General features: G+C 35.2%; 3 protein-coding genes and 1 pseudogene across 7 annotated transcripts; 2 read left to right on the plus strand and 2 right to left on the minus strand.

Annotated features, from left to right (window-relative positions):
• Positions 1-2,062: 2,062 nt before the first annotated feature.
• Positions 2,063-3,682, minus strand: LOC142632048 (uncharacterized). The gene is made up of 2 exons (XM_075806476.1): positions 3,338-3,682; positions 2,063-2,470 (listed from the first exon to the last, which is right to left on the minus strand). Exons 1-2 carry the CDS (start codon positions 3,680-3,682, stop codon positions 2,063-2,065), a joined length of 753 nt encoding a protein of 250 aa, XP_075662591.1.
• Positions 3,683-7,121: 3,439 nt separating this feature from the next.
• Positions 7,122-15,707, minus strand: LOC142622519 (protoporphyrinogen oxidase, mitochondrial). 5 transcript variants are annotated; one of them, XM_075796005.1, is made up of 18 exons: positions 15,517-15,707; positions 15,276-15,315; positions 14,241-14,376; positions 14,093-14,158; positions 13,778-13,828; positions 13,573-13,629; positions 12,132-12,208; positions 11,978-12,014; positions 11,763-11,828; positions 11,388-11,428; positions 10,594-10,726; positions 10,239-10,418; positions 9,716-9,790; positions 9,379-9,502; positions 9,187-9,295; positions 8,953-9,027; positions 8,703-8,809; positions 7,122-7,389 (listed from the first exon to the last, which is right to left on the minus strand). In XM_075796005.1, exons 1-18 carry the CDS (start codon positions 15,548-15,550, stop codon positions 7,256-7,258), a joined length of 1,542 nt encoding a protein of 513 aa, XP_075652120.1. In that variant the 5' UTR covers positions 15,551-15,707; the 3' UTR covers positions 7,122-7,255. The 5 variants fall into 5 exon arrangements, with proteins under 5 accessions (XP_075652120.1, XP_075652122.1, XP_075652124.1 ...); XM_075796007.1 differs by having other exon boundaries at positions 8,906-9,027; positions 15,517-15,668; XM_075796009.1 differs by having other exon boundaries at positions 14,241-14,326; positions 15,517-15,615.
• A 14,648-nt stretch (positions 15,708-30,355) lies between these two features.
• LOC142632068 (replication factor C subunit 1-like) lies at positions 30,356-35,271 on the plus strand (annotated as a pseudogene).
• Positions 35,272-42,918: 7,647 nt separating this feature from the next.
• Positions 42,919-43,656, plus strand: LOC142632078 (uncharacterized). The gene has a single exon (XM_075806502.1). It carries the CDS (start codon positions 42,919-42,921, stop codon positions 43,654-43,656), a length of 738 nt encoding a protein of 245 aa, XP_075662617.1.
• Positions 43,657-51,619: the final 7,963 nt, after the last annotated feature.

Genomic DNA, 51,619 nt, shown 5'->3' on the forward strand with positions numbered 1-51,619 from the left:
ATGTTTCAGCTTTTTTTTTTATTATTAATAAAAAGGGATACTAATAACTAATGAGATCAAGATAGATAATCTTCTAGCATTTTTGTTGCCTAAATTACACAAATTCATATCTTTTATTTACTATAATCATTATTATTTTATTCTATGAGAATCCTTATTATTTTATGGTGATTAATTTACATACAAACATCTCATAAACAAAGTCTCCCTCCTCTGTTAGTCTTTTTTTTTTTTGGTACCGCAAGTTTTTATGTTAGTTATATAAAAAGTTTCTACCTCTTGTGTAAATGCATTAATCACAACTAGCCTCCAAAATGACGTTTTGATTTTTGCCTTTTTGTTTTCACTTAATGTACATTATCAATACTTTGCTATAATGATTAATGTAAGATTTTCTAAACCTTTAACTCCCCAACCTCTCTCTCACGCTTTGCCTTCCCCTCTCAACTTTAACTATATGCCTCCATTCTCTTTCTTTCTCTCTTAAAAAAACTTTCTTTCTCTTAAAAAAAAAACCTTTAATAGTTAAATTTCCTAAACTACTGCTACTCTCAAATTTTGTTTCCATACTCACAATTTTTTAAAACACCAGGCCAATAGAAGAAACCTATTGCTCTTGTGATCTTTTGTTGTAGCAAGTGGCTATCCATCGCACATTAAGTGGCCTTGACATGTATGAGTTCAAGCTATCTTTTGTTACTTTCAAAAATTCAGTTCTTCACTTACAATCGGTAGGGTTAAGATCGTGAGATTCTGTGTTTTGTTATTTTCTTTTATAGGTTGTGTTATTGTGTATATCGATTTCCAAAAGATGCTTGAAATCTAGAACTGAGAAGTCGATAATTGTTTATTATAGTGTAAAAGTCTCATTGTCATTGTCCTTTCAAGATTGTTTAATCTTAGCATATGACTTGAGTAGACTGGTTTTTTCAAAATAAACAAAAGCTAAACCTGTTGTAAATCATACATTGGATTATAGGGATCAAGCAGTTATCATCTAGGGTGGAGGGGTTTTTATTTTATTATATTTTTTTTATACAAGATATAAATTATACTCTAACCAAATCTAAGTGTATATGTGTATGAGTCTCCCTCTTGGAGACTTGAACCCCGACTCTTACCCACCACACCCCGTAAGCACTCATACTTATGGAGTGACCATTCCACTAAGGATGTGCGGTAATAGGGTGGAGGTGGTTTAGTCAATGGCAATTGAATTTGCAGAGGAAAAACAACACGACTATTTAATCTGCATTCTTTAGACTCCAAAGCTTCTTTCTCGAGTAAGTCTCTTGATATTTCAATTAAGAAATACATATTGAATTTTTTCTTAAAATAAATTGAGTTTTGGGTTAATGGTTTTTTTTGTTTTGTTTTGTTTTGGTTTAATGGTAATTGTATAATGATCTATATGTTGTGTGTGCTTTCTTTTCTATGAATTTTAATAGTGTATGAATCGAGGATTTTAGCATTTGGTTCATCAAGGTTTTTTTTTTTTGAATTCTAAATTTCATCTTTATTTCATTATTTTGTTTAGCTTTTGTTACTTCTTATAATTAACTTGTTACTAGCAAATCTCTATGACAATTATGGTATAATATGCGTACAACATTCTCCAAAATTATATTACATAAAATATTACAATATTATCCGTGCATCGCACGGGCAACTTATTAGTTATATCCAAAAGAAGAGAGATTCCACAATTCCATAAAACACACCTTTATCCCAAAGTAAGGAGCTGCTGCACGTTCCAGTGAAAAAAAGATTGGTGCACCAAAGGATGATGTCACAGGGTACAGCTGATTGAAATTAGTGGAATACATTGTTAGCCAAGGGAACAAAGATCTTACTACAACTTGGACCCAAATACCATTAACTTTAACACATAACTGTCTTAGAACATTTATTTGTCTAACTGTTAGAGAAATTTAAGAATCAGACATCATTGTGAACAATAGCTCCTTGCGCTTCTCCATTGGATAGCCAATGAAAGCTCTCAACATATCTGGATTCTTAATAAGATAGAGATAAGCCCTTGTTTGCAATCTAGAATCAATTCCTATCTCATCCAAGAGATGAAACACTTCGGAAGACGTGCCATGCTCCTCTCAAAAATTAAATTTCCATCTCTCATTGCTGAAGCAACATTCTGAATTGCTCCCATAATTTGTTCCATGTCCTCATTTTTTGATGTTTTTCTCTTTTTGGCTTTTGAGGAGGCTTCACCCACATTATTATCACCCACATTATCACAACTCTCCAAAGTAACTTCATTTTGAGCAACTAAATGATCAATATCTTCAATGTTCTCCATAGAGCCCTCTCCGATTGAAGTAGCCCACCGTTGCCTCATCTCCGATGCAGTTTCAGCTTGTTCCCCAGTTGCTCTATCTTTTCTATAAAGCTCAACCAATTTGTCGTAGTTTGGAATTGGTTTGTTCTTAAGCTCTTTTGCTTTAGGTTTAGCCTATTAAAAAATGACAACAAAATAAGGTCACTACTCTCAAGTTAGTAATGTGAAATTCAGTATCATTAGTAATAATCTCAAGTATGGTTTTTGCCCTGCTATATATGCACTTACTAATCTCAAGTATGGTTATAGCCTTGCTCTATATGGACCAAGGTTGAGTTAGAATATACATGGCATGGAATGTTTGATATTGTCTAATCATAAGTTCATAACTCAACAAGCATGCCAAAATATAAAACGATAACTTCAAAAATTAGTTAAGATATTAAAAAGTTAAAGAGGAAACAGAAATTTATAAAACTTAATCTTGCATAGATTCTTTTTTCTAATGAATAAAACATGCATAACTTTTGTTTTATGTATAAATTATGCATATCTTCCTATAAGCTTATATATTTTTCAGTCGCTTGCAAAATCTTCCAAAAAGTTTCAAACAGAGAGAGCCAAAACCGTAACTGGTATATGTGCTGCAGCAGTAATTTTGAACATAGAGAGTATTTATACTTTGATTGCTTCCTTTTCTAAGAGAGCTTGGCAAAACAGTGCTTAAAAATGCTCTATCATTGCAATGTGTAAGACATGACTAGATGCAAAATCTCATCAAAGCTATTTACATGGAATTCAAGAATGCAGGAATTCTCTTGGGGTGTTTCATGAAGTCAAAGATTTAGCATTACTACATGGAAATTGTGGATCAACTTCCTAAAGTTGGCTTATGTTTATCCTCCTACTGAGTAATGATATATACCTTCTATTTGAATCTAAAAACAACATATTAGTTTACCCGTAAACTGATATAACATGAAAAAGAAAACCATAGAATTCAATGAAACAATATGAACTCCTAGAGTATAAGTGACAAACCTGGATTAGACTTTCCCAAACTTCCGGTTCAGCACTACACATTTTGGTGATTGGACTCCAAGCAAAACCACTCAATCCATTCTTAAACACATCATAGCAGTCTGGCCAATTAGACTTGATGGTTTTAATGTAATTTTTCACCTTTTGCTTGTCTATTGGTTTTTCAAATTTTTCTTGCAATTCCTTCACAATATTGTCATAGGCATGTGTGGTGATGACTGAACCATTTCTATTACCTAGATGATGTTGATGCAAGAGTGCATCAATAAGCGCATCATCCATAACAGCTGCCCAATATTCTCTATCTTTCTTAACCACATCATCAATAGTCCTTTTTTCTGACATATTTGAACCTATGAAAAAATATTTGAGCAAATAAATATATTTAACAAAACCATCAGAATGCAGTGGGCTTGTTTAATAGGCTTATGCGATACGGTGTCGCGTTGGTTTAACAAGTTTCAGAATATATATTGACAGAGATCTATAATTGCATTTCAGAAAATGCAAACAAATAAGGAATAAAAAAAACTCAGACGTCGAAACCACAAAAAATCAAAGATCAGAATCCAATCAGATTGCATGACCCGCAAGAAAGAAACTGTATAGTATTGAACACCATCAAAAGTGTGATATAACCAAAGTTATCAACTTATGTAGGTAACACAACATTGATACAATCACTGTACTCTCACAAGAAGAATCACATTCTTAAGTCACAATCAAAACTCATTCAATAGTTTATCCCAAGCAAATTAAATGTATCAAATACAAAATGACAAGTCCATAAAAAGAAAATTAAATAATAAAACAATTCTAATAAGAATCAGCCCATTAAAACAAAGACATAGTTCTAAATCCACTAGAAGCATTTGTCTACAATTATTAAATTTAGAATAACATCAAGTTGGGTTGGATGTATAATCCCTCCACATATCAGTTGCTATTGAGTTTCTTAAAATCTCTCCTTGGGCAGCATCATCATTTTTTCTCTCTCTTTGCACACCAAGCTGTTCATGGGGTTCAGGATTGTTGAAAATTTCTTCGTCCACCTCATGAAGAATTCTATGATCCGGATCTACCCCAATTAAGTAATTGTGCAAAATGCAACATGCTAAAATTATTTTTTTCTGGGTTGGAACTCCGTAAGACGGCTCATTTGAGCTTGCTATTATAGGAAACCTTTTCTTCAAGACTCCAAATGCTCTTTCAATTGCATTGCGTAAGGATGCATGTCTAAGGTTGAATAACTCTTTAGGATTTTGTGGTGGATTTATTGAATACTCTTTTAAGTGATAACGAACTCCTCTATAAGGTGCAAGAAGTGTGCTCCTCAACATGAATCCAGCATCAACAAGGTAATATTTACCTATAGGAATGACATGCATCATTATGTTGTTATACACTAATGGCTAAATTTTTTTTCTAACAAAATTACCTTGGGGGACTTTTAGCTTATCACGTCTACTTAATGCATTTTTTAAAATTCTTGAGTCTGACGCAGTTCCTTCCCATCCAGGCAAAACATATGTAAATTTTAAATCAAATGTACATGCCGCTAGCACATTTTGTGTTGGGTAGTCCTTTCTACCATGATATCTTGCTACATCTTCAATAGGAACTTTTGCTCGAATGTGTGTTCCATCAATTGCCCCAATGCAATCCTGACATGGGAAGAACTAAAACTGTTGAGTACTTACTTCTATATATTAAAATCTTTATATATACCACAATTAAGCTATTAGAGTATAATAATGTTTTTTTTTACCTTAAAATATGGGAAGAACCTAGAACTATTGAGTATTTCTATTGAAGTTTGAGATCCATCAGGTTGTTTTAGAAACTTCTCTTCTAGTTGTATCACAGATCTTAATACTTCATGGAAATGACGGTTTATAGTCTCATTAGAGCGACGGAAAAAAAAAAGATATTTCCCGATGCTTTACACCATGTGATAATATGTAAAGAAATTTGGCAACTTGTTCTTCAATCGTTGCTCGTTGTGTTGGTTGGAGGCCACCTTCTTTACATAGCATGTCACACAAATCTAAAAAAGCTCCAGGCCCCATGCGTATAATATCACGGCACTTTTTATTTTCAATTATCTCTCTCATTAGTTCATCGCGAACGCTTCGCCTTTCTAAACTCAGACTACTAATTGAGTAAGTTACTTGTCTCCTTTAAGGCCTCCTTCGAAGTATTAACCAATAGACAACAAAACAAACTACATAAGCAACTGCCATTCGACGTCTCCATTCCCAATCCCATAATACACATCTCCTTTTATTCTCTTGTCTATCCATCTAATTAAATTATCCCATGACAGCAAAGCTATTACAATCCATGATATGCATAAATACACTAAGCATGAAAAAAAAAAAGTTAATAGACTTGACTCTATACTCATAGATACAATGTGGTAGAGATTCAAAAAAACACTCATTAAGTAAAATAGCGGAAAGATGAGAAAAAATTAAAAGGGAAAAAACTCTCTAAAGCAAGAATTGTCCAAATCAGATGAGGCACAAATTTTGTATCTAAACACTTCTTAAAGGAAGAAATTCTAATATTGGTTTACATACATAAAATTATCATATTTATACACCTTTTTTATTATATTTGTAGTTTTGTACACAATTTCACTCTATTTAAAGAAAGTTTTTGTCAATTTTTTTTATTAAATTTTTTTTCTTTAAATAGAGTGAAATTGGGGTCTATTAATGCTAGGCATTCTCTTATTTTCTACCATTTTCATCATTGCAATAATGCTGCTTGAATGGCAAGGACCATCATGAATACCGTAGATTGTTCCCAACTTTGAGTTCTAATTACAAAGTTTTGAAGTTTAGGGTGTACATTGCAAGTACCTAGGGTGGATAAATGCGATTAACCTCACTAGTTTTTATTGTTTTTTAACTTCAAAAATTCAGCCAAACACACTTTTTTGTGGGCCACTGATTTTGAGAATTAAGTAATGAAAACTGAGTTTTGAGTTAGAAAATTATTATGATGATCATAACCAATAACTGATTATGATTTTTGCTATTCTTGTGCTCGGTGGAAGTGAAAATTCCCTTGTACAGAATGATTATTATTATTTTTTGACAAAAAAAAATAAAGCGTTATTTGAGGTCTATTAATGCTGGGTGTTCCCTTAGTTTTCTGCCATTTTCGTTATTGCAATAATGCTACTTGAATGGCAAGGACCATCATGAATATCGCAGATTATTCTCAACTTAGAGTGCTAATTGCAAAGTTTTGAAGTTTAGGGTGTACATTACAAGTACCTAAGGTGGTAAATGTGATTAACCTTACTGGTTTTTATTGTTTTTTAACTTCAACAATTCAGCCAAACACACTTTTTTTTTGTGGGCCACTGATTTTGAGAATTGAGTGATGAAAACTGAGTTTCGAGTTAGAATTATGCTCAAACCAAACACCCTCTAATTAAGTTTTCGTTCTTTTTGTTGCTATTGGATTAAGCTAATTATTGACTCTCATTTGCTAAAACGTCGATCACAAATGAAGGATGGCTTGGCCCAGTTCCCAAGGTTAGAGTATTCTCTATTATAAGCCTTATTCTAATCAAAATTGAACTAGTGGATTCTCTTTCGCCTATCGGTCGGCTTTAAGCAATTTAAAAAAAAAAAAAATTAGAACCATCAAATTGTAATCTTGGAAGAACTATTTATCCCACAAAATGGAAAAAAAAAGGGGGGGGGGGGGGGGTGGAATCTTGGGACTTATTAATAAACAAAAATGTCACAATAAGGTAACTCTATCATGCACAAAGAGATAATGTTCATTGCTTACCCTTCAAAAGAGGGGAATGGTATACATTCTGCAAGAGATAACCCATCCTTATATTCTTCAAAGAAGAAAGGTTAGAAAACATTTTAAGCACCAAGGATACACTTCCTATTTATATAATGTTGGTCCTTCCTTGAGCAATTTGTCATCGGAAGAAGACTCCAAATAGGAGATCACAAGATCAGCTGCTTTGCACCCAGAGGCTATTGCTTTGCCAACAGACAGTCCTCCCTTATGGTTACCTAGTTCATACCAGAAAAGAAAAATTAAAATTATCGATGGCATTAGCTGAGCAGAACATAATACGGTGGACAGAAGCCATTCTTGTTGGTCTCTGTCCATATAAGTTGTACACAAATAAATGTCAAGAATTCAAGATAAAAATCCACTTGGAGGATTCCTTAGCACTTAGCAGCAGCATAACATTTCTCAGTCAAAATCATTATTTTCCATAATTTTATCATTTTCACAAATGTAGGATAAGAAGCTTCATTATATTCAGAGGCATTTACCCAAAATCTACAAGGTGAATGTTGCAATTGAAAATAGTATTTCTGTGCCCAACACCATCTAATTCAGTTGGATAAGGCCACGAGGAGATAAGTTCAGTTCTACTTCAGGGCTGTATGTAATCCTATCATTTCATGGACAAAACTTAGGACAAGGAATTCAAGGAAAAGAGTAAGAAGAATGGTAACAATACAGATCCCCCAGTTTTCGCTGCAATGTCATTAACTAGCATGCTAAGACAGCATAAATGGTGATGTTCACAACTTATAGTGATATAATGGTAGGATGTGTTGTTATTTTCTTACATGAATGTCTTAAAAAGCCTAATAGAAACCTGATCATGTTTAATAACTCTTGAAGTTAAGCCATATTAAGATCTTACAAGTTTATTAAATTTGAAAAGTTGGCCATCGACTCCCTAGAAACTTTGGTTGGTTTGGGTCAATCCATGGGCGTCCACAGGGATTGCTAGTTTATTAAGATCTTACAAGTTTATTATCTAAATTTGAGTGCAATTTCCCATAAAAGTGACCGCCCTTGAAGTTAGGCAGTATTCCTAGAAAAATAATCGTTCTTTGTCAATAAATATTCAACGTTAAGTATATGTTGGATGATTCTGTTCACTCTCCTTCACAGAAGATTGCTCTCTAGGGGTCCATCTTACACCCTAGTTATTAAAGCGTGGAAATATGCCAAGTGTTCTAATAACAGTGTAGTCATTGATGTGTATTAAGGAGAATAAGACAAGCCGTATTTATCCACTTTCACATTCATATATAAGTTCAATTCATTAAGGTATTAATTTTTCACATACATTTTTTTTTTTGGATAAGTATTTTTCATATACTTTTCATTGAATTGCTTCACTTATAATAAGTTGGATTTTATATTGGTCTAAATTTGAACTTCTAGTTATTTAATAATAATAATATAACTTTAGGAATCGGCAGGATCAGCCAGCCCTTCATCCATCTGGAGATTGAAAATGATTGCTTATCCAAATTACAAGTTATTACATGCAAGTTTCAAGTTGATAAGTGATTACCTGCATAGAAGAATCCAGGAAGATTTTTCTCTATCGTTTCAATTGCTTCTAGAACTGAACCATAGTTACGACCATACAAGGGAAATGCTTTACTCCAGTAGAAATGACTGCCATTAAGTACACTTCACAATATAAGAACAAACTTAAATAAAGAAATATGGTAATTTACTGGATTTAACATATTCAATTCCAAAATTTACCACCTGAAGAAAAAGGAAAAATGAAAAAGAAGAAATATTGGTTTGTATACTTTACAAATGTGGGCTCTCCCTCTGCTCCCAACAATTGCTTGATGTCAGAAGAAACAATCTTCTTCAACTCATCCCTAGCAATATAGGTAACAGGAGAAAAATGTAAGTTGACGGGAATATATAATTAGAACAGAAATAAGTAGAATGACTAGAACTTGATGTAAAAGATATAACAGTAAAGGATATGATACATAATTTATTTGTTAAATCAAAAGCATGGAAACTTCCCATACGTAGAAGCTTTAGCTAGATCACTGTTTCGACTTCCCCCAACAAAGGTTGTATAAAGATATAGGTCATTAGGTGCACGATCTGGAAACATCATTGAAGAGAAGAGTGTTCCTGTACAGCAAATTACATACAGTTGCAACATTAGAAGAATAATTTAGATTGTTCATGTATAGTGAGCCAGAGCCAAGCATTACCAAGGGTTTTTAGACCATTTTGTTGCTCTTTAGAAGGAACAAGAACTCCAAATCCCTCAAGTGGTCTCTTAACATTCTCCTTCTTAAAGGTTGTGATTAAGACAGATAATGGCATGTAAGTCACCTGCAATATCATTAAGAATGAAAAGAACTGTTTTTCAGGTACCAAAAGTATCTGTTGAAGACTATAACTTGTTTAGTTATACCATTTACAGGTATAAAGATTAATTGAACGTCAATTTAGAGGAATGTTATCTCTGTTTAGATACTCAACCTGAAAGGAAAGCACCTACTACCTGATGTGTCATAATTCAAGTCAAACTTAAGTAATAGATACCTCAGGAAGAATGTCAAGTGGAAAGAGCGTTCCTCTTTTGGTGATCTTCATTTCTTTGACATTACTTAATGGAGCCTACAATAATTTAAGCTCCTTGTCAGTCAACAATGTATATAGAATGTGGCAAGTGTGAGCAGGTGAAACTACATTCCAGAATACAGAAGCATCTTCCATGCAAGTCATGTGGCTAACATGTAAGTATACATAATTTAGAAGCATTAAAGTGCCCTGTGGCACGGGTTCTTCCTTGAGAAACAACTTTCTTTAATCAAATTTTGTCATGGCAGTTGGCAGGAATCCAACAACTGTCATATGGAATACATATATTTTCTTTCTTGCTCTATTTCATTTATTCTTGTTTCATTTCTTTCAAATCATCTCACATCAAGCTGCATAAGCTTCAGCAGCAGCAACATCAGACAAATAAATCATACATTTTTTTTTGAGAATGTTAAAAATACATATTCCATGGTCTAGCAAATAAATGAGAACAAAATGTTTCTGAGAAAATATGTATACTGACCGTCATGATTACAGCATCAACAGATAAACCTTGTAAATGCTTGTCATGGTCGGAAGCATAAGAAACTGACCAATTTTCTAATGCAGACTTCCCATCACATCTGTAAGATAGTGACAAAACCTTTGAGTTCAGTTTAACATCATCTTTGCCAAGCTCTTTACACAACATATCAGTTAGCGTCTGCAAAAGACCAAGATCAGAATACAAGAACCAAGTATTTATTCTAAAAACCAGCAATGTGCAAAATAAGATCACAGTAAGCATTACATTCCTACATCTACAAGAAGCATGCTACACCTGAGTGATATCAGGCACAACATGCAAAACTACATAAATTCTTAAGAGGTATCAGTACCTGCATTCCACCATGAAAGGAAAATGAACCGCGCTGACGTTTCTTTTTTTCTAAAGTACCCTTTGTTTCACCACTTTTTACCCTTTTGGCAGATATCTTAGATTGAAGCAGCCCAGATATAATGGAGCCAAACCTAACAGAGTAGAAAATAGGCCAATCATGGACATTGATCATAAAACAAGCATCAATAAGTAGAATATCAATATGTATATGTTATTAAAAATTATAGATCACAATAGTTCATTCTGCCAATTCAATTACAGAAATAGTTGTACCAAATTAGGTCCTAAAGAATGGTTGCGAGGAGTCAGTGAGGAATGAAGCTATAGAAGCACAACGTTATTTGCAAATAAAGAAGACATCAAGTACCAAGAGAAATAGACCAAATTGTAATGTGGTCATGTAACTGTTAAAAAATAAAATATGCTCTTTATAGCCAGATGTACCACAAATTCTTCTCTAAATATTACAGGCTTTCAATGTTTCCAACGGATAGAAGAATTTCTATAAACAGCCAGTGAGGAATGAAGCTACAGAGACTTGACTATATATAGATCTGTACTCACAGAGGATATCTAATTGCAGAACATAAAGAGACAAATCTAAGGTCAATTGAATCATGAGTCATGACTCAAGTATAAATTCTCTTCTAACAATAGGATTGGCAAAGGCAGGGTTTGTACAGAATGACACAACTGACAGCGAATCCAGATTCAAACAAACAGCTAAGTCAAAAAAAATTCTTTGGCAATAATCAATTGTAAAATGTAGAAATCGCATAAAGTACACAGTACCTTTGTTCTAGATTCCACAGATCTGGGAAAGAATGCTGGATCTATTTGAAACATTAAGAAAGTAATAAAAAGAGGTTATTGAACAAATGAAAATGAATAAGCATCAACAGTTGAAGTCATAACATAAAAAAGTCATGGCTCATAAAAGCAGCTCTCTAAAACTAAAAGTTTCTGATTGCCCAAAAAACAAAGAAGCTCAAGTGTTTCTTATCTCAGCCCTGACCAGATTAATGCAGGATAAATACAGCACACTTATGCATAGGCATCTTCTTTAGTTAGTGACATAATTGATCAATTGAAAAAGAAAATCCTATGCTTGTGCTTCTTAGCAATTTTAAGTATGTAGGTAGTCCAAAGATCTTAGACATTACTCACAGAAAGAGATTCGGGATCTCCAGCACTTGTGCCCGCAACAAAAGGGTCAATGAGATAATCAACAACCTTACAAGTGAAAAGCACTAATTAGAAATGCATTAAATATTTCCATCTATCAATTTCAGGAAGAACAAAAGATTTGTTCTACATAAACATCACTTCATGTATAGAAATGTATGTATTACAGATTAATGGTGTTACAATACAATGAATACCTCTTTCCCAAAATGACGCTCAAAGAACCCACCCACACTACAAGAGAACATATAGCAAATAAGAAAACAAAGGGACTACTGTAAATAGTAACAAACAAAGAAGAGAAAAATTAAGAGCAGAAAACTTAAAATTACATATTTTTAGGGTCATCACCTTTCCTGTGTATAGTCATCAGAAACTTTTGAGGAGTTAATTTTCTTCCACAAAAATGGCTCAAGAATGATTTGAAACTGCACACACAGAAATGCACATATCGCTATACTCAAAAGGAGAGAGAGAAAGAGTTGTACCATGCTCCTTGAACTTGAAGAATGCTCACAGAAAAGATGTGCAGTGTAAAAGAAAAAATATCTAAATATCTAATTGGGTTCCACTTTATGCAATTAAAAATTACCTTGGCAACTCAGATGCAATTTGTATACTTGTGTATCAATTCCCCAATTGTAAATAAGTTTAGAAATATATGCTTTGTCAGATACGATTCTTCTAGTTTTGAATTGGCTGTCCACTTGAAAGATTTTCAAGCAAAAAGATACAGATCAACTAAGCCAAGTTTTGTACTAAGCCTTCCAAAGTGAGTTTTGTACTTTAAATTGTATAAAATGTGTCAAGAGTTGTAGAGAGTAATAATACAAGGCAAACACTAGCAAAATAAAAACTATCAAGGTGTGCCCTCCTATTTTCCAAATTCTTACAACAATTACAGGCCATGTACAATATTTAATATAAGTGACCTTAATATTTCCGTTTTTTTTTTTTTTTTAAATTGTGGGTAAAAAAAACGTTAATATTTCTCCACAAGTATACTTCTGTGGGAAGTCTTATGCTCTAGCATGTCAAGTGTCAAGAGCTATATATATACAATTTCATGAGTTTTTATTATTATTATTATTATTCATTTTTTTAAAGTTAATATAAGTGTCCAAGGGCAACCCAAGTACACAGAGTATACAAAAAAGCACACTGCATACCCTGTTTTTTTTTTATTCATAGGTAATAGATATTTTCATTAATAAAAAAGCACACTGCATACGCTTGAAAAAAGAAAATAAAGACAATTCCAGAATTTGAAGACGACAACCGAATGACCTTAAGTGTGCAATGAAACAGCACAGAGAACTTGTAGCTTCTTATTTGTGCACTTTGTGTAGGGCCATTATTATCATTTAACTGTAGTGAACGCTTGAAAAAAGAAAATAAAGACAACTCCAGAAATTGAAGATGACAACCTAATAACCTTAAGTGTGCAATGAAACAGCACAGAGAACTTGTAGCTTCTTATTTGTGCACTTTGTGTAGGGCCATTATTATCACATGAATCTCACATCTCATGTGCATAGTTGCTGGTTGCCATATTCTACCCAAACTTGCCAGTTTCAAAATCTAAGGAATTCATTTGATTAGATGCATATGAATACACATATGATCTTTGTTATGAATACATTATTTCTTGCAACATCCTTTGTCAACACACAAACAAAACATGTAATGATTATTGTCAATGGACCCAAAAACATTGCAAATTAATATATATATATATATAATGGAAATTTTCTAAGTTGAAGTGGTTTCTGAACATGTTTTGAAAACAAACCTTTGATTTGGCAGAAAGAAAGTTGCTCTTGATCAGTGCAATGGGATTTGAGGGTATCTGACATTAAAAAAATGAAAGGTTGTCATCACAGTTAATGCAGCTGCATATAAACAACAGTAACAAAATTAAATATTATAATAAAAAATAATGTGATACCATCAAAAGAAGCAAACTCAATTAGCACAATGTAAAAGGCGGGACATACCAGTACTGGCATCCCATTTCTTACAATATACCGCTTGTTCTGTGAAATTGGCTGTAACAGAAGACAACAATTTATTTAGTCATAAAAGTTCCATTACAAATGAAGAGAATAACTACCACAAACTTCAAAAGTTTTATTTCCAAAGCAATGAGGTATCTCTTCAAAACTCCAGGAATCAAAGTTTAGCAGTCAAAAGTCTTAAACATAGTTAGTGATAGGAGACAAATCAAAGAAAAAGATTCCCACCATAGCATGACAACGCACAAGTTACAGGTTACTCAGTTAAATGTTTGAAACAATGAAGAAAACCCTTACAAATTGTTGCTTTTCTCTAAGTCCAAGGTCATCAAGCAAACTTCTGACCTCCGGTTCACTCTCAGTCTGCACAGCAACAAAACCTCCATTACTATTGGTATCAAGTAAGAACTCATTGTCATCCCAATCTGCAAACAAAAAATTGTACCATTGTATTTGCTCCCTCATCCCAAATTAGACCATCATGTGAAACACTTCTTAACTTTCCTCCAGCTCTTCCTTCAGCTTCAAATACTGCGACGTTCAAACCATGTGATTTCAATTTGTATGCTGCAGCAAGCCCACTTGAACATCAAAAGATAAAGTAAAAGTCAAATTATGGAAAACAAAAGACAAATTATATCGCAAAATGTGTGAGTATCATAATATAATTTGTCAAATTGGATAATAAACTCATCACTGAAGCATAAATATGTTCTGGACTGATGGGCTTATTTCAAGAGAGTTTTTTTAAACAATTGGTAAGTTACTCATGCAATGCACCTGGTGAGTCTTGAACCCACAACCTTACATTCCATCCAATCATTGAGAGAGGACTGATGGGCTTACTTCAGCTGAGTTTAAATGCTCCAGACATTCTTAAGGGACCATAATTCTTTTTTTTGGACAATTCAATAATTACAATGGGGTTGGGGGGGGGGGGGGGTGTTGAAGCCTGGATGTCTCCATTGGAAACATCAGAAGGTGCCAGTTGATTTTGCAATGTCAATAGTTAACGTTACAAGTTGTCTAGAATCAACCAAAAGAAAGAGGCAGACAGCTGAAGAAGTTCAATTGTCTTCAGAATTAAGTTATTGACTGGTTCTAGACCGCTGAGGTAAGAGTGGGTATGGTTACCTTTTATCCTAATGGCTAAAAGAGGCCACTTACCAGTCAGCTTGAGCATTGTGTGCAGGCACAATTTACAACCATTTCACACAAATCAAATTAAACAAACTAAACATTTCCAATATATAATCAAACATTAATAGCTAATTCCATCCTAGCATTAGTCCTGCCTTTTCATGATTTCACAATTAAACCCCACATTATACATTCACACATTACATAATACTAATCAAATAAGTTGATTACCACATTGATGAAAGACCCACTCAGCCTCTCTCTAAGAAAACACAGTGAATAATTTACCAACAGCAGTAAAAATCCTTAACACATAAATATCGATTAATGAAGAGAGTACCTAACGCCAGCACCAATAACAGCTACTCTTTTAGCAGAGCCTGCAAAATTTCAAGAACCCATTATATCATTACATCATTAATCAAAGAAAAATCCTACCTTAAAACCAACCACACTTTGAACATCAATTTTCATACAGCATCAGACAATTGAAAAGGGTACTTGGGAAAGACAAGAAATTCTAACTCAAAAAAGAATACAAACTTTTTCTCTTGTACTTTGATACTGAGAGAGAGACTTACTGTTCTTCTTATTTTCTTTGGTAGCTGTGGCCATTTCTGTTGTGTGTGTGATTAGAAGACAAAGGCAATGTTGGTGCTGCTAAATTCAAAAGACATGAGAGAAGAGGAGATATTGATAGACAGAGTACAGCAACTCTTTGCTTTTTTTTTGCTTTGTAAATGGTTGGTTTGACTTTGAGGATAGATTTTTCAACGTGGGCTGTTTTTAAGTAAGCCCATAAAAATAGGCCTGGAATTATCCATATAAGCAACGGGTTTCCCACAATTTTCAATTTTTTTACAAAAATACCATTAAACTCATTTGGTTGAAGCTGAAAACGTTAAAGAGTTATTTTCGAATTCTATTTTTATTCTCAATTTTTTTTTTTTTTTTTGGATATTGAAAATGAAATGAGAACAAAAAAACAAACCCAAACATGGTTTTCATACGTGAGTTCCACAAAAAAATAGGAAAAGAAAAGAAAACATGATACATTATGTTTCTATTTTTTCAATATGAGAACAAAAAAAATGATTTCTTATATATGAAAAAAAAACTACTTTCTTCACTAAATATCCTCACAACCTTCTCCCACAATTTTTAATTTTTTTACAAAAATACCACTAAACTCATTTTGCTGAAACTAGAAATGTTAAAGATTTGTTTTCAACTTTTCATATTCTATTTTTATTCGCACTTTTTCTTTTATTTTTTGAATATTGAAAATGAAATTGAGAACAAAAAAACAAATTCAAACATTCCTTTTATAAGTGAGTCCCACAAAAAATAAGGGCATGTTTGGTAGACTGTAATGACGCTGTAATGTAATAGTTATTTATATGATTTAGTTATTCTTTAACTATTCTTTAAAATGAGGAATAACTATTCCTTTTTAAAATGTTGTATTAGCTATTTCTTAGTAAGTACAATTGATGATGCCAAGAAAATCAGTAGGCTGGATGCTTCGGACTTGAAAGGACTACTGGTTCTTTCTACGGCCTGAAAAAGAAAGAAAAGCGTATCAAAGGCGACCGGGGCTGCCGGCCAAAAATCCTCCGATGGCAAAGTTAGTTTTTTCCTCTAAGTTATTCGAATTCCAACTTTTTTGGAGTAAAAACTGAACATACCCTGGCCTTCTCTGAAACAGCATTTATATAGTGTTCTTATAGACGGTTATTGAGACAGGAACCTCTCCTGGATTCAGGGAGGCTTAACGTAACTGCCATAACCGTTTAGGAGTTACACTTCTATTCCACAACGGGTACATGACCGTTATGCGTGGGATAAGGGATTGTCACATTATATTCGGAGATTCTCCTAAGTATGATACCCTCGTCCTGGAATTCCTTCATCGATCGCGCCTGTTAATTCTGAGTGTAACATCCTAGTCCACGAATCTTTATATGGACGAGTCCTCATGAGGTAGGCTGTGCGCATCCCATGGACGAGGGATGTAGCTTCGCTATAACCCTCTGGACGTCCTTGTCCGTTACTCTCGTCTTGAGGATAACTTCTGGACGGCTGCGAAGGTGGTGACCGTCCAAGGACGGGTTGAGTGTTTTCATCCCACATCAACAATAATTTCAAAACTTAATATATTTCCAAGTAAACAAACTTTCCATGTGCATCTAACAATTATAAAAATAAAAAATCATAAAAATAACACTTATCTCTCTTAAATTTAAAAATAAAACAATTTTTAAGGAGATATAATTGTATGAGTAAGAAATTTCCTAAAATAAATGTTAAGTTTCATTCTAATATTATAACTCATAACCAAACAAATGAATAGGTTTAGTTATTACATTACAACACATTTTATTCCTAATAATAAAGATTAAAATTTCTATCGCAATCTCCATTCAGTGCACCAAACGTAACATAAGAAAAGAAAACATAATACACTATGCTTTCAAAGGAACCAAAAATCTCAACTCATTTTAAGAAGTGGTTTTTTATTTTTCCTCATAAAACATATTCTAGCACGCCTCCTTTTGCTTTTGGGCAGCTTCGGCCCACCACGACGACGTCATAACATTTTCCACAAATACAACTTCTTATTACCACCACGTGGCCCATTTCCTAGCCGTCTAATCCCACCTTTCGAACCCTTTGATTTCTTTGAATGTTGCACGTGCTTCAATAGCCCTTCCATCAAACCATGAAAATGTCCAACCTGATGCTTCCATAGCACACTACTCACCGTTGATTTCTTCACCTTTTGAACCGCTCTATCATGCACATCCCTATGGTGGTGTAACATTTCCCGACCATTCTCATCATCATCATGGTGATGATGGTAATGGTTATGATGATGATGAAATATAAGTCCTAATTTGTTCTTGAATTTTCTCAACCGTTCGATTGATTTTTTTGGGCTCCTCTTACGGCCTAATTGGAATCTTCTAATAGAACTCACATATGGACCGCTTTTAGTCTCTTCTGAGCTGCTTTCACTTGTAATTACAACAACTATTTTAAAAATCAGATCGAACCGACTGATCTGACCGGTTCAACCAGGAAAATCAGTTGAATTCGATTCGATTAAAAGCCCCAAAACCTTAACAACCGAAAATTTGGAAAAAAATCGGATTAAACTAAAAATTTTGAAAAAAATGATTCGATACCTGGTTCGGTTTTTAAAACCATGATTACAACCCTCCTCGACGTGGGACCAATGTAACCATAGCTTTCATTACTATTCCAGCTACTTTCACTTGTGGGAACAATGTTATGATCAGCCCAAGTTTGACTTGGCAACGAGTAACCATAGCTTTCAATACTGCTCCCACGACCTTGTTTTTTCTCACTAGCCCAACTAGTTTCACTTGTGGGACCAATTTGATGGTGGGTCTGAGTCTGACTTGGCAATGAGTAACCAAAGCTTTCTTTTTTTTTTTTGGTTAACGAGTAACCAAAGCTTTCACTACTACTCACACTACTACCTTGTTTATTAATAGTGGAGAAGTAAGAATTTGAAGAAGAGCTAGGACCCTCTGATTCATCAAGCACCTGACGTGGCAAGATCTTGTTGTGTGGGCCCATATGGCTGATCTTGTGGGTCCCTTTTCTTTGATCTAGTCCAAGTAGAGTTGGCTTGATTACCATCTGAAGTGGCAGTTTTCTTTCACTAGAACCAAGAGAAGAAGTGGGCCTCATTGACTAAGGTGGCATGGATGGTCTAGATCTGACAACATTCCTAGTTGTCTCTATCTCAGCCGTAGGATCTTTTTGTTTTTCACTCTCTTTGGAAGGCTGACTCATAGGAAACCTCATCACCGCTCTGACTCATTAAATCGTCGTTCCAACTCGTTGCTCGACTCAATGACCCAATTCTACTTCTCACACTTGGCCAGCCACGTGCTCTTGAAAATGATTCACTGTCCCCAACACCACCGATCTGACTCACTAGCTGACTCAGGGAATAAATGGGCATGCATACTAGGCTCAAACGACTATCATGTTTCCTGCTGAGTTGACTTGCTTGCTGACTCGGCAATTCATTTTGACCCAAACCCAAAACTGCAGGCTCACCAAGATAGCCCAGCTCACTTTTTTTAACAAAGCCATCTCTGATTTGTGTCAAAGGAGAATTAGCTATGTTGTTTGTGTCCTTAGCTGAGTTCTGCCTCTTCATACTGCTTTTCTCGAAGATCCATGATTGTTGCCTTTTGCACTTGGGTTTGTTTGAAGAAATGCTTGGTTTAGAGAGCATGGAAATTGCCTTCTCTGGTCTTGGTTTCCTGGGTGGTAGCTCATCTTTCTGTGAAGTAATTGATTGGAATTTGGACCCTTTGCTTGAGGCTTGAGCAATGATGGGAACAGATGTTGAAACAGGAGGGTTGTTAGAGACACTAGATTGTGCTGCTATAATTTTTGATACCAGCATGGGAAAATAAATTAGGCAACAATCCTTTGCCTATTAAGAAAATAGGATCCAATATCATACTTTGTTTTCTAAAGTACAGTCTGCTCTAGAAACAAAACCAACAAGAACTTCATTCACAGTACTGAATGACAAAATGTACCTTTGAATGGGTCTCAAAAACTCTTTCTGTTGCATTGTCAAGCAAAGTTTTCAAAAGCAGTTGTGCTTTCTCATCCAACTGTTTAAGAAGAAGAAGATCATGTTAAGATTAAGTCATACCAAAAGAGCACTAAATATTTTTTATGTTGCTATATACTATAAGACATCCATTCCTTGGTAGTAAAATTAGGGGGAAAAAGATATAATAAAAAAAAATGCAAAAAATACTACCAATTTTCTTATATAAAAAAACTTACAAAATGAAGTGATAATGAGTATAATTCATGTAAGCACAATAACATAATAAATATTTTTTTTGGTTAGTTTTTTTTCTCGTCTAAAAATTGACACTTTGGTTTTTAGAGCTTATGTAGTAAATTTTGTAGTATTGCAAGCAGCACTAAAAAAATATCAACAAGAAAGAAAAAATAACTATACTCAACAAATGATTTCTTTATTAAGAATAACTGGATAAGTTACAGACTGCTGACAAGGAATCAAAAGCAGAGAATGGCAAGAAGAGTTCCAAAGATATTGCACCAGCAAAAGATTCTCTATAACTTATTATGTTATCTGATCTTTTATTTGATTTTTTGAATGGTTTGTTATAGAAAAAGAAACCCTCACCTGTTGTACTAATAATAAAAGACATGAGATGTAAAACTAAATAATTATCTCGGTAAATACAATACCAGGTGGTTGTTTTTCTAGAATTTATCTTCTATCTTAGAAACTATATTCTTTGCACATTTTCGATTCTTCAAAGTATCTATAAAGACTATAATCAAATCATGCAATGAACAAAGAGGTACAATTCAAGATTCTTCAAAAGGATAGAGGATATTGCCACCACAATGCCTGGGGCAAAAAATTATAATTAAGAAACAAATAAAAGAAAAAGTTTATTAATTGTTTGTTGTTTATTTTTCCCATAGCCAAATTAATGAGTGTGGTACTGAAATAATACAATTGAAAGTCAAGACTTCATGACATGGTAAGTCAAAGGAAAACAGATTGTTTTAAGATAAAAGAGCTTACATTTTCTGAACTTTTGCTTTGCAGGCCTTGACCAATATTTTAAAGGATCCCATATAATTGTCTCAAGGCAAGGAGTTCAGACTCTACTTTCTCAAGTTCCATCTTTTCTCATTGGAAAATCTGTAAAATTTATTGAAATCAAGTTTAGCCACAACCATAAAACTTCATTAAAGTAAGGAGGCACAGGTGTTTCCTAGTTTAGGGGTTGGAAGTTGGAACCATATGTAATTGATTGTTTGGTAAAACAATCCAATTCCAACCTCTATAGAGGAGGCAAAAAGAATCATAATAAAGTAATATGAATATCACATGAAATAGTGGAAGTGTGTCATCTATATGGGGCATAATTTCATCCCAAAGCTCCCAAACATGACCACTACACCAAAATCATCATTCTGCAAGTAATGTTAGTATACAAAAAAAGGACCATTTAAGAAAACAAGTTTTTGGTACAACATACACATGCATGAACCATGCCCCTAGTTGTATTCACAGATATAATGGAAATTAACCAAGAGAATATAATTATAATAAACAAAAAACAAAGCAAATCACACATAAAAATCTAGAACACACTCATTCAAAAAACAGAAAAAAAAAGAACTTGAACAAAACACATATAAAATCCAGAAAAATGGATTTAATTCAAACTCAAAAAATTAAAATTCTCACACACACTGATACACCCAATTTTAACAATCCAAATCATCAACCCAGATGTTTAATACAAACCAACCCAAAAAAGACAGAAACCTAAATATCAAATCATTCACAATACATTAATTCAACTATGAAGAAAAATGAGTCAGTTTAATCAGAGTAAAAACTCACAAGCAACTGCTCTACATATGGAAGCTATGAAAGCAAATGGTTAATGATGAAACAGAAAAACAAAAAGTGCCATCTTCTCCATTTCTTGCCTTGTTTTGGTTTGGTTTTGGGTAACAAAAATAGTGAAGGCCTTTTGGAAACGCTAACACTTGTTTTGCGAGGAAATTTTTGGTGGTTGCGAACGTTGAGAATAGGTGTCTGTCGACGAATGAGAGTGACTACACGTGTCCTATGAGTAACGAGTAATGATTGTGTTTGTTTGTTTGTAAATGGTTTGAGTTTAAGGATAGATTTCAATTATCCAAAAAAAAATATATAGATTTTTCAACATGGGCCATTATTAAGTAAGCCCAACAGGTCTAGAATTGTCCAAATTGGAATAAATAAACAATGGTTTCTTGTCTCTTTAATTTAAATGCTTGAATTGTAAAGATATTAGATTTATGCAGTTTCTTTTCAATATATTTATAGCATACCAATGCCTATTTTAATGATTTGCAGACACGGCCTATGTATTATTTGATATATTGATTGATGCAGACCCTGATGATGGCTTCCAATATTTTTAGAAGCATTCAAAACTACCCTTTGTTGCTGTACCAAACTGCATTGTTTAGAAGAAGAATGGTGCTTTATTATATTGCACTATGAAAATCACAGAAGCCCAAACAGCCACTCAAGAAAAACAAAAGCCTTCAATCAAAGTTTTACCTCGTACCCAGATTGATAAAATCTTAAAAGACTATGAAGCAATCATCAATATTGAAACTCATGTCCAGCTCAACACTCTCACCAAAGCCTTTTATGTTGTCCTTACAATTATGGGTCTCCACCAAATAATAGTTGTGAGGACGATGATCCCTAATCCCATTTAAGTGGACTACCAAGATCATTTCCGAGAATACATCTTGGACCGGAGAAGAGCATTGGTTAACCACGGGGATTAGTACTAGTTAACCTTGGGGAGGAGCATCAACCATGGGAGGCGCATTAAGTTAAATATCACAGAGAGAAGAAAGCAGACTAGGCACAAGTTTGAAAGGAGAAAGGTGTAGAAGCTATCTCCTTCGCATTAAATGCAAGACAACTACTCATCTAATCACATTAATGAGAAAATGACTATGAACAGTGGTGGCACAACTCAAATTGCAAGGTAGAAATTTACTAGTATATTCCAAATGAGATAGAAGTATAGAGAATGCAATCTTAGCCCTCCAAGTGTAGGGTTAAGATAGTCTATGTGTAAATATAAAAGAAATAGGAGGATCCCTAGAGAGGAGGGAGCTTTTGTAAGAGAAAACTGAGATATTGGTATAAGGAAAAAGTAACACACATATATAACAAACCATCCTCGGGACCAAGGATCCTTTTCTCTTCATAATTTGTAGCCTTGATCATCTTAGCCTTATCTCGTTGTGATTAACTCTAATCAATATAGTGATCAATATCCACCATATTCTTTAACAAATTTATTGAATTGGGCTTATTGGGCCATTGTCTGGGTCATTCTTGGGCCGTGGGTCAATTTGAGCCCTTACACTAGTGTTTGCCCCATTTGCATGGATATGCCTAGTGCTTTGCCAGTTTTGAACAAGGTCATTGAATTGGCAGTGAAACTGGGTCTTGCACTGAATTGCAAGTTGTCTCTAAACTCAAAGTTTGATAGGAAACAGTACTTTTAGCCGGACCTTCCAAAAGGGTACCAAATATCTCAATTTAATGTTCCAATTGCAAGTGGTGGTTACATTGATTTGGAAATTCCTGTGGAGTTTGGTGGTGGGCATAGGAGGTTTGGCATTTCAAGGGTTCACATGGAGGAAGATGCAGGCAAGTTGCTTCATTCAGAAAATGGAAGTTATTCACAGGTAAATACTTTGCCTAAATACTGTACCAATTTTTGCTATTTTTATATTTTAACTATGATAAATTATTGATTCTCTCAAAAAATTTATCCATTAAAAAATAATAATTATTCTAATGCTTCTCTTCTCTTAGTCACACTTGAGCCCATACTCCTCCTTAATAGGTGGGGTTAAATGCATAGATTTAATATAATAAAAAAAATTAAATAAGAGGCAAAGTGGAAACAATGATAGAACTCCATGGTATGATAGTATAATAAATTATTGGTTCTCCCAAATGTTTAAGCAATTAGAAAATAGTGAATTTTAATCATTTTATCATTATTATAAGAAACTGTATCCTCCTTTTTTTTTTTTTTTTTTAGAGTATATATTGCTGACTGTTTTCATTGTTTAATCAAGTTCAAGTGTTAGTCATATGATTTGTGGGTTAAGTAACTTAAGTTTATTCTATAAGCATGCTAATTTACAATTTATTGCCTTATTAAGTAGCAGTATGTATGAGTTAGTATGCATTTCAAAATAAAATTTGTTTATGACGCGTATCTTACATATAGATTTAGAAGAGCTGCAACTGGTTATTATTATTATTTTTATTTTGATGGTTCAATGATTGGGGGAGGGGGGGATTTGATTCCTAAATGTCTTCTTTGGTGAAAATTGAATGTTTGAGAATATGATTAGCAACCTCAGAAGTGATCTCAAATGAGACTACGTCCTCAGATAGGGTGACGTATCAGTTGAATTGAGGACAAAGTTGTGGGCCAAATCGGCCCAATACCACCTGTGGGGAGTAAAAAGACCCTGATGGGGATGTGGGCCTTTGGGCCATGCTAAGGAAGGCCGACCTGCTCTTGGGTTTAGAATTTGTTAGTACTACGGGTCGGCCCATACGCCGAGGATCCGAGGATCCAGCCGAGGGTGAATTTCCCCTCAGACGGACACCGGAGAACCCGGGACTTCATGGTAAAGGTTAGGGAATGACACGGTCAAGACCAATGGTTAAAAGGGGAGAACCCTTGAATGTCCTAGAAGCACCGATGTTAGAGAAATACCAAAGATAAAGGCTGCCACCTCCACATTAAAGACCCTGCACCTACCACCATGGCCGCATTAATGGGGAAGTGACACCTGAACAGTGGAAGGGAAACTTCTGGTTACTATTCAAAGGCACTGAGAAAAGAAATATCTAGGCTAAGGGGGAGTTGGGGCAACACGTGTACAAAGTATCAAAAAGAGGAGTATTTAAGAAGCAACCTAGAACAGGAATGGGGGCTCCCTTTTTTGTAATCTAAAAGAAAAAGAAAAAAGAGAAAGAGATAATATAAGAACAGCTCTCGGCTTACGTCCGAGCAGGTTGATTTACAATATTCCTTGTTGTTTTCAAGTGTTTGCAATCTTTGGCTTGTCATTTAATCCTCAGACACTTCTAACCTGGGTTTCAAGCCCACACTCTACAAATTCATATTGTTTAAGGCTCATTGGGCCTGAGCCCGTAACTGTTCTTGGGGCCAGGTGCAATTGTGCACTTACACCACCTTTTTCAAAAAAATTTAGGCAAAAAACACTGTTTTGGAAATAATTGGGGAAATACCACTTTTTCCAGTACTCGAGCTTGGTGAGCTCGAGTACCAAATTTTCTAGTTCCACCGTGGCATGCCAGCGTGGCATTTCGGATTTAAAAAATGCCACTTAGTACTCGAGTTTGGTGAACTCAAGTACTGTATAATCCAATACCCGAGTCCACTAAACTCGGGTACCAATCTGGATTCACCGCCAGCTTTGATGGGATAATGCCATTTGATACTCGAGTTTCATGTACTCGAGTACTATTCTGGATTTGCAACCATCTATTTGGTGTATATGATGCCCATTATACTTGAGTTTCAGGTACTCGGGTATTGTTAACAGTACTCGAGTGTATGAAACTCGAGTATTTCTCACTAAAACCGGTGAAAGTTCAAATCTAATCTCTCATTTCTCACTCACTCACCAGACGCACTCTCACTCTCCACACCCAAAACTTACAAATCCCAAACCCATTTCATCGCCGGCGACCTCGCACTCCCAAACCCATTTCATCGCCGGCGACCTCGCACTCTCAAACCCATTTCATCGCCGGCGCCCTCGCACTCTCAAACCACATTCATTGCTGAAGCTTGTTTCCTGTGGAAAGTGTCTCTCAGCTAAATCTCCAAGGTAATGCAAGAAAAGGATTTAGGATGGCTTAGAAGGGTAGATTGTGCAACATCATTTGTATTATTTGTATTTAGCGATTTTCCTGCCATTTCTAGGTTAATTTATCTTTCAAATATTTTTTCATTGAATAAAGGTATGATTTATATCTGATTAGAAAATGTAGGAAAGAAATTAGATAGTGCAGCCTCTATTAATGATATTAATTTTTGTATGAGCAACTGTTCTGTTTTTAGGCCTTCTTGTATTCCGTCAAATGCAGGCTTTAATTAGTTGTGGTATTAATTTTGGGTGATACTGGGGATACTACAAATGTGACATAAGGCTTACAAACTGATGTATCAAATTTTCAAATGCAAAACAAAAAATAATTAAGAAATTTATTTCTTATGTTGTTTATGTGCCAGTCATCACATTCATCCTCATGTCAGTTTGTAAGCCATTTGTTGTAAAATTGGTGGTAGCTTCCACATTTTCCATTAATCTTTTACACTTTGTGCCTATCAATAATTAGCCCGTGCAAGGCATTGGCACAGTACGTGCATTACAAGAAGTGCCTAGTGTAATTGTTTGTACCTAGAACTCTTCCCACTTGTCTACCTTGCTTTACTTCTAAAGATGGGTAGGGAAATGTGTATCTAATCAGTGTTAAGGAGTTGTGAGTTGAGAAATTGTAGAATCAGAATGTCTCCCACAGAATGTCTTTCATGCACTATGATTTGGGAGGGGTTGTATCAAATTAATCTCAGTAGCTCATAGTAAAAATTAAGAGGTGGCATTAAACCCAATCTCTACTTTGGAGTAAATTTTTGCACTTACTATATACTAAACATGTTAATAAACATATAAATAACAATAATTTGTTTAAGATAATCAATATTTCCATACCAAAATTTTATTCTTAAATTTCCTCCTATCTTATATGATAGAGAAAAAATTATAATGAGTAGAGTTGAGAAAAACTAATTTGAAGTCAAACATGTATAAACGTATTCCATGATTAATTGTAGGCAAAATCTCATAAAAATAAATTACACACATTTCATGATTATAGGTGTAATCTTAGTAGCGCTATTTTACATGTGCCAAGATTTTCCAACCATTGATGAGCGTCAATGGTTTCAAAAATTGATCATATCCACAATGCTAGGTGGTGCCATAGCTAGTGCTTTGTTGGCTATTTGGCTGGATGATATACTTGGAAGGAAAAAATTGATAATTTTTTATAATTTTTTTCAATACTGTGGGTGTCCCAACTATTGTCGTTGCTCTAACTCCTAGTTATATTGTCATTGGATGAATTATACTAACTAGAATGTTAATGGGAATCACTATAATGACCTGCACAATAAATTGCAAAGATTTTTCTCCATAGTGATTGAGATATGCTAATTATAGTGTATTTAGTCTTGATTCCTATTGGGCAATTGATCTCCTACATTACAACCATAACCTTAATATGCTAACATTCTTTTTAATATTTAGTAAGGATGGATGTTTGGGTCGGCATAATTTCATCTATAGCTCAATTCATTTGACCAAAGTATCTCAAATAATCTTATTTCTGGGAATACATGAATGTAGGGGCCAATATACCATCATTCTTTTTATTTTAAAGTATACCCTAATACATCTATATCGATTATTTTAAATCTAATGAATTTTTCATTCTTTCATGCATTATGATTAGGGAGGTGGATGGGTTGCAAACTTGCTATTTTAAAAATTTTATATAAAAAAAATCTATGCTCATGTGTTTAGATTGAAATGAAGTAACAAAAGAAATTGAGAATGAGATATTTGCTTGCATTTTAGATCTAAACTAACCTACATGATGCATAAGAAAATTTAATACTAGATACATATGAAAATGAAAAACAAAACGATCTTTCTCAAGAAGTTAAAAGGTAAAGTAGGAAAAATATCCATTCCTATATAACATTTATTTATAAAATTTTGTTCATCATCAAAGTATGCTAAAAAATGGTAAGAAAAAAACTTTCTCAATAACCAAAATTTTTTTCCTTAATATCTAAAACATTGAAAAAGTATCTAAAATAAAGAACATGTATATATAGGTACTGACTTTAGCAATTTGGTTCAATAAAATTACACTTGAGCCACCCTCAACAATAGCATTTCCCCTCTTAAAGGCCATAAAAAAATTATTGATATAAAAACAAATAAAAAAATTAGTGAGATGCTATCAATGAGATGCTATCATTTTGATTTAGCTTATGGGTATTTGATGAATATGCTAATGGGCCATTAATCACCTTTAATTTATGCCAAGTATGGACCCACATCGAGCAGGACCCTCTATAGGGACTGTCTTGACGAGGCAACCTATGCATCGTTCAAGTTTGCTTTGGGATGCTCCTTTGGCAGGCGAGGTATGCACTTGTGTCCAAAATCGTAGTCAATATATGTAGTAGAAAGATTTTGGGCATTATGTTTGAAGTGTAATTATTACGTGGTTGGTGAATGCTATTATTAATACTAAGCTGCTTTGTTTGCAGGAAGTGCCAGGTGTTCTGACTTGTCGTCACCGAGATAAAGGTCTGTTTGATGGTGGGTTAGATCCATGGATTGCCACTTATATCACAGATGCGGGGTTAGATGGGCTACTTCGGGTCCCGCATATGGACCTTGACCATGCACTGATCACGGCCTTAGTGGAGAGATGACGGCCAGAGACGCACTCATTCCACTTGCCCCACGGTGAGATGACTATCACGCTACAAGACATAGAGGTCATCATGGGGGTACTTGTACATGGCTTGCCGATGGTAGGATTTACCCATATGGACAACTGGCGTGACTTTTGCATGGAATTGCTAGGTACCCCCCTCCACCGGACAGACCACTTGGTACAAAAAAGAACACTGCAATGTTGGAAGGGCCGAAGATAAAAGCCAAATGGCTGGAGGAGCAGTTTCGCAACCCTCTTCCTGCTGACGCCACTGAGGTGCGTGTGCAACAGTATGCTCGGTTTTACATACTCCAAATGTTGGGTAGTATACTGTTTATGGACAAGTCTGGCGAACGGCTCTCAATCATGTATCTACAATTTTTCAATCCAATCAGCAATGGAAAGAATTATAGTTGGGGTAGTGCAACACTAAGTTGGCTATATAGACACCTCTGTAAGGCATCAGAGAAGACAGCCAAGCAAATTGGTGGTGCACTGCTATTAGTGCAGTTGTGGGCGTGGGCGAGGTTTCCACAAATATGTCCTGTGATGAGGCATCCACACCAAGCACTGCCTCCAGGTCTACTTGCTGTTAGGTATGTAGGATCTTCAACTTAGTTATCGTTTTACATTTCCGCATTAATTTTTTTCGCATGGAAATTATGTAAGTAACTAATATGAAGGTTATGTCTTTGTTGTTTGGTAGATGGAAAGGGGCTAAGATAACAACTGACCATCTAATGCATGTCCTACGCGCCTATCGTGTGTTGCTTGCTTCGCTCCGGCGAAATCAGGTATCGTGCCTTACAAGTGGGAACCACTTTGGCATGTATTGGTCACATTCGTTACACATTTTTTACACATTCGTTACACATATATTTTTAATATGGTTGTTTGCATTTGTTGGATCATTGTAGATTGTCTGGGAGCCATATAGAGATTATTTGGGTTCCCTGCCCGCATATTGTACGGCAGGCCAACACATATAGAGGTCCATCGTGCCGCTCATACATTTTTGGGTGGTTGAAGGCCATCACCCCGAACGTGTTCTTCGACAGTTTGGGATGAAGCAAGGCGTACCGGACAATGACGATACTTCAACTGAACTTCACAAGATAACACTCCAAGGCAAGCACGAAAAAAACTGGGTTCAAGAACATGCCACTCATATTGCTAGATGGGCTGCGCATGCCACAATTGCTGAAGCACCGCCCTTTCATGGGGTAATGAGCTACAATGACGAGTATATGGTGTGGTATCGTCTCATCACTGTTCGGCATATTACAAAAAAGACCTCATACTGGGACACTTTGATAAGTTTACAAAGACTGTTTTGTTATAAATGTACCTCGCTTCGCATAGTTTAGTTCCAAATCCTAACACTACTCTTGTATACTTGTGACAGGTTGAATCACAGTTGAGGATTATGGCGAAGTTCGAACCAGGGTCTGAGATGTACACCGATTGTATGAATGCCTTGCAATCTGTTGAAGAGATCAGTCGATTGACCTTGGACGATGCACGCACTGTGGGCAAGGCAAGTGAACCGGCTGTAGGGCGTGGTCGGCAAGCAGGTGGACGTCAAGGGCATGGAGGTCGTCAATCTAGTCAGCGTCATACATCTAGTCAGCGTCATACATCTAGTCAGCGTCCCACAACTGCTCGCCGTCACACATCGTGTGGGCGTCACACACCCGTGCATGACCACACGATGGAGGAGGCAAGTCAGACATCAGATGAGATGTGTTTGGACATTGGTTATGACATGGGCTCCATGGCACATGATGATGCGGGTCCATCCCATGCGCTTGCCCAGACATGTCGGTCCCCATCCTTGGTTCGCGATGATACCTGCCCACCCACATCCTCTCCCCCACCGACTATCGGCACTATCCCCGCAGATGTATGTGGTAGAGATGAGATGAGATTCATGCCCACCCCTGGGCTACCCACCCCTGGTGCCATCCAAACAGAGATACCCACCCCCCTACCAGAGGCTTCACATAGTAAGGATCGGCCGCGAAGGCCGCAATGGACACGGACACATCCTCCTGACTGTGGGACTGGACATGGTACTCCCCTTCTTATACCAATTACATATGCATCTATTTATGGTTAAATGATTTGAATATTAGTATTTGCTTGTGTTCTTTTCAGGCAAGGTGAGACTAGTCAAGGAACCAGTGAGGAGAAGAAAACGGGGATGATTTTCGATGGTCAATCGCATTGGTCATGTCATTGGATCCATCAGCAAGAAAACGGTTTTCCCATTACTTTTTTATTGAATGTGCTTGGATTGATATGACCATCAGCATATGATTAACATCTTCTGTTTGCAGAATTATCTTTTATGTGATGAAGATATTGGGGGTCGGAAATCCTCTAAAGCTAAAGAGCTAGGGTTTGTAATCTGTGACCCATACATGTGATTTCTTTTGAGTTCTTTATTTGTTATATTCTAACATCTCTAGCTTCATATCTTTATATAGTACTACCTTTCTCACTGAGGATGGATTGTTTGATATGATCCGTGCATCAAATCCTGCAAAAGCACCTGTACAAGAAGAATCTAAGAGACCAGTAGTGGATAAGGTTGCACCTCTTCCAAAGGAAAGCCCATGGAAAATATAAGCAAAGGGTATGTCCCAAATTAATATGTGCACTTGTTTTTAATCATTTTGTTATTAGTTGAATATCTCAATGGCTTTTGGTTTTGGGTTATTCTATGGGTCTGTATTCCTTTTCCCTCTTTTTAAATTTTATTTCAAATATGTGGTTTTGCTCAAAGGGTCTGCTATTGGTTTTGACCTTGGCCCTTTAATTATGGGACCTTGTCTCTATCTGTTGTGGCCTTGCTGGGTGTTCATAATGTGTTATCTTCTAATGTCTGTCCATTTATTGTTTGATTAAGTCACATTATGCCATAACTGTGAGGACAAATTGGAAGTTTATGTGTGGCATGGAGATCCAGAATTGTTGCAGGGCAACAAAATCAATGCAAAGTGATTTCAATATCTTTATGACTTTTGACAAAACCTAGTTAGAATGGATACCCTATATTTGAACCTTAATGATTTATGATTATTATTATTATTATTATTATTATTATTTATGGGTAGATAGTGTCGGAGGGGAAGGTGGGGTTCGAACTATAGACATGGGGCACCATAAAGGATGCTTACAATTGAGCTATCACTTGAACCCCAACCTTATAGATTTTCTAATTAGCATACTCCAACAAAAGTGTTGTGCAGAGGGAAAATTTAGATGTAAATTCTATTATTTGGCATAATTTGATTGTTTTGTTCCTAACTTTGTTTAATGAGGAGGAAGTCAGGCTGTGTAGGTTCTGCATTAATCCTAGACTTTGCTGGTATCAAAGATCACATTTCTTGGTTCTTCCAAAAGTTGCAAATATATAGCTCTTGTATTTTATTTAAAATTTGTGTGTGTTTTAAAAAAAGAATTATAGGAGAGTGTGATATCAAAAAGGCATTTCTTTTGCTGATTGGACTGTTAGAATGTTTATTATGGTGATTTTTTAAAGATGAGATAAAATGTGAGCTGTTGTTTGCTTGTATTTCTCTCCATTAGTCTTGCTTGAGCCTGTAAGGGGAACCTGATCTTTTCACATGTTGGAAGTAATGGAGGCTCAATTTTTAGTCGTTTGGAATTAGAAATGCATATGATAGAGACTTAACCAAGTAATTGAGTTATTCTTTGGGTTTTCTCTTACATATGTTGGTAAACTGATTATTCTAGAAGATAGCATTGGCAACTCCTTGGCAGCAGCTGTATCTGGAAAAGGCTTGATCTCAGGGTTGTCCCCAGCTAAGCATAAAACTCAAACCGTGGCAATGAATGCTTTGACATGGACGGAAAAATATAGCCCAAAGGTTCTGCAAGATATTATTGGAAATGAGTCGCTGGTATGTGTGTTAGTTCTCATCTTTCTGCCATTGCTTTTGGGACTAAATTTTTATTTTCATGTATTTAAATCTGGAAAAAGAATTGTAAGGACTCCTCTATCTAATGATGTGCAGGTTGATCGGCTTTAGAAGTGGTTGGCAAATTGGAACGCTCATTTTCTTGATACTGGAAATAAGAAACAGAGCAAAAGACACCTATCAAAAAAAGAAGAGAAGGGCAAAAAAAAAAAAAATTCTGCTTTCGTGTTCTCCCATATTTCATTTAATTAAATGCTAGTGACAGTCGTGGGAAGGCTGATGCCAGAATTGAGAAAGGAATTGCTGGAAGCAATGCTAATTCTATAAAGGAACTTGTCAGCAATAAGGCCCTAAGTGTCAATATGGATCGGTTGGTTTTGCATTCTTTAATATAACTCATAAGTGCATAGAAATATGACTGTTTGAAATTTCTGCTAAAGTTAATTGTTGAAGTTGCAGATCAAAGCATTCAAAAACTGTGCTGATTATGGACGAGGTTGATGGGATGTCTGCTGGAGATAGGGGTGGAATTGCTAACCTTATTGCTAGCATTAAGATTTCCAAAATTCCTATTATCTGCATTTGTAATGACCAATACAGCCAGAAACTAAAAAGTCTTGTGAACTACTATTTGCTTCTCGAATTTAAGAAACCTGAGGAATCGCAGGTTTTTGTGCTCATTTCTATAATTGTTTTTAAAGTACTTGTTTTTGTTATGCATGAAATTCCATGTAGTTGTGATCTAGTCCCTTTGTCTGGTATTTTCTGAATTGACATTCTCTTGTGTTTTTTGCTTCTGTGATGATGTTTAAAAGACTAGAGTTAGTCAGATTATCTAAAATATACCATTCCAAGTTATGTTTGGTTTGGACTGGCCTTTTCTGGGAAATTTTGTCAACTTGAGTTCTTGGATAGTTCATGGCCTAAAGTATAATAGTTGATATATGTAGATATACTAGTCTGATTTTAATAATAGGTGTCTAGACTTAATGGAAGTGAAAGGCATTTTTGTTTCTTCTTACTTCTTCTTTTTTTTTTTTCTTTTTTCTTTTTTTGAGTGTGTGGGGGTGTGGGGGACTCTCTGGAATCTTGTTTATGGTTAGATTCTTCCCTGTGAGATTTTTACACAAGCACACTCGTTGGTGTTACACGGGTAGCTCATTGATACCCACATTAAAATTTTATCCGAGATTTGGATTAGCTTTGTTGATGAGTCATGAATAGTAATATTTCTTAGCCTTAGATTCTCTCCTTAGTATTGATCTTTGGGAAAATTACAACTAGCTGCCTTCTTTTATTCTGCATGACTGCTACAAAGTTTCAAATTTACAAGATGAGGGAACAAAAAAAAAAAAAAAAAAGACCAAAAATCACATTAGTAGAAATAATAAAAAAAAGGCATGTAAATTAAGGGAGTGACAGAGAGTATGACTATAGATACAGTAGAGTAGAGGAAAAGGGTACATATGGTTGACCTGCACTAACCTATTAAGGATCCATAGCCAACCCCAAAATTTTGGGACTAAGGCGTTGTTTGTTTGTTGTTTGTACCCAAGTGTTTGGAATTTGATTTTTGGTTTTTTTGTTTTAAACTGATTGTACCAGATTGAATTTACAAGTCAAAGTTTCATTTTATCTTTGCTTAGAAGATGCTGAAATGGGTGGACTTGAAGAGTTCACCATTTAGAATCACTAAGGTCGATAAACTTTAAAAAGAGATTCTAAAAAAATGATCTTTCATAATTGGTTAACACTAGGTTTGGCCATGAGCAAAGGGATGAGAGGTGGAGGCATTATGTTGAGGATGATGTTTTCGCTACAATATGTTGGTGATCACAGACATTTCAAACTCTAATCAAATTTCGTGGATCATAAATATACATTGTAAAAGAAATGTATGTATTAAAGGTCACCTTTTATGACCCTAGACAAGTTGATTCATTGAATCAGACTCATCAAATGATGGGTTGGAAAGAGGCTTGGTCCAATCCTTCTTTGAGAAGACGGCTTTGGGGCCAATCAGTCACTTTTTTTATAAACTTTATCTGAAAAAATCTTGTACGGTGGTGAATGGTGAGCTAGCCCATTCATGGGAGGCCAATTTAATCCTTAATATTTGGTATGCTTTGACTGTGTGTGTGTGTGTTGGATGCATATGCCAGTGTGATAGAAAATGAACTTTTGGTGTTCTAGCTTCTGCAATATTTGCTGTACATTTCAAGTCCACTACTTCCAATTTCAGAGTTAATAATTCTAAATTTGGTTTATGATAGATGGCAAAGAGGTTAATGGAAGTTGCAAATGTAGAAGGCCTTCAAGTTAATCAGGTAAATACTCCATCAATGCTTTGGTTTATATTTGCACTTGGTTATAGCTGCTTAAGTAAATGTTCATAGTGATGAACTCATCTAGTTTTACTGTTTTGTGACATGTTATATGCTTATTTTTATGTCTCATGATTCTCCTTTCTATTAATTTTAACTAATAATTAATCCACAGAAATTTACCTTTTGTATTGTATCAGATTGCTCTTAAGGAACTTGCAGAAAGAGTCAATGGAGATATGCGTATGGCACTAAACCAATTACAATATATGAGCCTCTCCATGTCAGTCATCAAATATGATGACATTAGGCAGCGTCTTCATAGCGGTGCAAAGGACCAAGACATTTCACCTTTCACTGCTATTGACATGTATGACATTAATGATCCTATTTTACTACAGAAATGTAGCCTATGTTCTGGTTCATTTGCATGCTATATTTTTCTTCTTGTGAGATACTTTTGTGGGCTGCATCTAATTTCCTGTTTGACTTAAGATGGTTGTCTGAACTTGACATTCTGCATACTTAGTCTCATCTCTATTCATTGTGAATTTTCTTGGTTTTTCTATTTTTATTATATTTTGGATGAGAAAGGCTCTAATTTCTTCAGAAAGGTGCTGCAACAACATACTGGGTTATTTTTAATAGCGTAGTTCAAATACATACTCAAGTCTTGACTACTAACCTGTAGGCTTCATACCTTTGTTAATTTTTGACAATTACGTGTCATCCTTTCCATGTGATTGTAGCCTGTTTAGGTCCAATGGGAAGTTGAGGATGGATGAGCGGATTGACCTGAGCATGAGTGATCCGGATCTAGTCCCTCTTCTTATTCAGGTTCTTTTCTTGAGCTTTTGAAAATTCTATACTGCAAGGTGATCAATTAGTCTCTGCAGAATCTTCCAACTATGAATCAACAAAATGTTATGTGCAGTTTACCATTTGAGATTTGTAATGGAAAAAGAAATTAAAATAAAATAAAATATATGACTCCACATATTAGAGTGATAGAACCAATACAGACAATACCCTTTTCAGCAGGTTTGGTCACCATGTTGCTGGCTCAATGTATATATTGTATAGTTGAACTGTGTTACCACAAATAACCCATTGGAAATACAAAATATTTTGACAAAATGCAAATTAATGGTAATTGAAAGTCTTTTTGGAAATTCTTTAGGTGGTAATTATTTTTCTGGGGAATATTATCTACTTGAAATTCTACATTTTTTTCCAGTTTGCAATGGGGATATTATCAATGTACAGATTCGACGATATAGACAGTGGCATCTCTCTCAAATTGGTTCCCTTGCATCGTGTATAATTCTGTATGTGTTCAGCTCTTGCAATTACAAGATTTAGTACTTGGTCTACGTTTTACAACTTAATTGGTGTTTAATTTTTCTTTTCTTTTCTTTTTTTAATTTTTGTTATAATCAGTGCTGCACTGTTGCATGAGCAGATGGAAACACGTAAACAGGTAAGGAATTGTCTATGATATGAGAGTTTATGTATTTTGGCATTTGGGCTACCTGGACACTGTCAAATTTTTGCTGAGGCAAGCCTCGGCCTCCTTTTGATCAGGTTAGTTATCTTGGATGCTCTTTGAAACTTAAAAAATTATGAAACTGTGGGTGATGCTGCCTAGGCTATTAATTAGTCTAAAATCTAAAATAATGTTGTGGGGTTGCAGTTTTTGGAAACTTGCCTTCATCAATAATGTTGTGGGGTTAGAGCACATCATTATTATAAAAGTTTTGAAATGTTCTTCCACACTTTGATGTATAGGATCTCTAAACCATTTAGAAGCCTTATACTGTCTTTGGACTAAAGAAGAAGCTTGATTGCCATTCCTTTGCTTTTCTTTTCAATTCAGTTTTTACTTTTGATCATTTTATTGTTGTTCTTGGTGGACATAACACTGAACACCCCCCCCCCCCCAAAAAAAAGTCCCCTGTCGGGTGTAAAAAAGACGTTGAAGACATTGTGGTGTCTATATTTCATGTTATCAAGACTCTTTTGATAGCACATCTCTTCTATGGTGTTGAACATATTAGTTAACAACTTTGTTTTGATACGATAAATTTTTACTTGAATTATTGACTTTATGATTGGGGATATTTTTTTTCTTTCAGCAACCAGCTTCTTCTGCAGTAAAAGCAGTTGACAAGGACTTTCCCACAAAGAGATTATAAGGAGTGCTTGATTCAGACGGTGTTGTAAGTTAAAATGGATAACATATGCTTCACTAGAAATTTGTGTCTGAAGACATAGTCCATAGAATGTTGGAATCAATTGAAGGATATAGATTTTGAAAAAAAAAATTTGTGGCAGTTTCCAATGCAAACATTAATTTAAGAATCCAGTCCACAGTTTGTCAAAGACAAGTTTTGATGAGTTCATTATAGAATACCCCAGAATGAATAGCATTTTTCCAAGCTGTTATTTGTGAACATCTTGAGAACAGAAAAGGTGAATTGATATTGATGTGGTGGTGAGTAATCATTTTGTCTGGATCTTGTACCGCAGGAGGTGTCTGGATCAACTTCATTTTCAACAAATGCTCAGAAGAAACAGTTCAAGTCAGACTATAGCAATCAAGCTGCATATAAACTAGAGCTGCTTTTAAGTACTTCAGAGAAGGAGGAATGCTTGTCGTCCTAGTAACAATGGAGCTGCATATAGTGCTCCTTCATATGATGGTTCAGCTGTATCTGCTGCATCACAGGCATTATCAGAGTTGACCATTGTATAATATGAAATGAAAGAGAGTGGTAGAAGAACCTTACTCTTTAGCAGTAGATCATTGTATAATGTAATTGAAGATGAGAATTCTCTGTTTTTGTTTTTCCTCCCACACCATAGTTGCTGTATACGTCTCTCAATCTTGATCACAGGACATTATCTTGTAGGAACACGTGTCAATTGTCTTGATGTAAGAATATTAAATTTGATGCTACTCATATTAACCAGTTAAAAGGAGGTTATGATGGATGAAACTTGCAAAAATAATGTTGCCTGGTTAAATGCTAGGTGAGACTGAGACCAATTTCTCTTCTTTGGGTAGATTTGTTTATAAAATGTTGTATGGTGTCAATCTTCTCAAGCTTGCACATTTTGCTGCCATAGTTTCTAGGCAATATTAGGAGAAAGAAGCTGCTATTAATTATCATCTAGAAGGAGTGATTGAGAAACTTCAAGCAAGTAGAGAGCAGCGAATTGAAGAACCAATCCTTTACATTAAGTTGCATAGCCATATTTAAACTAGAGCAAGGTGACCAAAAAGAGTGCAAGAAGCTTCTAGAAGATGGGAAGAGTACCCTTGATAGCATGACGGATATTGATCCAACGGTCTATGCTAACTATTATTGGGTTTCATCTCAGTACTACAAATTTCGTCCACAATTTGCTGACTTCTATAAAAGCGTTCTTCTTTATCTGGCATACACATCAGTGGAGTCTCTCTATAAACTCGAGAGTACTAAAAAATAAAAAATAAAAACCTCGAGGATATTTTATACAAATTTATATTTTTTGGGAATTAGTTGGAGTATGCTCTTATCTATTAATAGGTTTTTGGTTCACATATCGCTGGGAATGCTTGTCAAAAAGCGTTTTTCACTAATCGTGTAGGACATTTTTGGTATATTATACCCGAGCCATACTCGAGTTTACTGGACTCGGGTACCTCTAACACAGTACTCGCGTCCTTTAAACTCAAGTAATAAGTTCCATACTTATTACTCGAGTAGAGTAAGTACAGATTACCCGAGCAATACTCAAGCTTACTAGACTCGGGTACTTCTAATAGTACTCGAGTCCTTTAAGCTCGAGTACTAATTTGTATGATTTACTATATTATACCCGAGTCATACTCGAGTTTACTGGACTCGGGTACTTTTTAACACAGTACTCGAGTCCTTCAAACTCGAGTAATAAGTTCCATACTTATTGCGCGCACCGACTTTCCTAGCGGCAACCACTACATTAATGGATAATGAATGGTACTCGAGCTCACGAAACTCGAGTACCTCTTCAGAAAACAAACCCCATCACCTTTCACCTATTTTTAGTTAAGCATCTTTTGAACTCTACTCGCGTACCTATCTTTCCAATTCCACGTGACGAGTCAGAATGCTACGTGGACGCAGAAGCTACTGGTAGTTGGGTCACCATCTGCAAGTCCTTGAGTTTGTATGTCAATGCTCCGTCCAAGACCAACGTGCTGTCCATTTATCCTTTGGGTCAACCCTGCTGTGACAAGAACATAGAGGTAATAGTTAAGTGCTTAGTTTCAAATTGTATTTGTATGTGCTTCGTATGAGAATTTTACGCATGTGGTGTTTTTGTACTCCATGCATGAGGTGTTTTTGTACTCCCTAGTTTTTCAATATTAACTATGTACAACTGCTGATATTCACACATTTGAATTGAAGTTTCAAAAATTTGGAAATTTAAAAATGTGGTTAATAATAAATAAAGAAGTGATATAAGTAGTCAGTCTATACGAGTATTTGCAAAAATATACAAACTCAACACATGTGAAAAAGTTGTCAAATTTCTTGTGAATGTAATAGATGTTTTTGGGGGACTCTCCATGGAAAAAATGTGTGGCCAACCCACTAACTTGATGATTGGAATCATTTTTCATTGTCGGATTGGATTTGAGTTGGGTCAAATTCAAAGTAATAGTTTTTTTCAACCAATTTGGCCTAACTCCACCCACCGTATAGACAAATTTATTTTATAATATTATTTTCAGTTTCAATTTGATTAAGTTTGGTATCTTAATCATTAATTTTAACAAATTTGAAATTTTGAAATATAATTTAGTACTAATAATTATATGAATGGTAAATATTTATTTTTTTAAAAGTACTTAAATAGTTTATAAAAACTTGGCCGTTTGGTATAGAATTTTAAGCGACAATTTTCAATTTTTAAACAACATTACACGTATTTCTATACATTTTTTCATCCACATGTATTTCCAAAAAATACAAATAACGTTACTAGAACAACATTACCAAACGAACCCTAAAATTTTACAAAGCATGAAATATATATGCACAACCCTTCGACAATCCAACCTAGGCTTATACACATGTAATAAGTCGAGCTGAAAATTACTTCTTTATAATAAAAGCGTGAATGCGCGCACAGTGTTTTGGCATTGTACATCCAATATTTTTGCACTGTGCAACACTATAGCTACAATAGTGTTTTGGTTTAGTTAGTCACTTTTTTTTTCCCGTTTATTCAATCCTTTTGTTTATTCAACTGGTACTGTAGCTACAGTGCCTAAAGTTTTTTTTAAAAAAAATTCAATAATTGGTTTGTGTTTTTTTTTTCTTTTAAATATTGATGTAAGCTGACATTTATATTGTTATACTGACACATCAAATTTCACAATATTTTCACAATTATTGATGTGTCAATTTCTTACAAGTCGAAATAAAATAATAAAATAAAATATGAGATTGGTTTTTTTTTTTTTTTTTTTCAGTAATCGATTTGTGTTTTTTTTTCTTTTAAATATTGATGTAAGCTGACATTTATATTGTTATACTGACACAACAAATTTCACAATATTTTCACAATTATTGACGTGTCAATTTCTTATAAGTAGAAATAAAATAATGAAATATGAAACTGTAGCCAACCACAACTAAAAATAAAATGTTTTAAAAAAATGTTACAACACTTATTGTTATCATAAAATTTTCACAATTGTTAAGATCTCAGTTTCTTATAGATCAAATAAAAAAAAGAGAAACAAAAGAAGAATAAGGAGAGCAAACTATATATGTATCAAAAAAAAAACTTAACCATAGCCAATGCACACCAACACTAGTAAACCGGATCCTTAAGATTAATGCATAGTCTATTTTGCTATAGTCATATGGCAGTACCTCCAACGGTTGTTGGACATGAACATGATGTCAGTTTGTGTGGTAGTCCATTGCCTTAGTTATATGGTAATAATAACTCATAACACAATGTTGTTTTAACCTTTTTTTTTTTTTAAATGTAAATATGATTGTATTTGAATTGTTCGTTTGAATATGGTTCTTAATTATGTCAAAACACTAAAAAAAAATTATAATTTTTTGTATGAGAGAAATTTTATAAATTGAGTTAACTAGAACGCAGAACTCGATATATTATTAATTGTTTTTATAAATTCAATTATTCAATTATTTATATGTCTATGATTGAGTTTGAATAAAAATTGTTTTTATCATACGCCAAATTTATGTAAGTGGTTATATAGTATGACAACTTTTATATTGTTAATAACAGGTCGGTGATGGATTTTCACTTTTTCTATGTGTACTACGATGAAGAGATGTATTATCACGACTTGCATGGGTTGTCATACCAAGGCTTGAACCAAAAGCAAAATTGTGTTAGGGTGAAACGTGGGATAGGCCTTATGAAATTGCAACAAAGAATATTGAAGGTGATAAGGTTAGATCACTCTAGGCATAACATTTCCATCGTGTATCGAGCACCTCAACGGGTTCTAGACACCCATGTTTTCTACAATTATCGAGTGCCGCCCAAGTGAAGATGATGTGGGAAATTGTTGAGCAAATGGTGGTGAAAGGATTTGTTAGTTCGGATCTCTATGTCACTGTTGAGCCCACCATAGTAGAGGCTGGAGAGGGTTCACAACATACTATTTTGGATGGAACTGTAGATGAGCACATTGACTCAATACCATTACAGTCTTATCAAGGCTGTGCAGAAAACACAGGAGATGGGTATGGATATGAACCGTGGCAAAAATTTCCCCATGCTTCACACATTGAGGAGGAGCAAGGGCCCCAGGAAGTGCATGTAGGAGAGCATTTATCTCATGATGAGCTGCATGGGGGCACATCTGAAAATGAAGATGATCACGGACTTGGTGACGATGCAACCCATATTGATGTTACTAGGGATGACTTCGAGGAGCTCCTAGATACCATGGGTGAGCACGAGGATGTTGATCATATCGAGGATGTGGTTGTAGAAGAGAATAGAGACACATGCCCTGGTCCCGATCCTACGCCGGAATGGTTCACCAAAAACACTTGGGATAATATGTTTGATCCATCACCGGTTATGCAAGCGGAAGTATCAAGTTGGATGCCTGGGGAGCAGCCAATGAAAGGAATGGTCTTCGCGACTAAATTTGCGGTGCGACATGCGTTGACTTGGTACGCACTGCAAGAGAATTTTAGGTTCAAAACTGAGCATTTAGACTCAGAGAGGCTTATGGTGAGTTGTGAGGATGATTCCTGTCCATGGTCAGTCCGTGCGATCTGTTGCAAGGGAGACAATGTCTGGAAGATTGCAAAATGCAAGGGCCCTCACACGTGCGACAAAATTCAGAATGCTCATGATGGTCGGATGATTGATTAGGTGTTCCTAGCATACGTACTTGAGCGCTATATACAAGAAGACCCCACGTATAAGATAAAGAACTTACGCCACGTTGCTTTGGCAGACTTAAAACACGAAGTATCTCACTACAAGGTATTCTTTAACTTGCATTCTTTTTTCAATACAATGTAGAGACATCAGTCTTCATGGAAGTATAAGCATGATATTTTTTTCCCAAAACCCATGAATACCTGATGTTAAGAAAAATGAAATTGAAAAAAGAAAAAGAAAAAAAAAGGAATAAAGAGAAAGAAATATTATCTTCATCTTATAGCCTTACAAGTCTTGATTTGTTTTCTTCAACTATAATTATTTAACTTCTATTCATTTCTAACGTAATCATTATGGTTCACATACAAGGTTTGGGATGCCAAACAAAAGGTCGTTGCAGCTATATACGGGGATTTTAAGGAGTCTTATGCAGAGTTGCCGCGTTTTTTAGCAGGACTTAAGGATGCAAGTCCGGGTACAAAGTATAAGTTATTAGTGAACGATAATGATGAACCGGGAACCTGTACATTCAAGTCCGTATTTTGGGCGTTTCGTCCATGTATTATTGGGTTCAAGAACTATAAGCCTGTAATTAGTATTGATGCAACCCACCTCTATGGAAAATATAAAGGGAAATTGATGATTGCAATGGCGATATATGCTAGTAATAAGATTTATCCACTAGCCTTCGCCGTTGTCGAGAGCGAGAGCACAGAGACTTTGGGGTTGGTTCTTGGCTTGTATAAGAAGGTATGTTACTAACTGGAGACACCTGTGTGTCATATCTGACAGACACCCTAGGATACAAGCTATCTTCAGAGACACTAATCGAGACTATTTGCAGCCTCCCATGACAGAACATCTTTACTGCCTTCATCATCTATGCAGTAACGTGAACACTAGATGGAACAATGAAACTTTAAAGAATCTAGTATGGAGGGCAGCAAGTGCTACCCAGGAGCGAAAGTTCAATGCCACGTTCGATTTAATTGAGAATGTGAACCAGGATGCGCACCAATATCTGAAGGATGTGCCGAAAGAGAAATGGGCTCTAACTTTTGACGGGGTTACCGTTATGGGGTGATGACTACAAATGTCTCCGAGTGCTTCAATGGTGTTCTAAATGGTGCTCGTAGCCTGCCTATTACAGCAATGGTGAAATACACATGGTTCAAACTGAATGCTTATTTCGATGATCGTCGCAATAAGAGCATAGAGCAGTTGAATTCAGGAAAAAAATGGTGTAAATGTGCCTTGGATATCTTCATGAGAAATAAGGAGAAAGCAGAGCATCACAGGGTGACGAGATTGAGCGCACAACAACAATCATATCAAGTAGATACACCGCATAATCTAGGGACTGCTGGACATGGGGATCACACACATGGAGTTAATCTGCTGCAAAGAACGTGCACATGTCAGAAATGGAAATTGTATAAGATACCATGTTCACATGTCATTGCAGTTTGCATTAGGTATCGACATGATGCAGAACAGTACATTGACCTATGTTATAGTGTGGACGCACTGTTTCGGAGCTATGCTCCCGTTTTCCCTGCGTTGAAAGATAGATTATCATGGTCGGATCCTAAAGAAACTCGAAGGGTCCTCCCCAACCCCCAATTGATCCAAGAGAAAGGTCGCCCTGTCTCAACAGAAATCAAAAATGAGATGGACGAGGGCGGGAAACGGCCTAGAACCACACCATGGAAGGAGGGGGGGAGGAAGGTGAAATGCGGGTTGTGTGACCAAGAGGGGCATAACCGAAGAACATGCCCTAAGCGGAACGAGGCCCCGACGAGTGGTGGTCTCGCGGACTAGGTACGCTAAGTTTGATAGTGGTTGGTGGTGAATCTGGGAATGGATTGTTGGATGATGTACAGGTAGGGAATGTTCCTTTTTCCTTAAAAACTTTACATTCAAAGTGGCAGCACCAATAGATTTAAGTTGTTCAAAAAAAGGAGAGTGGGGTGGGGGGGAGGACACCAGATTATTTATGTTTAACATCAAAGTAATTGATTAACTTAGATTTTTAATTTAGTTTCATACCATAAATGCATGATATACATGTTATTATTTTTCACATGTATTTTCAGGTGCTTGATTTTGATAGATTTACTTGGTCAACAACATCATCAAAGATTTACTTGTCACCAAGTAGTCTGCCACTAAAGATATTTGTAGTGCAATTCTGGATATATCTTTCCAGCGCATGCTGAAGAGAGAAAAGGTTCCTCCTGGAACAGCATTTCCTCTGGGGGCGTTGTCAAGTACTTTAGGAGCTTTCTTTCCAACAAAAGCTTCTGATTTTAATCCTCAAATGTCCTCCTATTTCTTTCCTTCTATAACGTCCACATGAGACATAGGCAGGTTTGGTTGGATTATGGCAGGCTAAATACATACAACCTACATGCCATACTTACCCTTCAATAATAGGGTCAATTCTGACAGGGTTGCACCATCTTCCCATGCAAACCTGTATGGGTTAGTGCTGATCACCGCGGTTAGGCGGGGTATTGTATAACCTGTCTTGACAATTTAGCATTATATTTAGGCTTGAAAATCGTAGATTTCTTCTTAAATTTTACAAAGAACTCAAATTGGATAGACATTAATGAATCATATTTGAGATCTTCTAAATACACATGCTGCATCTCTTTTTTAAATTGCATATCCTAGCGTGCTCTTTAATTGAGAAATAGTCATGGGTTCACTTATTACAACTCCATATTAATAAGCAAGTCCTTATATATTCAGGAGAACAAATGACCTTAGGCTTCTTTCTTTTTTTTCCCCTTACTTTAGGGCTTGACAGACATGATTACTACTCGAACGAATATTGGAATAAAGAGAATGGGAGAAATCGATCACAAGGCATTTCAAGATACATGCAAGAAGCGATTTCATATTGAGGAAGCAAATTTGCAAGCCACAAAGCTGTGCTCTTTGTGGCAGGAGCACCTGAAAAATCCAAAATGGCATCCTTTTAAAGTCGTTGAAGTCAATGGGAATCCTCAGGTATATTCTAAACCTTATTTATTTGTTGTATTCATGTATGTATTTATTTTATGAGCTAGTGCAAATTTGCATAGTCTTTGATTTTATTTGCATATGTTATTGTAAGAGGCATGAATCAGAATTAGCTTTCAATATACTATTTTTCTGCTTACAAGTTATTCATGATGGGTCCAACTGTCTCCAATTTCTTACACAATCTTTCTCTCATATTGAGTGTGTTCATTTAAGCATCAAAATTACAAATAAAAGCCCTCCATATTGGGTTGTCATCTTTCTTTTTTTTGGTGGAAGTTTCTCCTCTTTCATTAGTTCCAGAATAAAAAATTTTCTTTTTCCAGCTTACTTGACTGTTAAGGATTGGTTGCCAGATTAATCATTCATTTTATACAGGAAATATTGGATGAAGACGATGAGAAATTATGAAATCTTAAACAGGAGTGGGGTGTTCAGATATATGCGGCTGTCTTTACAGCATTGAAAGAGATGAATGAGTATAATCCAAGCGGCTGATACATCATTCCTGAGCTTTGGAACTTCAAAGAAGATAGGAAAGCTACATTAAAGGAGGTGATCAGTTATATAGTGAAGAATATCAAGGCACTTAAGCGCAGCAAATCATGAGGCAGAGGTTAGTAATTTGATATATATATATATATATATATATACAGTGCTTGGAAGTGTTTCTTGAAAGAAATAAGAATGGCTTAGTAGAATGTAGGAGTTCTTGTATACTTTGATTATTAGTATTGAACTTTGTATATGCAGTAGTTTCTTGAATGGTAGGATAGGGAAATGCTGGAATCCTCTGGTCTAATAGGTGCTATTGTTATATTATTCTTACCGTTCTTTGTGGTTTTGTAGACTTTTTTAAGTGTTGGTTAGAATGCCATAAGTCTAAGAAATCAAACTAAACTGCTTAAGCAGTGGGTTTTTGGACTTCCAAACTCGAGCACCCGTCTTAGTAATGTTTTTCTAAGCTTAGAAGAAGTGAAGAAAGGAGTTTGGAGGTGTTTTTATTAGGCCTCATGTGGTAGGGATTGAAGCTTTGTTGAGCTGACTAGAAAATCTGGAAGACAAAGATTTAGTATTTTTAAAAGAAATATATTGATAGCAGTTTGCTTCTAAACTTCATTTGAGATTTTTGTTGGAAATGTAGGATTCCCACTAAGTGTAATGAACCTACATGATTTAGCTGTTGGTTATAGAACATGGGGTGGTTTGCACCTTTAGGTTTTGCAATGTATGTTTAATTTGTTATTTATGCCCACACCAGGATGGGGACTTTTCTGTGTGCACTTTTTGGCACAAAGTTGGGATAGTTTTTGTTGTAAAAGGAAAAGGCCCAAAAGAGCTCATCTTTCTTTCTTTCTTTTAAAATGCTCTTCCTCCTGCCTCTTGGTTTTCTGCTACTTCTAATTCGTTACAAGCATGTTAAATTCCCATGTCATTTTTTGGAGATAAAGATTGCACTTTTTATCAGTAGAATCTCCCGAATAGGGGGTCATTGGCCAAACATTCTTCAAGCCTGTGATCCACTGTCAATTCTTATTGCAAAGTCACATGTCACTGGTTTCGGGAGTATGGTACATTATTTGATGGAGATTATAAGATGGGAGCTTAAGTTTTAGCTACTTACATAATATGTTAGGGACAACACAATAGTCTATCTGATGTCCATTATAATATTCAAACGGTAAAAAGAAGGTAGGCCATGGTAAGACTTTATTATACTCAATACAATAGGGCTGTTCATTGTTGCTCTTTTCTTAAGGGCAGTTATTATTTTAATTCATTTACTTTTGATAAGATCACCTCAGAATTTTAAGCAATTATACATTTGGCTGCAAAGAGATCTGAGAGCATTTTTTAAAAGTTGGATCTCCTAAAAACAGTCTTAACATGTTTTTAATTATTTTTTTTAATAAGAATTGATACCCTAAGTTTGATTTCTCCATTCTATTACTCTCTAAAGCTAATGTATGATCTATCATGCATGCAAGAAGGCTTTTGTCATAAAAGTCATTTGACAGAGGAATCAACTGAGGTATATTGGCCTTCTTTGTATATAATGAGTTTCATCCTTAGTTGTAAAATCTGAATAATGTAAATTGAATCTTGTTTACTTTGTAATATTACAGATTGATGGTCAATTACTTTGTTTACCCTGAGATATTTCTTTCACATTGCCTTGTCTCATAATCTTTGTAGACGTTAAACATAAAGTGTCTCCTATTTGCTGCCCAAATTTGGATTTTATGTTATATTTGAAACTATTGCTGATTAAATTGTAAGATGCATTTCTCTGGCAATTATGAGTTTATGATACAAGCATGACCCTGTTAATGCCTATGCTGTTGGAAGATTTCTATTTATTTAGTAATATTCATTTATAGTATCACTTCTAATTCATCTCTTCTATAGGCGATCCCTCCTGTTACGCGAATGGCACTTACACGTGATACCTAGGTCACCGCTTTATGTAGAAAATTGAGAGACTGGTGGCATTGGGTAACTAGATCATTGTACTCATTTAACTGATTATGGACATTATTGATTGGATCTCTTTTTGGTAGTGGAAAATTAACATGAGCTTGGTACCTGATTGTAGGTTGCAGATGGAGATCTACCCATTGTTGCTTCTCATGGGTGAGTACCGTGTATCTATGGATTTCTCTCATATATGAATCTATGTATATAACTAATGTATCAAATCATGCTAATTTGTTAGGTTGTAAGTTGATGCATACAAGACACTTGATCCTGGGTCATATTCGCTCCTTCACTTATAAGTTTTTAACCACTCGAAGTTTGGCACTGAACTATGACTTAAGGCAATACATTAAGCATAATTAGGTGCACATGAATTGGATGGCAACTAACATCTGATCAAAGATCAATGCCTGACGCACATGGGAAGGAACTGTATAGTGGTTTTGACTAATATTGTCTTTTGCTTGTGGTTGTTGTGTTGGTAAATAAATTTTGATCTCTCAAAGGGATAACATGACACTTGTTTTTATGTAAAGCATATTAAGATGATTTTTTTCCCATAGCCAAATGCTCCCAATCAGCCTCCTCAAGGAAACGAAACAGAAGGGATGCGTGGTAATGTTGGAGGCAGGCCCAAATAGGAAGTCAAGCACAGTCTGGGCAGGCATTTTCTAGTCAACCATTCCAATCTTTACCTCAAGTTGTGCAAATCCCACTGGCTGCAGCGCAACACTGTTCCTTCCCTTCATATGGTAGTTATATATTCTTACATTGATGATTCACACGTGTTTTGCATTAAACTATCTTTCATATATCTTTTTTTCCCTTCATTTCAGCCTATCCCTGATTCATTGAGTACTCTCTCTGAGTTTATGAATCGCATGGAGCAGACCCTGTCTCAAAATGGTGATTCCAAAACCTTTTTAACTTGTAGTTGCAAATGATTGCATAAAATTAACCAGTTCTCCATGATGTAGGGTATCATCCAAATTCATCTTCGACCAACCCCCGTGACCTACCAAGGGTGGAATTACCTTCCAGTGCACAGGGGTTGCCTACACCTGAAGCATTGAGCATTGTCTTGCGTCAAGCAGAACGGCTTCTCAGTGGTCACGCTGTTGCTGCACTATCTGTAATCACCATATTCAGAATACTTTAAATCTTGGGTTTTTTTTTGGGTGACTTTGTTTTGTTCCTTTTGCTGCACAATATTTGTGTGTATGTTCGTTCTCTACCTCTTTTTTGGCTTTTTGTTAGATTATATCCATTATTCCTAATTTTTTGTCTCTTTTGTGGAAGAATGAATTTGGGTTTGTTGTGACATTAGCAACTTTTGGAACATTTCTTGTTGAGTAAAAGAGAGGAGTTTCATTAGTTCCAATATTTTTTCACTGAATCTGGTATTATTTTAGAAATATATATGGATCATAAGGATTCTAAAATGGATTTTTCTTAAGTGTCCGTTTGTCTCTTAGCTTATTTGGTTAGCTTTAAGCTTTTAGCTTAACAGAATCCTTTCACTTCTTAGCTTAACAGAATCCTTTCACTTCATACTTCAATTATCTTCCATGACAGGTGATTTTTCTTACATGGATTTTTATATTCACATCATTTTAGGCAAAAGGAATTGTGTGACAAAGAAGATTGCAAGATATCTGATAATCTTGATGTGGATCAGCCATGCATATGTTAGTTTTATCTTTGAAATCGCTTTTTGCATTCTAGATGTTCCTTTCAATGTTTTTTTTTAAAGATGAATGAGAAATATATTTATAAACTACTAAAAACTAAAAAATAATGTACAGTTACTATCTCAACTCACAGACCAAAAGAACTCCTAGTCCTAGTAAAGAGCAGCTATACAATTGCATGTCACAGTAAAGGACAGAAAACACACATAAGGAAGAGGTAGCCTTTGTAAAACCACCCTACCTGCAACCAAAATCTAAACAAACCCCATTTAAGAAATGCACTGCAAAATCTTCAAGCTGAAACTCCAAGTATTGCAATGACTCTGTTCGAGAGAGAGCCTTCATATTTCAAAATGTCTTTTCCAAGGATAATTGCATTTCTCCGATGCCAAATATCATAGATTGATCCTAAAGCTAGCTTACACACCACAGCTTGGAGAGATTTTCCCCTACACTTCTCCACTCTCCATTATGTGATGTCTTCCCATACAAACCCGGGAGCCTAGAGATGGCAGCACCTCATTAACTCTTTTCTAAATAAAGAGCACTAAAAAATGTTCACTAAAAATCGAATGGACGTAAAGATTCGAGCTGCATGATTACAACACTCCAGAAATTAAGGCCAACACAGATTGATACTCGAGCTTCATGGACCCGAGTACTGTTAACACAATACCTCACAAAGCTCGAGTATCAAATGGCATGATACACTTAATAAATGGCGGCCAAACCAGATTAATACTCGAGTTTCAGGGACTCGGGTATTGTGTTAATAGTACCCAAGTCCACGAAGCTCGAGTATCAAATGGCATTATGCGGTCACTATATGGAGGCCAATCCAGATTGGTACCCGAGTTTAGTGGACTCGGGTACCGGATTATACAGTACTCGAGTACTAAGTGGCATTTTTTAAATCCGAAATGCCACGCTGGTATGCCACGGTGGAACTAGAAAATCCGGTACTCGAGCTCACTAAACTCGAGTACTGGAAAAAGTGGTATTTCCCCAATTATTTTCGAAACAGTGTTTTTTGCCTAATTTTTTTTGAAAAAGGTGGTATTGGGCCGATTTGGCCCAAAGTTGTGACTTCAACTTTATCGTTGGGGCTTGCTCTTTGGGCTTGTGTTGGACTTTATTTTCCTATAAAGCCCACATAGACCAGGGCTATTCGGGCCTTAAAAGAAACCGTCCCCCTACAAGTTACATTATTATAATTAAAAATAACTAATATAAAATGTTCATTTCAGCTACATGGGGAATTTATGTCATATAATACGTTGCCATTTTTTTTTTTTTTTCTTTTTTGAAGCCAAGCAGAAAATAAAAACAAAAGCTTCATCAAATAACAATCATTCACTTCATTCTAAAAAAATAATAATAATAATAACAATCATTCACTTTATGGTTTTTTTGACACTTTCTTTGAAACTTATATATTTTACTACACCCCTAAACTATAGTATAAGATTTAAAATATAGTTTTCTCAAATCCTTTCATTAACGCTACATAAATTACTTATCACCAAAAAAGTAAATGCTTTTTCAAACTTTTTAAAAATAAATAAGTAAAAAGTCTTGTAGTTCAACTGGCTGGCATCTCATGATATTTTTAATGGAAACATTCTAGATTCAAATTCCTTTATCCTCAATTATGGAATTATGAAAAATGAAATAAAAATAATCTTTTGTTGTCCTTACAAATATGGAGAGTAATTTCATTTTGGTACTCACGAATTCAATTGCATCAATTTTGTCATAATTTTTTTTTTTACACTGTCAAAGTTGTCTTTGTAGTTTACTGTCGTTTCATTAACAAAAAAAACGCTAATATCTCTTCTTTTTCTTTTTCTTTTTTGAGAAGATGCTAATCTATATATATAATAATAATAATAATAATAATAATAATAATAATAATAATAATAATAATAATAATAGGTGAAGCTGAGAGAAATTCAAATTAGAATTTCAAATTAAAGTTTCAATTTTGTGTCATGTATCTTAAATTATTTATTCTTAAAGAGTTTTATTTCTTAATTTTAGAATCATTTATGAGACCACATCATAAATATTCATCCAAGTGAGTTATTAAGTACATAAACCAAAGAGTCTAAAATAAATGAATCCTAAAAAAAAAAGTGTTTCACAATAATTTTTTTTTTTTTAAACATGGACAATTTACATTTTATACTTAATAATATCTGTATGGACGCAGTTTTGGTGCGTAAGCCCAAAAGGAAAAGGATTTAGGCCCAAAGAACCTAATACAATGAATTTGTAGAGAGTAAGCAAGAAAACTAGGCTTTAATGAGTTAGATAGTAATTACAGTGAGCCTAGATGACAAAAAAACAAGAATGGACTAGTTTTGCCCAAATGAAATCGTCATTGGCACAGTCCAAGGAAACTAATTCTTATATATATATATATATATATAAAATTTGAATTTAGTTACAAATCCAGTTCTTGATGCTACAATATTTTTTCTCTCAAATCATTGATCCCCTTGCAAGGGGCTTCTTTCTCTATTATATACCCATCTCTTTTTCATCTTCACCGTTCACGTGTAGGTTAAGTTATTGGCTTTAAT

The sequence above is a fragment of the Castanea sativa genome, chromosome 1 (assembly GCF_040712315.1).
Source record: "Castanea sativa cultivar Marrone di Chiusa Pesio chromosome 1, ASM4071231v1".
Taxonomy (NCBI): Eukaryota; Viridiplantae; Streptophyta; class Magnoliopsida; order Fagales; family Fagaceae; genus Castanea; species Castanea sativa.

What these genes read in the sequence shown, in the direction of transcription:
- LOC142632048 (XM_075806476.1), bottom strand. Translation starts at nt 3,682, where the DNA reads ATGTCAGAAAAAAGGACTATTGATGATGTGGTTAAGAAAGATAGAGAA. An exon ending in TTTGGGAAAGTCTAATCCAG is followed by an intron (nt 2,471 to 3,337) that starts GTTTGTCACTTA and finishes ATTTTTTAATAG; the next exon opens with GCTAAACCTAAAGCAAAAGA.
- LOC142622519 (XM_075796005.1), bottom strand. Translation starts at nt 15,550, where the DNA reads ATGGCCACAGCTACCAAAGAAAATAAGAAGAACA. An exon ending in CCTTTCATGGTGGAATGCAG is followed by an intron (nt 10,419 to 10,593) that starts GTACTGATACCT and finishes GGTCTTTTGCAG; the next exon opens with ACGCTAACTGATATGTTGTG. An exon ending in TCCTGGATTCTTCTATGCAG is followed by an intron (nt 7,390 to 8,702) that starts GTAATCACTTAT and finishes GGTATGAACTAG; the next exon opens with GTAACCATAAGGGAGGACTG.
- LOC142632078 (XM_075806502.1), top strand. Translation starts at nt 42,919, where the DNA reads ATGACTACAAATGTCTCCGAGTGCTTCAATGGTGTTCTAAATGGTGCT.